General features: G+C 41.5%; 1 protein-coding gene and 1 long non-coding RNA gene across 5 annotated transcripts; both read left to right on the top strand.

Annotated features, from left to right (window-relative positions):
- The first annotated feature begins 36,794 nt into the window (after window positions 1–36,794).
- LOC131257454 (uncharacterized) lies at window positions 36,795–38,621 on the top strand. 3 transcript variants are annotated; one of them, XM_058258296.1, is made up of 4 exons: window positions 36,795–36,933; window positions 37,208–37,448; window positions 38,193–38,298; window positions 38,389–38,621. In XM_058258296.1, the coding sequence occupies exons 2-4, from the start codon at window positions 37,244–37,246 to the stop codon at window positions 38,480–38,482; spliced, it is 405 nt and encodes a 134-aa protein (XP_058114279.1). In that variant the 5' UTR covers window positions 36,795–36,933; window positions 37,208–37,243; the 3' UTR covers window positions 38,483–38,621. The 3 variants fall into 3 exon arrangements, 2 of the variants coding, with proteins under 2 accessions (XP_058114279.1, XP_058114278.1); XR_009177416.1 differs by lacking the exon at window positions 36,795–36,933 and having other exon boundaries at window positions 37,177–37,448; window positions 38,189–38,298; window positions 38,389–38,620; XM_058258295.1 differs by lacking the exon at window positions 36,795–36,933 and having other exon boundaries at window positions 37,177–37,448.
- Window positions 38,622–41,494: 2,873 nt separating this feature from the next.
- Window positions 41,495–44,498, top strand: LOC131258352 (uncharacterized). 2 transcript variants are annotated; one of them, XR_009178068.1, is made up of 4 exons: window positions 41,495–41,908; window positions 41,956–42,042; window positions 43,987–44,079; window positions 44,308–44,498. It is a non-coding gene; the product is annotated as an uncharacterized LOC131258352 (long non-coding RNA). The 2 variants fall into 2 exon arrangements; XR_009178069.1 differs by having other exon boundaries at window positions 43,983–44,079.
- The last annotated feature ends 27,591 nt before the right edge of the window (window positions 44,499–72,089 follow it).

Below are 72,089 nucleotides of genomic sequence, written 5' to 3'. Positions count from 1 at the left end.
GCCAGATTGCCGCCCCATCGTGCGCAATAAGGTGAGTGGAAAAGACCTCACTATCCGCCTGCCAATATCGGGCTCGGCTCGTCAATAGCGGACCCATTCCTCGAGCTGGTCAGACTCAGCCTAGCATTGCCCCCTACTCTCGGGCGGGTAAGGCCGCACCCCCTTCCAACCGACCACGACACAGTGGAAAGCGCAACCGTCTGGTAATCGGCACCCAGCGCTCATGCACCCACTCGGTCTAGACGTTGGAGCAACCTCCTGGTACCATAAGGGTTTAGGGACTTTCACCCAGGGATATCTATCGCACCCCATGTAGAACAGTATTTTCGGTATCCAATCCTGCCAACCACGATACGTCTGTGGAGGCTACAGCCCTGATGTCGCTAGGGCGTATAGTAACCATAACACACAATGCGAATGCATGAATCACACTATCCAGTCATGCAACAATCCTGCGCGTATCGTGCGGTCATGTAGGGCAACACCCCTTATACGGGAGCCCCTAATCAATCTGCCCGAAGGCATGTGCGATGATCAGTCATTTCTCATATCAAGCATACGTATGATGCATATGGTCATGAATCATGGAACTGAGCATGCTATATAGAATGGATGATAATCATAACAAAGATGGGCCTAGACGGCCTACACATTAGACGTACGAGCCTAACAATGGGCCCTAGGGAAAGTCATAATGCGGACATTTAACCACACTATACTTGCAATGTGGACGTCAAACCACCATTGCTCCCAAGGCATAGCCCTGACGTAAACATCATTACATAAATCATATTGGGACTGCACATTGCAATGAACCTTAGGTATAACTCATTGGGCCTTCAATACATCAAATGGGCCGTATCATATGGGCCTCATGTTCATCAAGCGAGCCACAACAATGGGCCACACCAATGGGCCTTATGTGCATTGCAATGGGCCATAACCCGTGGGCCTTAGAATGCATTAAATGGGCCTAATCTTACGGCCTTATATGTATCAAATGGGCCTCGCCAGTTGGGCCCCATACATGCATCAAATGGGTCTCAACCCATTAGCCACATTACATCTCAATGGGCCTCGACCCATGGGCCCCTAATACATTAAATGGGCCTCGACCCATGGGCTCTATATATACATTAAAGTGGGCCTCAACCATGGGCCACAAGTACTGAGGTGGGCCTTACCTATATATCAAGGTGGGCCTTACCTATATATCAAGGTGGGCCTCAATCACGGGCCTCAACATTAGTAAAAATATATACATATAATATAGTATATAATATATATATACATAATACATATAATATTATATGAAATATAATATTATATATATATATATATATATATACACACACACACACGCACACATCACAGTGGGCTCCACGCAATCATCACAGTGGGCCCACACAATCATCACAGTGGCTCCACGTCCACCGTCCAGGCGGACGGTGGGAATGAAACACATACATCAATGTGGGCTCCATGTGGGGCCCACCGCAATGTTTCTATGCCATCCGACCCGTTGACAAGGCCGAGTGGGCCTAAATAGAGGGTGGGAGAAATTTTCACCCTGATCCAAAACTTCTGTGGACCCCAAATGGGTTTCAAAGGTAGAGGTTCAATCCCACTGTTCCATACGGTGTGGGCCACCTGAGTCTTGGATCACGCTGGTTTTTGGGGTGGGCCCACTTCAGAGAGTGGCCCACCCGATGAACGGGTTAGATGACATGTAAACATCAAGGTGGGGCCCACGGCTACAGCCGTGGGTGGCTGTACTTGGACCCGTCCGCCCGGACGCTGGCGCAGGCAGCGCCTGCTGCCGCCTGACACAGCAGCAGCAGCTGCTGTGTGCTGTTTATTTATTTATTTTTTTGATTTTGATTTCTCAAGGATTTTGCAGGTGGGGTCCACCTCTTGCAGATCTGCTCCGTCAAATAGCTCCCCATGCCTCACGACAGGCAAAACAAGCCCAATATTGGGCCTGTTTCGGTGTATAGAAGCAATATGGGACATTTCAATGGTAAACTCACCGTTTGCCATGTTATGACCTGCCTGAAAATCTGATCGGTCCCATCTTTGGACTCAACGCCTAAATATGGCTTGGGAAAGGAATGGATGGTGTGGATTTAATACATACATTAAGGTGGGGCCTACATAAGTGGACCACCCCAAACCTATCTAATATGTGCATTTCCCATGTAACGTCCAGCGTCCCTGGACGCTGGACTCTGCAAATACACTAGAGGTGGGCCTTGCTTATGTGGGCCACCTCATGGAGGATGGTGTGTATACTACACACAAAGTGGGCCCCACTCGTAGGTGAGTTGGATGGAATACATACCCTATGGTGGGGTCCATTCAAGTGGGCCACACAACCTCTTCATCATCCAACAAATTAAAATAAAATAAAATAAAATAAAAATAAAATAAAAGGGGAGAGAGATAGAGAGTGAGACCGTGTGATGGAGGGACCCCGGCACTATGGGCCCTCCCTTGCACTAAATCATACATCAAGTGGGTCCCATTACATGTGGGCCTATTAAATTAAAATTCAACGGTAGAGATCCCTTCTCCACTAAATCAGACGGTCTAGATGACCCTAAATATGCAAGAAAGTAAACATCATGATGAGGTCCATGGAGAATGGCCCCATCATGGAATGATCATGATGATCCAAGTGGGCCATTGGCCACATCATAGGGTCCAAAGTGAGATCCGAACCATTGATCGGTTGGCCTCACTTGGCCCATCTTAAAAACATCAAAAACTATCCTATCCAAACACCTCATCTTCCTTCTCCTTGCTCCCTTGGACTCCTTAGCTCCTTACCTTCACTTTTAACGGAAGTTGATGAAAGGTGAATGGTTGAGATTGGAGATGAGAGGGTGGGCCACACTTGAAGTTGAGGGAGAGTGCTGGATGTGAGAAGTTTCTCATGGGATTTGGAAAAATTGCTAGAGAATGAGAGGGAGAGATAGAAATAATGGATGGAGGGATGGGTGGAGTGATGGTTGTAAGAAAGGAGTGATGAGAGGTATGGTTTAGTTTGAAATTGGTGGAGAAGAGAGATGGTTGTGGTTGAAAATGAGAAAAAGAGGAATGGTGAGGTGGAAAGATGGTGGACTTTTGGAAAAAGAGGGAATGGGTGAAGTACTTTGAGGTATGGTTGCATTTATGGTTAATTAGTGGGACTAATTGTGTAGAGATTCCCTCGAAATCCGCAACGCGCGGTGTTTCTTCGGAATAAATGCAGATCGACATCTTCTTGCCTGGGTATCGGTTCGGTGCGCAAGTCACGGCGTTGGAACCGCGGCGATGGCGCGATCGCCAAGACATAAGTTTCAGCTCGAGCCGACGTCGGTGTGCGGAACCTGGCTTCGGATCGCGCACAAATGTCGGATATGGTGCGAAAGTTGCCGGAATTTGACCGGAAGGACCGCGGAAGCCAACGGAATGGTACGGATTAGGACACGGGTCTTACGCTCTCCTCCTAATAGAAATTTCGTCCTCGAAATTTACACAATCATCGCAACTAGGTAGAACTCAAGAGGGAGAAGAAACATAACATCACTATATAAAATCGAGATAACATACAACATACAACACAATCAATCATCAAAAAGATGGGGATAACGTTCTCGAATCTCGCCTCACGCTCCCAAGAAGCCTCCTCTACATAATGGTGACCCCACCGAACCTTCACCAATGGAATGACCTTAGTCCGGAGGACTGCTCCTTCCGATCAAGGATACGGATTGCCTGCTCAATATAGGAAGCGTCCTCACGAACCTCTAACGGCCGCCAATCGATAACAGAACGATGTCCGACCCACACTTCCTCAACATGGAGACATGAAAACGTTGTGGACGCCGACAACCGAGATGGCAAGGCAAGCCGATAGGCCACGCCGCCAATGCGCCGGTGATCTTAAAAAGTCCTATGAATCTTGGGGCAAGCTTGCTCTTCTCTCCAAATCGAACTACGCCCTTCATGGGCGAGACCTTGAGATACACATGGTCCCCTACATCAAACTCCAAGGGACGACGCCGGCGATCAGCAAAACTCTCTTCTGTCGAGCTGTGCGCATCCTCTGCCCGATGATATCAATAGCCTCCGACGTCTCCCGCACAAGCTCGGGACCTAAGAGACGACGCTATCCAACCTCGGTCCAACAACTCGGTGATCTCGCATGGTCCGCCATATAATGCCTCGAAAGGAGCCATGCCGATGGTCGCCTGATAGCGTTATTGTATGAAAACTCAGCCAATCGCAGATGCTTGTCCCACTACCCCGAAATCAATCGCACATCAAGCATATCCTCAAGGATCTGGTTGACCCTCTCGGTCGGCCATCGGTCTGCGGATGGTACGCGTTGCTGAGCTGCAAATCGGAACCCATCGCTCTCTGGAAGCTCCCCAAAATCGAGACGTGAACCTCGGGTCTCGGTCGAAATGATCGAGACAACGCCATGCAGTCTCACAATATCCTCAATGAATAATCTCGCAAGCCGGTCCAAAGGCCAAGTCGCACGTATCGCAATAAAATGTGCCGACTTCGGCAGATCCACGACAACCCGGATGGCGTCATGACCGCCGAGTCCTCGGCAAGCCCATAATGAAATCTGCCGACACGTGCTCCTACTTCCACATCGGGACACTCAACGGCCGCAATAGACCAGGGGGTCTCGATGATCGGCCTTGACACGCCGGCACGTGTCACACTCGGCCACAAAGCCGGCGATCCGGCGCTTCATCCCCGCCCAAAATACTCGCCTCATGTCATGGTACATCTTCGTCGAGGCAGGATGGATAGAAAACCACGATCGATGTGCCTCGATCATAAGATCTCGGCGTAGCTCAGAATATCCGGGACACATAATCGGCCTCAAGCGAAGTCCACCATCTCGTACCAATCCGCTAACTGCCTCGACTCTCGATGCCGCCTCGCTCGGTAATCCCGTAACGACTCCTCTATTTGCCGAGCCTCGATCACCCTTGCGACAAGAGAGGGTTGAATCGACAGGCTCGATAATCGAACAATAGAAGACCGCAAGCCAAACTTAAAGTCGTACTCGCTATATCCTCGAGCATCCGCCACTCCGAATCATCATATGCGCCACCAGGCCTCGTGGCCGACGGCCGAGGGCATCCGCCACCACGTTCGCCTTACCCGGGTGGTACCGGAGATCGAAATCATAGTCCTTCAGAGTTCCATCCAACGCCTTTGCCTCATATTCAACTCGACTCTGTGAGAAGAGGTACTTCAAGCTCTTATGATCGAAAAGAGCTCGAACCTAACCCCATAGAGATAGTGTCTCCACACCTTCGGCGAAGACAACTGCAGCCAACTCTAAATCATGCGTGGGGTAGTTCAGCTCATGGACCTTGAGTGGCGAGATGCGAAGGCTACAGGCCCGTGCTGCATCAGGATAGCACCCAAACCAATATGCGAGGCATTGGTGAATACAATAAATCTGTCACTCCCGGAGGGAAGAGTGAGGACAGGAGCGGACGTCGACGGTCCTTTAACTCCATAAATGCTCGCTCACAGGCATCACTCCAAATAAACTCGCGCCCTTCCGAGTCAACCTGGTCAACGGGCCGCAATACGGAGAAGCCCTCAATGAAGCGCCGATAATATCCCGCTAAACCAAGGAAACTATGGATCTCGAACGCAGTCGTGACCCCACTGACGCACCGCCTCAACCTTCGAGGGGTCCATAATGCGACACCCTCCCTCGTCACCACGTGACCGAGGAATCTCACCTCCTCCCGCCAGAACTCACACTTCTCCAGCTTCGCTATAGCTGGTGGGCACGGAGGGTCCGCAAGGCGATCTCTAGATGTCGCATATGGTCCTCACGGGTCCTCGAATATATCGAAATGTCGTCAATGAAGACCACAACAAACCGATCGAGATATGGACGAAAGACCTCGTTCATCAATCGCATGAAGACCGCGGGTGCATTGGTCACCTGAAACATGACCCGAAACTCAAAATGACCATAGCGCGTCCTCAAAGGTCGTCTTCGGATGTCCTCCTCTCGAACACGAATCTGATGAAACTGGAACGCAGTCAATCTTCGAAAAGAACTGTGCACCCTGCAGCTGATCGAACAAATCATCAATCCTCGGGAGCGGGTACTTGTTCTTGATCGTGACCTTGTTGAGCTCGCGGTAATCTACGCAGAGCCTCAACGAGCCATCCTTCTTCTTCACGAAGAGTACCGGCGCTCCCCATGGTGAACTGCTCGGACGAATAAAGCCTAACTAGCGCAACTCGTCCAACTGCTTCTGCAGTTCCCACAACTCCAACGGTGCCATACGATATGGAGCCTTCGAAATAGGTGCGGTACCGAGCACGAGATCAATCTAAACTTAGTGAGTCGACGAGGCGGTAATTCCGGAATCTCCTGAAACACATCGTAAAGATCGCAAACTACAGCCAACTGGTCGATGCTTACCGCTATAGGCTCCTCTATGGCACACGACATCAAACAAGACAACGGCTCTCCTCTGGGCTCAGCAATGAACTGAAACTGCGGTAAGCCAGGTATACAAAACTTGACTGTTCTCGAGGAACAATCCAATATAGCGTGGTACTCGGCAAGCCAATCCATGCCCAGGATGACGTCGAACTCGGACATCGGCAAAGCAAACAGGTCGGAAGGCAAAAACATATCCCCAACCAAAACGGGACAAGACGAGCAAAATCGGCCCAACACTGCAGTCTTCCCCAAGGGAGTCGATCATCCAACCCCTCATGAGCACTCCAACGGTAAACCACCAATCGGCAAAACTCTCGGCCATGAAAGAATGCGATGCACCATAATCAAACAACACACGTGCAATGCATGCAGATACGGAAGTATACCCTCAACGACTCCTCCGGATGATCGAGGATCTGCCGGGCGCATAGAATCGATCCGAGCCGCTGGGAGGTGCCTGTCCCTCTCGAGCGTGCCCTGCTGCGCCGAGGCGGTCGAAATCGCCTTGCCGCGCGCTCGAGGCTGTGCCGATGGCCGCCGAGCCGGGTCTCGCTGGTGGAGGCCGCCGCCGCCGTGGGGGTCTCTCGCGCCGCGGTGGTGGAGGCTGTTGTGGACCTCTCTGCGCTGCTAGGGACGAGGACACTCCCACATACGGTGTCTCGCCACACCGCACCTAAAACAAGTGCCGTGAACTGTCTCGGAGGTGGTGCCGGAGGTGCCGGGGCACTCGGAAGGCGGGCGACTGTGCACCTCTGCCGAGGTCGACCTGCTGGGTATCACCGGAAGAAGCTCGCCTCTTCCGGTCCTCTCCTCGACCGCGATCGATCGAGAACCGTCCCCACTCGGCCTAAAAATCCGGGCCTTCCGCACCACTTCCTCGAAGGTAGGGAGCTCATGCCCAATAACACGGCCTCGCAGACCGTAACGCAAGCCGCCCTCAAATCGACGGGCTCTCCGCTCCTCATCATCCACTAAGTAAGGTGCAAATCGGGACAGTGCTACAAAACGAGCGGCATCGAGCCACCGTCATATCGCCCTGCACTAAGGCCTCAAACTCCAACGCTCACGACGTCGGATGTGATCGGGAAAATACCGTGGTCAAACCGATCCACAAAATCCTCCCAAGTCCACACAAAATCGGCGCCCGCTGGAGACTGATGTCCACCGGTGCTCGGCCTCACCATGGAGAAGAAACACGGCTAATCGAACTCGCCGCTCGTCGCGCATCCCATCGTCTCAAATATCTTCTCTACGTCGGCGCGCCATCTCTCAACCACGGTCGGGTCTGGCTCACCCTGGAAATGCAGGGGATCGAGGCGTCGGAACTCTCGAAGGAGGGCACTCGAGCGCTCTGCTCGGCTGTCCGGAGAAATGACCGGGGTCTACCGCCCGAAGTGCGGCCGTCACACTGCGCAAGATCTCAGAATCGGGAAGCACTCACAGATACGGTCGGCTCCCACCGGTCTCTGGTGGAGGAGCCGCACCCATAGGCTGGGCAGCATAAATCCCTGGGAGAGCGGCATCCTCAGGCTAGGCAGAAGGGATCTCGGGTGGTGGAGCAGGATCGTAGGTGGTAGTGCGGGAGCCGCAGGTGGTGGAGCCGGAGTCGATCGGGTTACTCTCCTGCGCGCCATGTCCTACAGGAAAGAGCGAAGGTGCCTATCAACTTTGAAAACTCTCGAAGGCACGCTCGTTAAGGGTCGAAAATAAAAGATCGCTAGGCTATCCGAACTTAGGACTTAAATCATTCATAGCAGACATGTAATGTTGTTTTTGGTTATTCCCGAGTTATGCTCTGATACCAACTTCTGTCACACCCCAAACTCGGAAACCGGGCTCACAAAATTCTCGATCGCCGAATCCGGTGCCGACAGCCTCCGTAGTACCCCATTCTCAACTCTCGGCACCCATATACCAGGTTCTGATCCTGGGATCCTACAAGGAGGATTTTCAACATGAATATGTTTCATAATAAGCATAACCATAAGCATAACCCACAAACAACAACCAACAACAACCTCACATTTTCACTATAATAAAAAAAACTTTAAGTACAATGCATAAGAGAAATACAATATCAATATCAAAAGCTCCAGAAGATCAGCCACGCGTCCAAGCTGCTGCGATCCAACGTCACCTACACGCAACGGTCGTGCATAAGCTTATAGAAAGCTTAGAGGGTGGTGAAAGTGTATGCTCAAGGTGGTAATGTAGTTATGCAGTATCAAAGTAATGCGGAACATGCTGATGAATGCTAAGAATCCCATTAGCCGTACCAAGGCCATGCAGTGCAAAGAATGATGTCGGCCATGCTAAGGCCATGCAATGCGAAATGCAACTCAAGCATGCAAATCCTTATCTAATCCCACATATCAATACAGCTCAAAAATCTGGAATATCACCGGGGTCTAGTACACTCCAAGCCAGATTGCCGCCCCATCGCGCGCAATAAGGTGAGTGGAAAAGACCTCACTATCCGCCTACCAATATCGAGCTCGGCTCGTCAATAGCGGACCTATTCCTCGAGCTGGTCAGACTCAGCCTAGTATTGTCCCCTACTCTCGGGCGGGTAAGGCCGCACCCCCTTCCAACCGACCACGACACAGTGGAAAGCGCAACCATCTGGTATTCGGCACTCAGCGCTCATGCATCCACTCGGTCTAGACGTTGGAGCAACCTCCTGGTACCATAAGGGTTTAGGGACTTTCACCCAGGGATATCTATCGCACCCCATATAGAACAGTATTTTCGGTATCCAATCCTGCCAACCACGATACGTCTATGGAGGCCCTGATGTCGCTAGAGCGGATAGTAACCATAACACACAATGCGAATGCATGAATCACACTATCCACCATGCAACAATCCTGCGCGTATCGTGCGGTCATGTAGGGCAACACCCTTATACGGGAGCCCCTAATCAATCTGCCGAAGGCAGCCCGAAGGCACATCATTTCTCATATCAAGCATACGTATGATGCATATGGTCATGAATCATGGAATTGAGCATGCTATATAGAATGGATGATAATCATAACAAAGATGGGCCTAGACGGCCTACACATCAGACGTACGAGCCTAACAATGGGCCCTAGGAAAAGTCATAATGCGGACATTTAACCACACTATACTTGCAATGTGGACGTCAAACCACCATTGCTCCCAAGGCATAGCCCGACGTAAACATCATTACATAAATTATGTTGGGACTGTACATTGCAATGAACCTTAGGTATATCCCATTGGGCCTTCAATACATCAAATGTGCCGTATCATATGGGCCTCATGTTCATCAAGTGAGCCACATCAATGGGCCACACCAATGGGCCTTATGTGCATTGCAATGGGCCATAACCCGTGGGCCTTAGAATGCATCCAATGGGTCATTTTTATTTTTATTTTTATTTTGATTTCTCAAGGATTTTGCAGGTGGGGTCCACCTCTTGCAGATCTGCTCCGTCAAATAGCTCCCCATGCCTCACGACAGGCAAAACAAGCCCAATATTGGGCCTGTTTCGGTGTATAGAAGCAATATGGGACATTTCAATGGTAAACTCACCGTTTGCCATGTTATGACCTGCCTGAAAATCTGATCGGTCCCATCTTTGGACTCAACGCCTAAATATGGCTTGGGAAAGGAATGGATGGTGTGGATTTAATACATACATTAAGGTGGGGCCTACATAAGTGGACCACCCCAAACCTATCTAATATGTGCATTTCCCATGTAACGTCCAGCGTCCCTGGACGCTGGACTCTGCAAATACACTAGAGGTGGGCCTTGCTTATGTGGGCCACCTCATGGAGGATGGTGTGTATACTACACACAAAGTGGGCCCCACTCGTAGGTGAGTTGGATGGAATACATACCCTATGGTGGGGTCCATTCAAGTGGGCCACACAACCTCTTCATCATCCAACAAATTAAAATAAAATAAAATAAAATAAAAATAAAATAAAAGGGGAGAGAGATAGAGAGTGAGACCGTGTGATGGAGGGACCCCGGCACTATGGGCCCTCCCTTGCACTAAATCATACATCAAGTGGGTCCCATTACATGTGGGCCTATTAAATTAAAATTCAACGGTAGAGATCCCTTCTCCACTAAATCAGACGGTCTAGATGACCCTAAATATGCAAGAAAGTAAACATCATGATGGGGTCCATGGAGAATGGCCCCATCATGGAATGATCATGATGATCCAAGTGGGCCATTGGCCACATCATAGGGTCTAAAGTGAGATCCGAACCATTGATCGGTTGGCCTCACTTGGCCCATCTAAAAAAAACATCAAAAACTATCCTATCCAAACACCCTTATCTTCCTTCTCCTTGCTCCCTTGGACTCCTTAGCTCCTTACCTTCACTTTTAACGGAAGTTGATGAAAGGTGAAGGGTTGAGAGTGGAGATGAGAGGGTGGGCCACACTTGAAGTTGAGGGAGAGTGTTGGATGTGAGAAGTTTCTCATGGGATTTGAAAAAATTGCTAGAGAATGAGAGGGAGAGATAGAAATAATGGATGGAGGGATGGGTGGAGTGATGGTTGTAAGAAAGGAGTGATGAGAGGTATGGTTTAGTTTGAAATTGGTGGAGAAGAGAGATGGTTGTGGTTGAAAATGAGAAAAAGAGGAATGGTGAGGTGGAAAGATGGTGGACTTTTGGAAAAAGAGGGAATGGGTAAAGTACTTTGAGGTATGGTTGCATTTATGGTTAATTAGTGGGACTAATTGTGTAGAGATTCCTCGAAATCCGCAACGCGTGGTGTTTCTTCGAATAAATGCAGATCGGCATCTTCTTGCCTAGGTATCGGTTCGGTGCGTAAATCAAAATATTATAAAAAACAAGTACACATAATATGTTTTCTTCGTATGGGGTTCCAATTTATGCGTTGTCTAATTGAATTAATGCAAGTATATTCAATGTCTATTCATATAATTTATAAATATAAGAAGACATGTGGAATCACAAGCAACACATTTAAAAGAAAAAGAAGAATCATTAGATTAGGTTACATACATGTTTGATTTGATATTTGGACATAAAGATTGCAAATGATTTGCGAGAAATTGGGAAATTTTGATTTTTTTTTTCAATTTTCCACGACTCAGCACATCTCCTCCAAATCTCAAAATCGAAGCTCCCAATTCATGATTTTTCATGGAAAACATGAAAAATAATGGATTTGTAACAATTTGACACTAATTTAACATGATTTACAGAAAATAAGAGGACCAAAATTCAAAAATACTTACCAGATCGAACATGCGGGATATATCGCATCACTTGTGCGTTTCGTATCGCACTGGTGGGATACAAGATATATTGTGGGATATATCGACTGATATCATTGATATTTAAAAATTTGGATACAGGTAATGAAAAATAACAAGAGCATACATTCCACCACCGCCAAATGAAATCCAATACATGTTCTCTGAGATACTAGATAGTTCGTCTTAACTGTGTTTTTAGGATCTGAGTAGTGTACTTATAAAATTGTAAGATAAAGGCTTCTTTCATTTCTTCCCAAGATTGAAAGGCCGATGTTGGTAAAGCCAGGTACCATGCCATAGCATCGCTTGTCATTGCCAGTGAATATACAAATTTTCTCAATAGGTACTCATCTGACACATTTCCTTAAAAATTAGCTATTTTCTCATAAGAGACTTAAGTGTTCCAATAGTGACCACATACCCTATTCATATAGCTTGAATTATGGCAACTCAGGAATTTGCCTGATTTTAGCAGACTGTATCATCCTAAATGGCTAAGATGATGTTGCGGTCACTACTTGTTGCACTTGTCTCGCATGCGCTTCACTGAAGAAACGATCAATAGACAATGCTTTACAAGATTTTAATTCTATAGTTGCTACTTTTTTCATCAAATTGAAAAGTGTGTGGGGTTCATGTCCTTCCTCCTTGTGCAACCCTATGCTGCTGTGCATGATTTGGCCATATGGATCTCAGGACATTCGAGCAGTTTATATGAACCGTTGATGGCATTTCTGCATTTTAGTACATACCAATAAGGGCACTCTTCCATGTTGGTTTCCCATCTAACAAATTATGTCAAGGCCATCATTCTTCTGGGCACAAAAAACTAAATTAGGAATAAATCGTAGGCCCATTTCCAACTAGTAACCCCTTGTAATGTTGCTAATTCGAACCACAGTTATCTTGGACCCATTAGGGATTCGCCAAATTGTTGTAGCAAATGATTTTCACTAAAGTTTCACTGGTTTCTTAGCCTTACGTATTATATTAAATGCTTTATAGGAGACTTTATTCCAGAAAACAAGGTGTTCTCATTCTTAAGCATCTTTTTAGCCTTGCGGTGCCTCAATTGGTTGTGGGCTCGGACCCCCAAAGTTACTTCTATTTTGCCCTGTTGACGATCATAAAAAACCACGACGATAGTCATGTTGTTTGCTATAAACCTTCTATCTGAAGTCTGTAATATTCTTTCTTTTTCTTTCTTCTCTCGATGAGAAACCCCTGAACTTCCATTCGGCTTTATTCCCTTGTATTTGGCCTCTTTATCATGTACAACTTGAAATGAACGTGAGCAATGTGTGTTCCACATGGATACCATGTTTGCTATGGCTTTCTTGTTCCACTCATTATCTGTAATGACTCGGGAAATTTCGTGCCTTGACCCGAGTACTACCTCTATTTTTTTTCCTTAGTAGCTTTTTGGGGTAATTAGCGCTAAACTTGATTGCTTGTGAAATTTGCATCAATCACTTTAAATTCGATCTGCATGACTTAAAACATGTAGAATCATTAGCGCTAGGTTACTCTGAAATCTGGGTTTCATCGCTAAATCCAGTTGTTCTTGGGAATTTTTAGAAACTTTGGATCGGACCTGGACCACGTGTCGAAAGTCCGATAGCGATGATCTTAGGCTGTTTTGGTCACCATGTTGGACTTGGCCATCACCTCAAAAATCAAGTCCATGTGAGGCTCTGGGTCGATTTGATTGAGTTCGGAGTGAAGAGTGTGAGAACAGTTGGAAATTTAATAATATTTTATGAAATCTGAGTCGTGTCGCTTCTGCGACGATTTTAAGTAATCTGACCGTTGGATTCTGACCCAATTTCACCCTCTGATCAGGAAAGATGGCCCAGGCATGTCCTTGTGCTTGTGGAACTGATCGAGATTCGGTGACCGTTGAATTGAGTGTGGTCCGCCACGGCTGATCTGAAGATCCGATCGGTATGAAAACTCAGCCTGACCTAGATCCATGGTCAGTGAGCTTAAGTCCGACCTTTCGTGGTAATAGACCCACCGGAAGTGCTCCGTTGGATCGAGAGAGACTTGTTTTGGTTATAACCTAAGTATACCTTGGCCCTAGGGTTATTTTCATCAATGTTAGGCCTATATATAGACCTTAAAACCTTAGCTCTCTTTTCTATACGAATTTCCTAACCCTAGCTAAGAAAGAGAGAGGGAAAAGAGAGAGAAAGTGAGAGAGAAGTTGGTGAATCATCTTAGATTCTTTCTTGTTCTCCTTCATCCTTTAACCTTCACTTTATAATCGTTATTCCGGCGATTCTGAGTTCATCCTTGGGTAAGTTAACCTAACCCTAATCTGTTTTAGAGCTTAGATGAGTCTATGTGTTGTTGTAGCTCATTTCTTTTCTTGCCTTAGGTTATCCTGTCGCCGTTGACGAAGACATATCGTTTGAAATCAGTTCGGTGTTCTTTTCTGGCTTAAGGTGCGGACTTTAAGTGTATAGGTTATGGTTTTCAAGGCTTTCAATGCCAGTTAATGGTTTATTCTTCTTATGGATGAGATTTCACATGCCAAATACTATGTTTATTTTGCGTTCCTGATATGCATGTGATATATTGAGATTTGTGTATTCTATATATATGTATAAAGTACCGTATACGTATAAAATATGCATATGTGTTTGCCATGATTATTTGTCGTGTATTTATGCTAGATGTATGTATGACAACTCCTTGGCAAAAGGAATTGTCTAAATGTGTGTATTCCAACATACGTCATGTAGGTTGACCTATGTATTCTAAGTGTTTGTAGAAATGCCTGAATGATCTAAAGTGCAACTTATAAACCTAATTGCGGGCGTTAAGAAGAGATTCTCAACACTCCTATTAGTGTGTATGATTTCCTCCATGCAAGTTACATTCCTTGTTGTTTAATTTCAAGTCTTACTTATGCTTAAATTCATATTAAGTTGATATTCTTCAAATGCTTGTGTACTACATGATTTGAGTCGTTGTTCCATTACAATTCTAAATTGTAGATATGAATATCTGTTGTAGTGGAATATGTGTGAGACTATACATTAGTCCAAGAAATCGGTAATCGGCCTTAAGTTCGTGGCTGAGGTTGCTTTCACCACGTAGGACGTGATTAGATGAACCCGAGTCGTATTAGAGTTGTCGGCAGTGGTTTGGCCACGCGGAGTGTTTGCGCACTCTATGTCGTTCAACCCAACGTGTGCTCGTGCTAGTCGAGTTCGTCAAGTAACCCGATTGTCCGATGTATGTTCACCATGTATGGACGCTATTGTTTGAATCTAGGGTACCGAACTTACCAATGAAATCCTATTAACCTTGGTACCATGATCCGCTAAGACTCATGAGCCGGACATGGTGGTATGGGACACCGTGGTCGAGCTGTTGGCCTACGCTGGGGTGACGAGCCTCCTCGTAGTGACCAGTGAGCAACCAAACTCGTGAGCCGATTATGGTGGTATGGGACACTATATTCGTGCTGTCGGCCTACATTGATTGGTGACGAGCCCTTTGTAGTGACCTCGAGCATGCCTGGATACCGCATTGAGGTGACGAGCCTTAGTGTAGTAACGAAGGTATGATAGGCGTGCATTGATTGGTGACGAGTCCTTTGCATTGACCTGAAAACATATGATCGTATGAGATTGTCTAGGACTGACGACCCTAGAAGGGATCACTGTTTGGATGGTGATATGAGGAAGGTACCTTAGCTTCCCAATCCTGCTATATGAAAAGGACTAATAATAACTTGGTAATCATGTTCGTGCACTGTATTGGCATGTGCTTTGTAGACGTGGTGCACTTTGAGGCGATGTCATGCGTAACGTAAGATGAAGACGTTGAGGGTGTACGCATGAGGGCACGCATCATTCTTCATACATCTTTGCATTAACAAGAGTACCTAGGACATGTTTGATTATTCTGCTTTACCATTACTGCTTGATTGAATTGATAACATGTTAACCTGTGCCTTATTGTTCCACTGAGTTGATCACTCACTCCCACGTTCTAGGACGATGTTTAAACACCCACCAGACTCTGTCTTAGTTGCTGATGTTGCAGATATTGACGCGGCTCCTGAGGCAGAGCATGAGTTTGATGATGATGAGGCTGCTTTCTTATATGCAGTTTTTAGACGGGTTCTAGTGAGCCTAGTTCTGATGCGCGGGATGTTGGGATTTCTTTTGGGAATTAAATGATGTAATTTGATACTTGTAATTTTGATAGTAACACTTGTAAGTTCGACCTGGTATGAATATGTATTTCAGGGATTTGCACATGTACACATATATTTCTTTAAGTCTTCCGCTTGCGTTCTTCACTTATCCCTGAATTATATTTGCAGTTTGGCTTAATATATTCCATGTTTTATGTACTCATACAGACAACATACATCCATCATTAATATGTTGTATAAGTGATGTTTTGGAACTCGGGAGCTGAGTTATGCTCGACCTCCGAATTTCAAGGCGTTACAAGTTGGTATCAGAGCATGAATTGGATTAAACCGGACCTGGGTTATGGTCACACACCGCACGCTGTCACCACTTTAGTTTATTTGGGTGCGAGTTTATCGTAGATTGTGTTTGTGGTCCGTTGCTTCTATCGCCGAAAGTTTACGAAAAACGATTGCCGAGATCGAGTCTGTGCTCTCTCCTGATCACACACAGCGACCCAAAATCTCTCCTAGACCATCTATTAATGAGTTTAGATGGTTTATCATCCCATTTCAACCCTTCTATCTTCAAGAAATCTCTGTTTGTCTCAGATTTCTGCCCGAATGGCCCGATAGGCATCGAATCATGCAAAGGGGCCGATCAGGGCATTTTCAATGGGGCCCAGGTGGGACCCACATCATTTTGGAGCTAAGGGACCAGGAGGACCTCGCCCAATCGGTCAGCCATCGCCGGACGGTCTAGAGACCGGCGATGTCATCGCCGGTTCGGCGAGGCCTCACCGATCAGAGGGCCGGCTCGGGCCGACGAGTATTTGGCCTAGTGTGGCCCACCCTTCCACGGTTTGTTGATTAAAACATCTTCTATACCCTACTTCCTTCACAACTCACCCTCCCTAGCTCTCTTTTCCTTCAAGTTTCTCTCCAAACTCCTCCAAATCCTCCCTAAATCTTCTTTTTCTTCCATTTTCGTGCACACCCATCTGACCCATCTCAAAACCTCACCCTCCATTGCTGTTTATCTTTCCTTTTCTTCTCATTTGGGCTCCCAAATCCATTTTTAGGATCTTAAGTGTGTGGAAGCTTCACCTTCCTTCCTATTTCTTTCTTTCTCTCATTTCTCATGTCCCTCTTTGAGTTCATCACGGCCATATTTTCCATTTCTACCCTTCTTTCTTTAATGGGAAAGAAGAGAGCACCCATGGATGAAGCCGGGCCTAGCTGTCCAACTCGTGCTCGGAGGCCGAGAGGTGCCGCTGTAAGCATGACCGCCACTCGTAAATTCCAAACCAAGCGGGACCTTGATCCTCGAGCTCCCATTGGTAGAACCCTGTTGGCGGAGTTGTCGCACGGAGTCTATGAAGGCCGTAGGGTCCTTTTTGAGGCTCATGTTGATCCGCGGCTGTTTGGTGAGTTTCTGTTGTTGGAGCACCTGGAAGGAGCTGGTTTGTGTCCCTTGTTTGAGGGTGAGTATCGCGCGAATGCTAGTACCGTTCGAGCTTTTTATGCCAATATTCGTGATCCATCGCTGGAGCCTCTGCAGTTCAAGATTCCTTGTGGTAGCAGTCGGGAGGCTATAGTCAATGTCGCTTTGATATCCCGACTCCTGAATGTGCCACTTGGTGAAGTGCATGCCAATGAGAAGAATTTGAACAGTATGCGTGAGAGGGATCGTCGCACCCGATTCTTGTGTGGTCATCTGGTCGATTGGCAACCGAATAGAAGTCTTCTGGCTACTAACATGACGGACAACTTCTGCTTGCTTCACCACATGTGTACGTTCAATGTATATCCGAGGTGGAGCAACCGCAGCGAGTGTACGCGCCTGATGGTAGATTTTCTGTATCAGGTGGGGCAAGAAGCGAAGTTATGTGTGCCGACGTACATCTTGCGCCAGATTATTCTCATCACTCGTTCGACTAAGAGGACCGACTTGCTTCCATTTGGCCGACTCATTTGTAAGCTTGCACATGAGTTTGGCTATCAGCTTGGGGGAGAGAAGTCGGTTCCTGTTCGTCACATTAATCTGACGACCCTTAAGTAGATGGAAATTGGTTCTGGTCGAAAAGCCTCAGAGAGTGAGGATGAGGCAGAGAGTGATGATGAAAAGAGTTATGATGAAGGTGGAGCCGAGATTGAAGAAGAAACAGAGCAGGACGAGGAAGAGGTTGAGGCACAGGATACGAGTGATAGCTCTCCTCCTGTGGCACCAGAGCAGAGCGCAGATCAAGCAGCCAGGGATGCCCGTCTCACATGACTTGAGGAAGGGCAGGCTGTTCTACGCCAGGATATAGTGGATCTTCGAGGCCTTGTGAAGCATAAGTTCAAGAAGGTAACTCGAACTCTGAAGTCTATCCTGTGTTGCTTGCAGGATAAGGGTACCCCACCTCCATCTCCTGATTCCGACGAGTAGTGGTTAGAGTAGCCGTCCTTTGCTTTGTTTGTTGTTTCTTTCTGTGTGTAGCCATTGTTGGCTTTGTAGTTGGAGTTGTTTGTAGTTATTTGTTGTTGTTGAAGTGTTAGATGTTGTAGTTCACATGCTTTTCCTGTCGTGATTCATGTAATGCTGCACTACTTGTATTGCGACAATTTTGTTAAATGGAATGCATGTTGTTTATCTTTGGAGTTGTGTTGTGATTGCTGTATGGATGGATTATGTGGACGTAGAATCTTACAGGTTGTATCCTCTGTTGAATGTAAGATATGCCTCCTAAGGGTTCGAAGACTTCGGCCCGTCTCTCCTTAGTTGAGTCGCTTGCTGGGATTCCTCCCTTGAGCGATAGCCAGTCAGATCCATAGATGGGCCCGTCTCATGCCGGTGTTGGGCCGACACCTATGGCTCCTCCAGTCACGCCTTCGGTTCCTGAGCCGAGCCGTGCATCTTCTCTGCTCCACCTACTAATAGGTTTGAGCAGATGATGCTATTGATGCAGCAGCAGCACCAGCAGCAGTAGCAGTTCCTATCTTCCATGGCTGGCATCTTTGCTCAGTCAGTGGGGGTAACTCCTCCTGCTTCACCTATGCCCCCATCTGGGAGCGCCAGTGAGAGCGGCACTTTTGAGCGATTCCAGCGCTTACGATCTCTCACATTTGTGGGTTCTCATAGACCCGAGGAGGCCGAGTATTGGATCGATTGCATCTCTAAGATGCTGAGACCGCTACACTACTCAGAGGTTGAGCAGGTCGAGCTTGCCTCCTTCATGTTTGAGAAGGAGGCCAGTCTATGGTGGGACAGTGTTCTTCACACTGTCGAGGAAGGATTTGAGTGGTTGTGGCAGGCATTTGAGGAATGCTTCCACGAGAAGTACTTCCCAGTTACGTACTGACATGAGAAGGAGAGTGAGTTCCTTTGCCTCCGCCAGGGAGGGCTGTCGATGACGGAGTATGAGAACCGGTTCACTGAGCTAGGTTGGTATGTTCCTTTGATTCTGGGCGATCAGCCGATGAGGATGCGGTACTTTTCTGAGGGATTGAGGCCTGAGATCCGATCGAAGATATGCTGTGCTAGCATTTCTTCTTATGCGGAGTTGGTGAGCATGTCCTTGCGAGCAGAGCAGGACGGGGACAGGTCATCCCGTATGCGAGCACCATTAGTTCCCAGACCTGCACCTTTTCTCGGCAATAGGCCGCGAGCAGATTCTCCTCCTAGGCATTCAGCGTCGCCCGCTCAGTAGATGCGAGCTGATCTTCGCTGTTCGTATTGTGGGAAGATGGGGCATTTGGACAGTTTTTACTTTTCACGTATGCGGGCCAATGGTTTTACTCCACCGCAGAGGATTAGCCATCCGATGTCTCAGGTTATCCTCCTCCACCTCTTCGTTCAGCTCCAGCTCATCCATCTTTCAGACCTGCAGTACCTAGCTTCAGGCCACCTCAGCGGCCCATGGTTCCTCCGCCGAATCGTCAGCAGCAGGCTCGAGTGCATGCGCTCTCAGCTGAAGCGCCTATGTCTGACGTGTTGCCGAGATCCTTCGAGGTTACAACGCACATTGAAGGTAGTCCCGTTTCTATGTTGGTGGATATAGGGTCCACCATTTCTCTTATGTCATATGCGGCAGTTAGGCGTCTGAGTTTGAGCAATATTTCCATCAAAAGAGTGACGCTCACTACCGTTACAGGGATTTCCTTTGCTATGAATAAGCATTGTATGGATTGTTGGATTGATCTAGGAAGTGGATCGATTTGTGTTGATTTCTTTGTCGTACCTCTTTGTCATTACGATGTTATTATGGGTATGGATTGGCTCACAAGAATGCGAGCAGAGATTGATTGTGAAGCAAGGACGGTGACAATCCATGGATCTGAGGGCGAGACAGTTACTTTCCTAGTTAAGGTCAGTTACCCTATTCATTTTGATTATTATACTTCTCTATTAGAGAGTATGGATGGATTGGTGTTTGAGAGCACGCCTGTGGTTCGGGAGTTTGAAGATGTGTTTGAGTCGATTCCCGGATTACTTCCTCAGCGTGAGATTGACTTTACCATTGATCTCATGCTGGGTGCAGCACCCATTTCTTTACCCACCTATCGTATGCCTCCGAGTGAAATGGAGGAATTGAGGAAGCAGATAGATGGTTTATTGGAATTGAGTTTTATTCGGCTTAGTGTGTCTCCTTGGGGAACACCTGTCTTGTTTGTGAAGAAGAAAGATGGTTCCTTGCGATTATGTATTGATTATCGCAGGTTGAATCTGGTAACTGTGAAGAATAAGTACCCTTTGCCCAGGATTGATGATCTGTTTGATCAGTTGAAGGGGGCACGGTACTTTTTGAAGGTTGATCTGCAGTCAGGGTATCACCAGTTGCGCGTCAAGAATGAGGACGTGCAGAAGACCGCTTTCAGGACTAGCTTCGGTCACTATGAGTTCCTTGTGATGTCGTTCGGTCTTACGAATGCACCGGCCGTGTTCATGGATCTGATGAACAGAGTGTTTCGGCCATTCTTATTCCGATTCGTCATTGTCTTTATCGATGACATCTTGATATATTCTGCGAGTCGGGAAGAGCACGAGGAGCACTTAAGAGCGGTTTTGGATACTCTTAGAAAGAATCAGCTCTTTGAGCAGTTCAAGAAGTGTGATTTCTGGAAAGAGGAAGTCAAGTTCCTGGGACATCTTGCCAAGGTAGCTACATTGCAGGATTGGAAGCAGCCTGGTTCAGTTACTGAGGTAAGGAGCTTCTGGGTCTAGCAGGCTATTATCGATGCTTCATTCAAGACTTCTCGAAGATTGCCAGACCGTTGTCTCAATTGACACAGAAAGATTTGAAGTTTGCTTGAAATGAGATGGCGGAATTAGCTTTTCAAGAGCTGAAGGACAAGTTGACGTCCGCCCCTGTGCTAGTATTGCTAGAGCAAGGGGTTAAGTATGTTATATATACTGATGCCTCTCGCGTTGGCCTGGGTTGTGTCCTTATGCAGAAGGACAGGGTGATTGCTTATGCTTCGCGTCAGTTGAGGAAACACGAAGAGAATTACCCTACACACGACCTGGAGTTAGCAGCTGTCATTTTCGCATTAAAGCTTTGGAGACATTACCTCTATGGAGAGGAGTTCGAGCTCTTTTGTGACCATAAGAGCCTTAAGTATATTTTCACGCAGCGTGACTTGAATATGAGGCAGCGCCGATGGATGGAAACATTGAAAGACTTTAAGTTTGATATTTCATACCATCCGGGCAAGGCGAACCTTGTGGCAAATGCGTTGAGTCGCAAGAAGGCTATTGAGTTTACGGCTCTGCTGATGATAGCAGAGTGGGATATGTTAGAGTTTGTGCGGGACTTTGAGCAGAAGCTTACAGTGGAAGAGCCGTATGAGGTTATCGCACACATTCGTGTACAACCCCTTATCGACGAGAAGATCATTGCAGCTCAGGCAGATGATGAGCTTTTGGCGAAGATGAGAAAGTGGGTTGGTACAGATGAGAACTCCGACTGGAGTGTTAGTGGCCGGTTATGTGTTCCTGACATCCCTGAGACGGGGGGTTCTCGAGTTAGCCCATAGTTCTAAACTTGCGATGCATCCAGGTAGCACAAAGATGTATCAGGATATGAGGAGATCTTATTGGTGGGACAACATAAAGGTCCATATTGCTGAGTTTGTTTCTCGTTGTCTCACGTGCCAGCAGGTCAAGGCAGAGCATCGCCGACCTCCTGGGTTGCTACAGCCCATGCCCATAGCAGAATGGAAGTGGGACTTCATCTCTATGAACTTTATTTCTGGGTTGCCGAGAACGAGGAAGGGATATGACTCTATTTTGGTAATCGTCGACCGATTGACGAAGTCGGCTCATTTCTTACCTATCAGAGTCACAAACTCTGCAGACGAGTTGGCTAGATTGTATATCAAGGAGATTGTATGTCTGCATAGAGTTCCCTTGGAGATTGTATCTGATAGAGACAGGCGTTTCACATCTATCTTCTGGACTCGTATTCAGGAAGTGATAGGTGTGAAATTGAAGTTCAGCACCGCGTTTCATCGGCAAACAGATGGGCAGACGAAACGCGTGAATCAGGTCCTAGAAGACATGTTGCGAGCTTGTGTTTTGGATTTCAATGACAGTTGAGATGATTGTCTCCAGTATGCAGAGTTCGCATATAATAATAGTTTCCAGGCGAGTATCGGCATGGCTCCTTATGAGGCGTTGTATGGTCGTCTGTGCAGAGCATCGTATTGCTGGGAAGAAGTTGGCGAGCGTAGTTTGCTTTGCCCGAATTTGGTGCAGGTGACTTCAGAGAAAGTTAACATCATTCGACGTCGACTTCTTACAGCGTAGAGTAGGCAGAAGAGTTACACTGATACGAGGCGGCGACCGCTTGAGTTTGAGGTTGGAGACCATGTATTTCTTAAGGTCTCTCTTATGAAGGGAGTTCTGCGGTTCGGTAAGAAGGGAAAGCTTACGCCGAGATTTATTGGTCCATTTTAAGTTCTGGATCGACTGGGAGCGGTAGCATACCGCCTTGCTTTGCCCACACCTTTTGCGGGCGTGCATAACGTATTTCATGTTTCTATGCTGAAGAAGTATGTTCCTGATCCTTCGCATATTATTAGTTGGGAGCAGGTGCAGTTGAGCGAGGATGCCACATATGTACTGTGACTAACGCGTATTCTAGACAGGAAGGAGCAGGTATTGCGTAGCAAGGTCATCCCTCTTGTGAAAGTTCTATGGACGCATCATAGTGAGGAAGAGGCTACTTGGGAATCTGAAGCTGAGGTTAGAAAGGCTACCCTCAGATCCTTGAGGAATATGAGAAGGTATGAATTTCGAGGACGAAATTTTCTTTAAGGGGGGTAGATTGTAATGACCCGGGAAATTTCGTGCCTTGACCCGAGTACTACCTCTATTTTTTTTCCTTAGTAGCTTTTTGGGGTAATTAGCGCTAAACTTGATTGCTTGTGAAATTTGCATCAATCACTTTAAATTCGATCTGCATGACTCAAAACATGTAGAATCATTAGCGCAAGGTTACTCTGAAATCTGGGATTCATCACTAAATCCAATTGTTCTTGGGAATTTTTGGAAACTTTGGATTGGACCTGGACCGCACGTTGAAAGTCCGATAGCGATGATCTTAGGCTGTTTTGGTCACCATGTTGGACTTGGCCATCACCTCAAAAATCAAGTCCATGTGAGGCTTTGGGTCGATTTGATTGAGTTGGAGTGAAGAGTGTGAGAACGGTTGGAAATTTAATAAGATTTTATGAAATCTGAGTCGTGTCGCTTCTGCGACGATTTTAAGCAATCTGACCATTGGATTATGACTCAATTTCACCATCTGATCAGGAAAGATGGCCTAGGCATGTCCTTGTACTTGTGGACCTGATCGAGATTCGGTGACCATTGAATTGAGTGTGGTCCGCCACGGCTGATCTGAAGATCCGATCGGTATGAAAACTCAGCCTGACCTAGATCCATGGTCAGTGAGCTTAAGTCCGACCTTTCGTGGTAATAGGCCCACCGGAAGTGCTCTGTTGGATCAAGAGAGGCTTGTTTTGGTTATAACCTAAGTATACCTTGGCCCTGTGGTTATTTTCATCAATGTTAGGCCTATATATAGACCTTAAAACCGTAGCTCTCTTTTCCATACGAATTTCCTAACCCTAGCTAAGAAAGAGAGAGGGAAAAGAGAGAGAAAGTGAGAGAGAAGTTGGTCAAGCATCTTAGATTCTTTCTTGTTCTCCTTCATCCTTTAACCTTCACTTTAGAATCGTTATTCCGGCGATTCTGAGTTCATCCTTGGGTAAGTTAACCTAACCCTAATCTGTTTTAGAACTTAGATGAGTCTATGTGTTGTTGTAGCTCATTTTTTTTCTTGCCTTAGGTTATCCTGTCGCCGTTGACGAAGACATATCGTCTGAAATCAGTTCGGTGTTCTTTTCTGGCTTAAGGTGCGGACTTTAAGTGTATAGGTTATGGTTTTCAAGGCTTTCAATGCCAGTTAATGGTTTATTCTTCTTATGGATGAGATTTCACATGCCAAATACTATGTTTATTTTGCGTTCCTGATATGCATGTGATATATTGAGATTTGTGTATTCTATATATATGTATAAAGTACCGTATATGTATAAAATATGCATATGTGTTTGCCATGACTATTTGTCGTGTATTTATGCTAGATGTATGTATGACAACTCCTTGGCAAAAGGAATTGTCCAAATATGTGTATTCCAACATACTTCATGTAGGTTGACCTATGTATTCTAAGTGTTTGTAGAAATGCCTCAATGATCTAAAGTGCAACTTATTAACCTAATTGCGGGCGTTGAGAAGCGATTCTCAACACTCCTATTAGTGTGTATGATTTCCTCCATGCAAGTTACATTCCTTGTTGTTTAATTTCAAGTCTTACTTATGCTTAAATCCATATTAAGTTAATATTCTTCAAATGCTTATGTACTACATGATTTGAGTCATTGTTCCATTACTATTCTAAATTGTAGATATGAATATCTGTTGTAGTGGAATATGTTTGGGACTATGCATTAGTCCAAGAAATCGGTAATCGGCCTTAAGTTCGTGGCTGAGGTTGCTTTCACCACGTAGGACGTGATTAGATGAACCCGAGTCGTATTAGAGTTGTCGGCAGTGGTTTGGCCACGCGGAGTGTTTGCGCACTCTATGTCGTTTAACCCAACGTGCGCTCGTGCTAGTCGATTTCGTCAAGTAACCCGATTGTCCGATGTATGTTCACTATGTATGGATGCTATTATTTGAATCTAGGGTACCGAACTTACCAATGAAATCCTATTAACCTTGGTACCTTGATCCGCTAAGACTCATGAGCCGGACATGGTGGTATGGGACACCGTGGTTGAGCTGTCAGCCTACGCTGGGGTGACGAGCCTCCCCGTAGTGACCAGTGAGCAACCAAACTCGTGAGCCGATTATGGTGGTATGGGACACTATATTCATGCTGCTGGCCTACATTGATTGGTGACGAGCCCTTTGTAGTGACCTCGAGCATGCCTGGATACCGCATTGAGGTGACGAGCCTTAGTGTAGTAACGAAGGTATGATAGGCGTGCATTGATTGGTGACGAGCCCTTTGCAACGACTTGAAAACATATGATCGTATGAGATTGTTTAGGACTGACGACCCTAGAATGGATCACTGTTTGGATGGTGATATGAGGAAGGTACCTTAGCTTCCCAATCTTGTTGTATGAAAAGGACTAATAATAACTTGGTAATCATGTTCATACACCGCATTTGCATGTGCTTTGTAGACGTGGCGCACTTTGAGGCGATGTCATGCGTAACGTAAGATGAAGACGTTGAGGGTGTACGCGTGAGGGCACGCATCATTCTTCATACATGCTTGCATTAACAAGAGTACCTAGGACATGTTTGATTATTCTGCTTTACCATTACTGCTTGATTGAATTGATAACATGTTAACCTGTGCCTTATTGTTCCACTGAGTTGATCACTCACTCCCACATTCTGGGACGGTATTTAAACACCCACCAGACTCTGTCTTAGTTGCTGATGTTGCAGATATTGACGCGGCTCCTGAGGCAGAGCATGAGTTTGATGATGATGAGGCTGCTTTCTCTTATATGCAGTTTTCAGACGGGTTCTAGTGAGCCTAGTTCTGATGCGCGGGATGCTGGGATTTCTTTTGGGAATTAAATGATGTAATTTGATACTTGTAATTTTGATAGTAACACTTGTAAGTTCGACCTGGGATGAATATGTATTTCAGGGATTTGCACATGTACACATATATTTCTTTAAGTCTTCCGCTTGCGTTCTTCACTTATCCCTGAATTATATTTGCAGTTTGGCTTAATCTATTCCATGTTTTATGTACTCATACAGATAACATACATCCATCGTTAATATGTTGTATAAGTGATGTTTTGGAACTCAGGAGCTAAGTTATGCTTGACCCCCGAATTTCAGGGCGTTACATTATCTCTTTCTGTAAGGCCTATATCCTAGTCCGTACTGTTCCTTAGACTCCTGCGATCCTCCCCGTCGAATTCCGGCAATCCTCTACCTATAGCCGGTGTTTGCGCACGACCCTATCTCGCATGCCATATATTTGAGTCGACTCGACCCGAGACTTGTACCCTAGCGATTGCGCCAACGTCGCGGTTCCAACGCCGCATCTCGCGCGCTGATGCGATACCCAGGCCAGGAGTTGTTGGCCATGTTCATCTCGAGAAAAACGCTGTGCATTACGAATTTCGAGAGAATCTCTACCATCCATCACATCAATCCATTAATCAATCAAGTACACATCCCATCACAAGTCAAGTACTAACCCATACCCTACCCATACTTCTCTCATCCAAAGTCAACTCTCTCTCTCTCTCTCTCTCTCTCTCTCTCTCTCCACCCATCCCTTCCTTACACCCATCACCCATCCATCCCCTTTCATCCCATCACCTCTCTCTCTCTCTCTCTCTCTCTCTCTCTCTCTCTTTCTCAATCCATTTTCTCAAGCAAACCAAGAGAGAGCAACCGTCCAAGCTTCCCAAGGAGAAGCTAGGTCTGGCCCACTTCCTACCCCCTAATCTCCCATCTCCACCCTTCAATCCTCATCTCCACCATCTAAGAGAGAGCTTAGGAGCCAAGGATTCCAATGAGCTAAAGAAGAAGACCATCGGTGGGTGATTTGTAGGATTAGATGGTGTTTTTGATGATGGGCCAAGTGGGGCCTACTGATTGATGGTATGGATCTCACTTTGGACCCTAGGTGTGGCCAATGGCCCACCATGGTTCATATGTTCATTCCATGATGGGGCCATTCTCCATGGACCCCATCATGTTGTTTATTTTCCCATTGAGATAAAGGTCAGATAGACCTTGCATTTTATGGAGGAAGGGATCTCCACCGTTGATTTTTTTATGGTTTAGGGCCCACATGATTTGGGACCCATTTTGATGTATGTATTGTATTTTGATGGCCCACCTAGGGAGGGCTCATAATGGCGGAGCCCCTCCCCTCCATCGTGCATCTCTTTCTCTCTCTCTCTTGGGGCCCACCTTGATGAATGGATTAGATCCACACCGTCTATCAGTGGCAGCCACCTAGCTGTCCACCTTGCTGCACAATTGGGGCAGGCCCTGTTTGAAGAGAAATCACAAATAACGGCTTAACTCATACACGTGTGGCCCACCCACGTGGGACCACCATGATGCATGAGATTTATCCACATCGTCCAGCCTCCTGGACGATGTGAACCACCTCAATATAGGTATTTACATCCAGGCCGTCCAGGGCCTGGACGCTGGTTTGAATTAAATAGTAATATATAAAATAATATATAATATCATATAATATATATATATACATGTATATGTGATGGGCCCCACTTGGGACCCACCTGATGTATGTGGTAATCCACACCGTCCAGTCTGCTTGACGGTGGATTCCACCGTGAGGCATGTGTTATATCCTAACCACCCATCCGTGGGGCCCACGCATGATGTATGTATCTTGCATCCACACTGTCCAGACCTTGGACGGTGGGGATCGGATTGGCTGGTGTGCGTTACACAACATTATAGCTGTTGTATTGGCCCAGCAAGTTCTTGTGGACGGCTGGCAGCAATAGCTGCTGTAATGACGTCAGTCAGCTCCGTGGCCTGACCATGATGCATGCATTATATCTAGACCATCCATCTGGACGGTGGGCCAGCAGGCCAACCAGCAGCAACAGCTGCTGCATTGACGTTAGTAAGTTCTGTGGGTCCCGCATAATGTATGTATTTCATTCCACGCCGTCCATATATTTCATCCACGACATCCATCTGCGTGGGCCCTATCAGTAAGATCAATGGTCCTGATCACGAGGCATTTGTTATATCTAACCATCCATTCACCTTGTGAGCTCGTCTTAGGCTTGAGACATGAAATAAGATAGATTTATTAGGTGGACCACATTGTAAAAATCGGTGGAGGATTAAACTTCTATAGTTGAACCCATTTGGGGTCACAGGAGTTCTGGATCAATATGAAATTTGTTTTCCTCTTAATTCAGGTCTTTGTGACTTTGTGAACAAATTGGATGGAAAATAAATGTTACGGTAGGACCCACCTTAATGTATGTGCTGAACATCCATGTTGTTCATCTGGTGGGCCCTTTGGACTGTGCAGGGCCTACCCCAATATGATGCATTTGAGGCCCATATGTTAAGGCCCATTTGAGGTATTTGTGGCCTATTTGGCGAGGCCAATATGATGTATTTGCGGCCCATTTGATGAGGCCCGATGTGATGTATATTGGCTCATATGTGATATATTTGAGGCTCATGGGATGTGGCCCAATGGGATGTATATGAGGCCCATGTGATGGGGCCCACTTAATGTGTTTAAGGCCCATGTGATGCAGCCTGATGTGATGTATCTGAGGCCCAGATGGTGAGGCTCATTGTGATGTAAATGAAGCCCATGAGTGAGGCCCTATGTGATGTATGAGAAGACCATGGATGTGGTCCATTGTGATGTATTCGAGGCCCATGGAATGTGGCCCATTGTGATGTATTCGAGGCCCATGGGATGTGGCCAATGCAATTTATATGAGACCCTTGTATGAGGCCTAATGTAATGCATGTGAGGCCCGTGAGTGAGGCCCAATGCGATGTATGTAAGGCCCTTGTGTGAGGCCCAAAGCGATGTATATAAGACCGATGTGATGTGTGATTCCACCATGATGTACGTAATGATGTTTATGATGGGCCATGCCTTGGGAGTAATGATGGTTTGATGTCCACATTGTAAGAGCAATGATGGTTAAATGTCTACATTGTAACTCTCCCTAGGGCCCATTGTTAGGCCCATTCTCACCTCCCCTTAGTGGACTAACCCAAACTGTTGGGCCCCCATGATCGTTAGGCCCATTATTGATATGAGTAGGTCGTCTAGGCCCATCCTTGATATGAGGAGAGTACATCATCATTATATAGTATGCTTAGTATAGCTTCACGATCCATGCCCATGCGCATCATATGTATGCTTGATATGAGGAGTGATTGATCATAGCACATGTCATTGGGCATATTTTTTTATGGGACTCTTTGTGAGACGGAGTTGCCCCACATGATCGTGTGGTATGCTTAGGATTGTTACATGATTGATAGCATGATTCATTCATTTCGCATTTTTGTGATATGACTACTATATGCCCTAGCTAAATCAGGGTCGTAGCCTCCACAGGCATTCGTGGATGGCCAGATGAGACACCGAAAATATTTTTCTACATGGGGTGTTATAGATGTCTCTGGGTGAAAGTCCCTAAACCCTCTTGGTACCAGAGGACGTTCCAACATCAAGACCGGGTGGAAAACAAGAGCGCCTGGATGTCGAATACTAGTAGGTGGCGCTCCCACTGATCGTGGTCAGTTGGAAGGGGGTGTGGCCTTACCCGCCTGAGGGTAGGGGGCATAGTTAGGCTGAGTTTGACCAGCTCGAAAATGGGTTCGCTATCAACGCACCGGGTAGATATTGGCCGACCACTGGCTAGACGGATAGTGAAGTCTCTTCCACTTGCATGGTTGCCCGTTTAGTGGGTGGCGATCTGGTGTAGAGTGTACTAGACCCCGGTGATGATCCCAGAGATGTACAGTACTGATATGTGGACTTACTAGGCAAGAGTTGTATACTTAGTATTTGATTGATTGATTCATTCATTCACTATCCACTCGGGCTGGTGGTGCGTAACTAAATCATTATGTGTACCTTCACAATGGCCAGGATTTCGGTTGGGGCGCACGACCAACCTGAGATCAGGACTTTACCACATTGAGTCTAGCTATCCAAATTTAAGTATGAGATTGGTTTGGATAGAAGTCCCGTGTGTTGAACCCCACAACTTGCGATACCTTGTTATGTCATCCCGACTACACACTCTAGCTTCGTCATTCTTTTGCATTGCACCATCAGTATATGACATTTGGGTTACTATGATTTTACATTACATGGCCTAGATATTTCATTGGCCTATTATATTTTTGCATCGCATAGCCTGGATAAGGCTGATAATATTTATGGACTTGCTAGCATGTTTTCGCATTACACTAATATTGCATTCTGAGCACGCTTACCTTGCGCATACACTTACACCACCCTCTAAGCTTTTTATAAGCTTATGCATGATAGATGCATGCAGGTGATGTTAGGTCGCAATAGCGTTGAGCTTGGAGCGTGCAGCTGTCTTCCGGAGCTTCAATTTTCAATATATGTATTTTTCTTTCAGCATTGTAATCAACTATTTATATTAGTGGATATGTGATGATGATGTTGCCTTTGTGATTTGGGTAAATTTGTGTTTGTGATTGTCTACAAAGAAATTCTTGGTAAAAATCCTCCTTGTAGGATCCCAGGATCGGAATCTGGCGTATGGGCGCTGGAAGCCGAGAATGGGGTATTACGGAGGCTGTCGGCATCGGATTCGGCGATCGGGAATTTAGTGAGCCTGATTTTCGAGTTCGGGGTGTGACACTTTCTATTATGATTTACCTCGGTTCATCATTTTGTTAGAGTATATTTTTAATAGTGTAACAGTTTTTAGTCGGATGACCGAGCATACAATGGTAATGATAATAATTCTCTTCTTTTATTTTTCTCACCTTTTCTAGGTGTTTCGTCTGGCGCAATTTGATTGTCTCCACAATCAATATTGATTCATCATGGGGAGTACATCTTCCTTTTCAAATGTGTACCCCTCGTGATCATCAGATCGTCTTGGCCATTTATTAGTCATCCTTCCTATATAATGACTTCTGTCGTCTTTCTGTCTACTTTGGGGATCTTTTCTCTTTCTCTTTCTGTCGATGACATTTGCTAACATTTTACTTAGGTCCCAGCATGTCGTCTCTATATGAAAGGCATGCATTTTTTTAGTCATGACTTCGAGAGCATGGGCTTTAGTGGTAAGGTCACAGAAAGTCCGTATGTTGGCACTTGTCAAGCCGAATGCAACCCCTGGTTCCATGGAATTTAGACACATCTTCACTTGTTCCGACTCTCTTAAGTGTTGTCGACATGACGCTCCTAATGTTTTCCATCGGTTGATGAAATTTTCGACCAGCTCACCTTCCCGTTGCTAGACGAAAGCCAATTCAATCAAGCTAATGTCTCTATTGGATGAGAAAAAGTTTGTCATGAAGGCATCTTACATCTGATCCCACGTATGTATGAATTCTATTTCAATAGTTGAAGACCATCTTAATGCCTTTTCTGACGACCCAAATAGCTGCAAACAGTATTGTGGAGCTGTAAAAAAATTTTCCATGGTAGTGATGAAATGCATCAGGTGTTCCTATAGCGATCCATCTCTATTAAACTTCTAGAAATCCTAATATTTGAAGTTTGTAGGAAAAGGTAATGGTACATCTTTAATCTCACGGGGGTATGGCATTTGAAATAGAAATCTTCCTCTATGCTCTCTGTCTCTTTCCATATGAATAGTTTCAGCCACTAGCTGTCAAACTTCATCTTGGGTCACAGTTCGAGCGGTGGGTACTGGTCCGTGTGACCCTACCCTTTACGGTTGTGACCCTTCTGCTTGATGTTCATTGCCATTCACGATAGTCATCATTAAAGAGGTAGTAACCTGAGCTACATTGAGGGTTAATGTTTCCAACACCTCTTTAAGGTTTGTGCATTCTTCTATTAATATTGTCTTTGTGTGTGCCATCTTGACTAAACACTCATCCGTGAACAATGGCTGGGTCTGACTAGTTCCTGCCATGAAACTTTTGCTTTCCCACTTCTTGACTGCCCTGATGCCGAAGGGGAGAGAGAATATGTTGTTATAGGGGATCTCAGAGAAAATGACCCACCAATCAACTTGATACGGTCTTCTATAATCCTAGGGATTTTATCAATCCTAAACAGGACATGCCTGGTGTCCATGCTTGTGGCGAAGCCATCGTAATAGACCTAAAGGAAGATGGCTTAGTTGTCAGGACGACTTTCCCCCTCTCCTTCTGGGTCTGTGGCGAAGCTATGACTGGTAGGGTGGGGAAGTCTCATGGGGCGAAGAGAGCTACTTAGGCCTCTCCAGGATAGAGTGGGGACAGAGCTAGTGCGGGATTGCATTTTGTAATGTTGGGTGTAATCGGCCCTCTTACTGTCTGCAATGGAATTGGGCCTCTTAATGTCTATTCCTCATTGTCCTTTTGCACTATTGGTGAGGCAGAGATCACCCCAGACATTACCTGTTGTCTTCTGTTCCGGTCACAACCGACTTGGCTTTCCCCGATACCTTTTCTGGTGGCAATTAAACATTGCCAACATAATCCACAACGAATCCATTGGGCATGAAATAGACAATTATGTTGATCGGAAGAGAAGCCATCGTGATTATCTAAGAACGAAGTACCTGAATTCCAAAACACTATTAGCGTTGTACTTTGTTTTAGAGATGAAGGGGAGAATGTTCATGTTGAGAGTCGCCATTTTAGCGCTTTTATAACACCATTTGATAAAAAAATATCTTTTGATTGTTCTATTGTTAGTATTAAACATAGATATTCCAACCAGAGATTTTGGGTTTAATCCCTAGCAGAGTAGCCATTTTGTTTTGATCATAAACATGTGTCGAAGATTAGAATATCTATATTCAATAATAATGAAAGAAATTCAATAAAAGAATAATCATCATCATTTTATTTAATTAATCTAAATTCTTGTTACATCCCTCACATTGCCCTTGATTTTCAAACAAAATACATTTAATTGATCTAATTGAAAGTAATTCATCAGAAGATTTTGATAACATTTCAGCTTGTAGAGAATCGATCGCAATGACAAAATAATTGTGCAGGCTCGGTACCATTACTTCACACCGACATGCACAAGACATGTATAGAATTCATAATCCATGACAAATCTGTGAAATTTGCATAGCACATATTTCATTTGGGACCTTTGTTGTGCGATTGCGCAAACAAATCCTGTTGCATGGTCATGTAACAGGCTAGCTCCCCTGCTCCCTGCATCTTATTTATTCCCGGTACCCGTGCTTCAATCTGCAGGATACATGAATTCTGAATCTCTTGATTCTGAAAGCTTCCAAATGTTTGTCTCTTTGATCCTTCTTTCTTTCTTCTTCAAATAAGCCTTCACACGTGCGAAACCTCATATCCGTGAATCAAGGTGTTGTTGCGCGGTCACACAACGTATCTCTATTATGCGGTCATGCAATCACTTCTCTTATGTGACCTGGTTAGGCTTGCTCTTTGTTGGCTTCCTAACATTTTGTCTTCAATTGCGTGGCCGTGCAATCTATCTCTGTTGCCCTATCGCGCAACACAACTATTTTGTGCAAATAGCGATTTTTTGCTCCAACAATATGCACACTGCATCAAGCACACCTTATATGCTCTTTTATCATGCATGTTATATGTGGCATTTGTTTTATGCTTTCCTTTACAAAAGACACATGAAAGCAAAATCAATGTGATGGAATGAAAATGAAAGAAAGAGCAAAGCGTAACAATCTTTCACAAGTTCAAACATATCAACTTACCACCTTAGCCAGGTGATGGCAAGCAGTGCTGTTGACCCTTCCTGTCTCGGCATGTCCAGGTACGTGGGCATGTACTTCATAGCATCTCACCGCACCTTTCTTACTGACACAAAAGAATGTTGGGGATTGGTACATCAACTCAGCCCAGCATGAACGGGCAAAGTGAACACATAATCAATTAGGTCCCACCTATGAAATGAGAACCCCTCGCAGACCTCAGTTGGCCACAATATACCCACCACTTGGTTGATGGAACAAGGGTCATGAAGGTTAGTGCTCATTCAAGTATTCAACTATTCTTATATGTTTTCACCATGCATCCCCTCACATAGTACATAAGAAGGGCTAGACCCTCGGTAAAGTTGTAACTAACGGCTATTAGCTTCAACTCAATCATCTAGCCATGAGCCTAGGCATGATTGATGCACCAACCCACTCTGTATCTACCGATCCACGATGGCCCTGAGCCTATGACAAAATGACAAAGCCATGAGCCCCCTACCTACCATGGCAAATCATACTCTCCCTGTCTACCATTCCCATACGGCTGTGAGCCTAAGCTGAGTTGACAAAGCCATGAGCAACCTACCCATCGGGCTAGCACAGTTAAATGCAAACTCGTGATGTATCTAGTACTAGCATCACGACAATTGAACTTGAAAATCAAATCACCTCTCACTATCAATGAGGGAATAGCATGAACAATTCATGAACATTATCACTAGATAATCTTTGACCTTTCAGGCACTAACCAATTCCACTTGCCTAAGCGATCAGTCTATCACTATTAACTGAGGCACAATGCCAATGATTGATTTATCTCTTCACCCATATTTTTATATTTCAAGTATTTGACACCCTTAATTAGTTACCCCTTATGTCTCAAGAGTGGCCAAAGGCATCCCAAATACTATCCGAAGCTATTAAACCGACCAAAGGAGGATACCCACACTCACTACGTGAAACTAGACACCGTTCACAGTATTTCATGCACTAGGTGCACAATACAAAACAACATCACGAGCATCACACGCGACATGAGGTGCACTAACCTCTAATGCCATTTACTGATCACAGTTCTTAATGAGAGGCATTAAAAGATACCATTTATTGCTTTTAACTTAAAATTATTACACACTACACCAAAATTGTTTATTAGGTATCGCTAGTGCTTTGGTTCAGAAACGTTATTAAGCCGTTTCTAATTGCACAAGGTTCTAAACCATTTCTGAATGCAAGGACTGTACCCTCTTTCCACGTACATTTTTAGGGCTCTTTTGCTTTTCCCTTTTCTTCAATCTCTCGTCTCGCTTCTCTCTCTCTCTCTTCAAATCTCGTTGTTCTGCCTTCTTGCTCGTCTTGCTCTTCTTCTTCTCTACACTCCTTCAACACCAAAACTTCTCTCTCTCTCTCTCTCTCTCTCTCTCTCTCTCTCTCTCTCTCTCTCTTCAAATCTCGTTGTTCTGCCTTCTTGCTCGTCTTGCTCTTCTTCTTCTCTACACTCCTTCAACACCAAAACTTCTCTCTCTCTCTCTCTCTCTCTCACACACACACACACACACATCTCATTTCGGTCTTTGAATTGCAATGGAGAAATTTTGAAGGCCTAGCTCTCTCTCTCTCTCTCTCTCTCTCTCTCTCTCTCTCTCTCTCCGAAGTTGGAAAGGTGAGCAATTTCTCATTCTCTTTTCTATGATTCCAATTGAAAATCTTGACTTCCTTTAAAGAAATGAGATCTTTCTTCCATGATTTTGGAATGTCTCTCCTTGCTTGATGCATCTACATGTCTTTCTTTTCCCTGATTTTCTACCCTCTAATGATTCATTTAGGGTTTCTTTCATACTAGGCAACAAGGTTGCGAAGTTTTGATGCAAAGCAATGAGGTATAACCTGAGAATGGTCGTAGGATATGAGATTGTTGAAAAACAGGGGCTAATGACTCTGACGGCGAAGTGACGAGTGGAGGCACTTGCAGTTGCGAGAATAGTAGGAGGCAACGATAGAGATGGCGGTGTCGGGTTGGAAAGGGATGGGTATTTGATGGATGATGATGAGGGTTTTGAGGTTCATGTGTGTTGCTGGTGTAGGTGGGTGTTTTGAAGGTTTTTCGGGTTCGGATGTATTGCTGATGGCAGTGGCAGATGGTGGTGTGTGAAGTGTTTTATGGATAGGTGAAGTGAGATTTGGGTTCTGGGTAGCGGGAGATGGCGGCTGAACACCGGATTCAGGTGAGTGGTGGATTTTGGGTAATGGCAGATGGTGGTGACAGAGTTGGTCAATGATGGATTTTGGGGGTTTTGGAGTGGAGGGGAAGAGTGTTTGGGGTTTTAGGGGCTTGGGATTTTTGGCGGATGGGTTCAAGTCCGTTTGTTGGATGGTGTATGGGAGCTGAGAAACTGCGAGTCTTCAGGTCTGAGACGTAGGTGCATGCAGGCTGATCTGGGGAAGATATGTTATGTGGAAACATAGAAGATGATATACCGAACCTGGTTGTATAGCTCTGGTCCCATGAAAGCCTCATAATAAAGAAGAGTACAAATGAGATGAACATGTGTTCTACTCAACCTGAGAGGGATCATAGCAAGGTATGTATGTGTGTGTATATATGTATATATATATATATATATATATATTAATTTGAGTTTTCTTACATCAGTTGATGAATTTCCTGTGTTTATTATTGCATCTCTGCCTCTTGATCAGAGATTCAAGGTTTGGTTCTACATTTCATCTTATTTTTACATAATCACTTGAAATCTCTAGAAATCTTTGGTTTTCTTTCAGTTTTTGTAAATCAGATTTTGTTTCTATTGTTTTTTTTTTAAAATTATTATTATTAAAATTATTTTTTTAAATTATAATTTGACTCCTTTTTTTGGAACTTTTGCCTTTGGTTGATGAACGAGTAAATGTGACACGTACAAATCACATCATGTGGACAATGGGTAATGATTTTCAGTACCAATATTCTAAATCTTGGTTCAAACAAATGGACAAGTTTATCCATTATGTTCAAGGTAATGCACCAGGACAAAATTCAAACTGCCCTTCAATCTTGGGTGGAAACTTGGAAGTAGTTCTATTCAACTTTAGAATATTGTTACTTTTTTTCTTCTTCTTCTTCTTCTTCTTCTTCTTCTTTCAACTATAAGAGCCAATATATGACCAAAGAATGTAGGTACTGAATAGTCATACAACATATTAGCATTACATTTGTTCTTGTTCTAACTTGGAGTTAATGCTTCCAATATCTACTATTTCTTCTGAAATCATCCCTTCCAAATTGTGTAGATTTGTTGCTGCGCATAGGATCACATCCTTTGACTCATGTCCAATAGGTCATTGGCAATGATTCATAGTTCTAAGAGGAAGATTGTAGTACACAGTTTATTGGTGTGTCCATGCTCCTATCAGGCAAGGGAATTCATGAGAACTAGTTTAACTGAGAGAATGGTCCTTGATGGAGTGCAATGGCAGAACAGGATTCATGTAGCTGATTCCAGTTGGTCTTCAGATGATGTTGATCTTCTTGGTGAGAACTGCACAGTGAATTTTTTAGGAGTGGTTATTGTATTCGTTATTGAAAATGGCATTAAATCCCACCAGCATTTATTTCTTTTAGAATGAATGGCAAATCATTTTTAGCAGTTGAAGTTCTGTGATATTTGGTGGAGGTATCCAGAATGGAAAATCATTGTCTACCACTGATTTTTATATAACTATTAACTTGTAGGCAGTTATCTGTTTGGATGGTGATGGTTCTAGAGTGCATCGGTTTCGGTTTCGGTTCCAAAAATCAAAGAACTGATTACATTGGTTTGGTTCTCGATTTGGGGGTATGTAGAATTGAACCGAACCATGAACCGATCCGTAGAACTGAACTGCGGATCTGAACTGCAGAACCGAACCAGGAACCCTTTGATTGTTTCCATATTTGACTCATGATTTATGGTTTACAATGCACTATTTAATTGTTTCTATAAATGTATTTTTGCACACCTTATACAATATCTAAACCATTCATCAAATGGATCACAACATGAATGGACATGGCCTAGATTATAAAATAAAACATGCAATTGGGCTGGATTATAAAAAACCCAGAACCGTGTAACGGATCCAGAACCGAATCGGTTTTAACGGTCCGATTCCAGTTCGGTTACAAAGAATGTAATTTTTTTTAGCAGTTGAAGTTCTGTGATATTTGGTGGAGGTATCCAGAATGGAAAATCATTGTCTACCACTGATTTTTATATAACTATTAACTTGTAGGCAGTTATCTGTTTGGATGGTGATGGTTGCAAGTTAAGAAGTGGACTGGTGAAAATTGAGGAAGGTTTAACTCTTGACACGTTAATTGCTTATGATTCATGTGATCTTTGGTGAGTACATTTCTTTGACAAAGCTTCCTAGAAACCAAACTAATGATAATTGCCAACTCTTGAACTCACTGACACACATGCCCTTATCAGCAAGATGACTCTCATGCACCATCTCTGCAAGGTAACACCTTTCATCCAAAGTGATGCTTTTTCTTCCACTAGGCTATTAGGCAGCAGTCTTTGAAATATAATGCGAACAATTAGTCTTTTCTTTCAGTTTCAGCTGGCATGTACATGTACATTTTCACATACATGTCTACTTATTTTGGCTGTCTATGAAATATAATGCCAACAATTAGTATTTCATTTCAGTTTCGGCTGTTATATGCTTATTAGATGTTGTGAACAAAAGCAGAGTTCATCATCATTGTTCTTCTATACTATGATTAGTTTTGTTTTTTTTTAGGGTGCGGCTACATGCAGAAAGAAAGAGAGTCGGGTTTCAATAGTGTGCAACAATGCCCACTTTTTCCCATGTTGTGGCCCACTAGATCTGCCTCTTGTTTTGGGCTGACACTCTAACAAACCGGATGTGATGCAGTCATCATAGTGGGGCTCACAGTGTCTTTGTTGCACGGACCCCTCATACCATGCTCATGTGTGGGCTACACAAGGGCTACTCTCATCAATGAATTGAAAGGACAAGCTACCCTTCAGTTGAAGGGTCAGCCAAACAAAATTAATATATATATATATATAAGTAATATGGGATGTTTCCACGGGTTTGGATTATATATGGTAGAAATGCAAGTCAGTAATACCAGCAACAATGTCCACTGAAGTGGAATTGAGTCTGTTCGGGCATGCTTTGATTCCTAATGCTGTCAAAGCAAAGTGTGGCAGAACTGGGAAAGGTAAAAAACAGAGATCATGAGGTAGAAACATCAGCCATGTCTAGCAAGAACAAATACAAACTCATCCATCTTTCAGGCATTGAATAGCAGTTAGAAAGTCGCACAATACCTTAAAATTAATGTTGAAGGTTCCTTTCATGGGGTATAATCTCCACCTTTTGACCATTGTTTCTAATATGGTTTCCTATGCTCCTGAATATGAAAATGGACAAATTTGTTCTTGTCAGTATATGATTTTGATGTCCTTGAGAGGATTGCAATGTCCATTTGAATTCCTGGTGCATGTACACATTTCTTTGGTGTATAATCGCTTCCCTTTTGACCATTGTCTGTAATGTGTTTTTGGGTATTAAGGTGGACTACTAGATGCTGTCCACACTGGACTGCATGGATAGGTAGGTCACACCTTCAACAAAATGAACGGACGGCACGATTATACAACATATTCATCAAAATGGGTCCCATAATGTGTTTTATCTTGTTCTTTCTATGAATTTGGCTTCTTCTTTTTTCTAAACATGTAACTATTGCATGCATTTTGTTAGTAATTGGCATCCACCCATACATGTACATTTGCGGTCGTACAAATCTCTTTGGAGAGTAAAAAAAGGCGCACTTGTTATCCTCTGCCAAATACAAATGCTAGCCCATTGTTAATTGATAGTAGTCTCTAAACCTCTTTTTTTTTTGGTGTGTGATATTTGCACATGTATGTATACTTTGGCTTTCAGTTCTGACAAGTTGGGCCTGTGGTCTGGTGGGTCAGACCATTAGTCTATTGCATGTGATCATGGAAGTTTTGTGGTGTTTAAAGAGCAAAACAATTGGTCAAGATAAGCATAAGGTATGCCACACCATGAAAAATAGTGCATTGGTAGACATCTATTGAACTACTATCCTTGTTTTTTGGGTGAATGGTAATTCAAAAAACAAAACAAAAAAAACTCTTAAAAACTGAAGTGGCATAGTGACTTCAACGTTGATACAATTGAAAAGGTGTGCCCCATACCAAGCTCTACAATGATTTTTGCACAAATGAGAGGTTCTAATGAAATTTCAGTTTGAAAATTTTCATTATCTTATCCTTCTCTTGTCTATTTGTATCAAAGCTTCAAGGTGACTGTAGTAGCTTTAGTATTTGTTGTGCAGAAAAAAAATCAGGCATACTGCAGCCTTTTCTTATGCAACCTTTTGGAGGATTTGGGATTGCAATATTCATATTCAGAGGTTACTTGCTAGTTGCTTCCATGTGGGAGTTATGGTGATGTTATTGTTGCATGGTACAAGTTTCAGCTGATTCTGGACATTCATGGAAGAATTATGGGTCGATATACGTCCAGGATGAACCTTTGAGTGTGATTCAACCAGTTCCTTACCAGACTGCAAATGGGGCATGCAATAGTTATGGTGATGTTATTGTTGTAAGGTTTTACTGTTCACAAATTTCATGCAAAATAAGCTTGCACTCTTCATGAAGCTCCTAATTATTATTATTATTATTATTATTTTTGCTTGCATCCAGCTCTTTCATGTTTGCAAATGCAGCAGTTTGTTTTGAAGAGCTCGTGGCTACTGACCCTGGACCTTTGGTGTTTGTTTCCACCTGCCCTATATGAGCAATATTGGAACTTTTGGCACATGCTTTTGCTACTGATATGCTAGCATGGTTTTGTTGAGTTTTAAAATGTTATATGTGTTCAATTGGAATGTTGTTCTATTCATAATCCATGTTTACTGCTTGCGTGCACATTTGGCTGGCATTTCTATGGTTTTCCTTGTGAAAGATTTGTTAAGACTGAAGTGAAAGAAGCCTTAATCATCGAAGTTCATGTACTTGTATCCCAATGAGCGTTTGCATGATTGATACCATATTTTAGTATAGAACATCTATTAGTTTGTTTCTATCTTTCAAGAATATGTATGAGTAATGACAATCTTTTTTCTGTGTGTCGCTGCCTGTCTCTATTTGTTTTTTCCTCTTAGCAATGAAATTCTTTACCTATGAAGAAAAAAAGGAAAAAAAAAAAAAAGAATATGTATCAATAATGACACTTTCTTCCTGGAGATTACTTTTCAGGAGTTACTCTAGCAACTGTCAGATTTTTATGATAAGAAAATCAGTGATCACTGTCACATCTCATTTGGATAGCATTGATCAGAGAAGTATGAATCCTTTGCAATCTATCATCTATTGGGTTATACACATCACTACAAGAAATTGACTTTTGTTGGCTGGCTTTAATTATTATCTTTTGAATCATAAACTAATATCTATCAGTTGTGTGACACACACACACACACACACACACACACACCTTTTTTTATTTGTTTGTCTTGATTTCCATCATTTCTTCCGCTGCATAATGAAACTCAGTTGATGTGTCTGCACTGGCTCTTATGTTTGATGACAAAAATTAGGTGTTTGCTCAGGGCCTGATAAAAGATGCACAAATATCAGTTTGAAAATTAGAAAGCATGACATTGTCGTGGTGAAAGATGATACAATCTACCCATTGTTTTGGCAGCATTGCAGGGTAATCCAGTTTTGAATTTTGCCAATATCCATTGATGAGGCATGGAGATTGTAGTGTTCTTATTATTGTTAGATTTGTTAGATCTAGATATTCATCGGAGTTTCAGCTTCGCTCCTTTAACATGATTGAAGGCGGTCTTTAGAAAATGTGATAGGTGGGGTTGTGGACAATGCTTGAGTATGTGAAGCTGGCTTGAAAGCAGTTCAATCTGGACTTGCATAGGTACAGTGATTCAACTGTTGTCTTGAACTACTTTATTTGTTTTGTAGGGGATTTGGATTGGAATGTTGTTCGGCACGGTTGTTCATACTCTTGTACTATCTTACCTTACATGGAGAACTGACTGGGACAATCAGGTAATTCAATTTCATTTATATTCTCTTTTCCTAATCGATTGATAAATGCACTTCCAATCAACATTGTGCATACTTGCATTTGAGGTTTTTGCATATGTAAATTCAATTACCCAATTCATATATTTTTGCATACAGGCATCAGTGGAGGAGTGGAGAAGTGTGTGTTGTCAGATGGGTCTTTACCAAGGGCTGTGGTTGAAAGGCAAGATACCAGGGAATGGTTGATTTTCTTGGGGGTGTTAATACAGTAGCTGGAGATCACTATGAATGAGAAACGTGGACGAATGTATGTGAAGGTTGGTGGAGAAGGGGGGCTCTATATGATCATGGGATATATGAATAGAGTAGTAGGGAGCTGTATGTTGTACCACAGAGAAGAAGGTTGATGTGGGGTGAGGGTATTTTGATGTGGGTGTCAGATTTTAAGTGCTTTGGATAATTTTTAATGGATTACAGCATGGTGGTCGTGTCCTACTACCATTCTTAGATGCAGTAATTTCTGTGGAGATGTAGAATTGAAATTGGCTTATATTATGTTATTTGACTTATGTCCATGATCAATGATGACTTGGGCTACATATGGAAAACAAACACTTTTTTGGGTTAAGTCCAAGAACCATGTCGGTGAATCAGGATTTTCAAACAATAGAATTTTGCAGGAACCATGCTTGCCTTACTCATTAGATTGCCATTTTGCAGGAGAGCTCACGCAAAATAAACGACAAACCATTGCTTATGCGGCAGGTGTTCCTCCCGCTAAATTATGGCTGTCTCAAGATCTGGATTTGCAAAGTTTTTCTGTCCAAATGTAGCCTTAAGGATTGTCAGTTCAATTACAAGTACTGATAGACTTACCTTTTTCAGCATTTCTTTAGTAATTAAACACTATTGTTTCGAAGGATAAATGATGATAATATTGCCATTATCTACACAAAGAGTTCCTATATGATGACCAGATATTTGGTAGTTGTTGAAATGAGCACCCTCAGGCTTGTATGTTTGTTTCCACGGAATCATATCCTAATTGTTTTTTTTTTTTTTTTCCGAAATGTGATAGTTTCCTATGCAACTTCAAGAGCTCGACAAGATTGATGCAGCCGACCTTAAGAGAACTAACTTCACTGGGAAAACACAGCTTTGGGCTATTTTTATCCAATGATGATTATCTTATAAAGGTCATGTGCAAATCTCAAACCAAGGTATTGATCTTAAGGAATTAATTAGTCGTAGAACATTCATCAGCTGTCCTAAGAAAAATAAAGGGTGTGGATCGTCCATTCAACTCTAGCTTATCATATCCATACAGTGGAAAGGCCATGGACCTGAACTCATACTAATGATGAATATTTAGATATTTTGTTAGTGTATTTGTAAATAATCCCTCATAACTTTTGCACTCCTAATTTAGATTTGTAGTCCTTTTCGATATCAGAATTTGAGATTTGATTTGGTTGATAGTATATAGGGAGTTAGGAAGCATGAGATCCACTAATAATGTTATTTATCTTCAATTTCAATTTCTTTTGTGTAAAACAGGCAGAACAGCACAGGTACAATTTCAATTTCAAAGGTGACCATCCATTGATCCCAACCCTCGGAAGCGAAAAAAAGCCACAATGGTAAAGTCTAATCAACGGTTGATAATGCTTGAATTCCAAAGATAAACAAGGTACTATGCAATGCTCAGGTGTAGATATTATAAGTCAATTATTACTAATAGTAGATATTATAAGTCAATTATCTTCTCTCACTATCTAGGATTTTGCTTTTTTCTATTAAGGAAAGAAATCAATGGGCATTTTTTGATCGAAGCTGATTGTTCTGACATTTTTATTTAGCAACTTTTACCAAGTATGGCTAAGAACTGTTATTAGCTTCAGTTCAAATTACAATTGGTAATGATGAACTGCATTATAACTCTTATTCTTTGATTTCCCAAGCTAGATTCTGTCAACAAAAAGGTGCAGTTTAATCCACAGCCACAGACTGACTTCAGGAAAAAGCACATACAAGCAAAACTACGCCCTCATCCTTCAGGTATCTTGTTCATTTGTTGGAGGCAGATTCTTTTCATTTCAACTATGTTTATTTCCAATTTAGTTTATTCTTTGATGCACTTAATGATTTGTTATTGATGGCCTTGATACATGAAATCTAGAAACTCCTGTATCAAAAACCAAAAACCAAGCATATGTTTTCGCTGTTGGTGTTTATTGCAAATGATGTTATCATGTCATACTTTGTTTCTTTCTATACGTCTTGCAGGGTGAGTTTCAGACTGAAAACTGATACAAATCTCTTTGAGATTGCAAAGTCTGAGGAAGCTTCAAAATCTCCAAAAAAGGATTGATTGAGTTGGGATGAATGCTTGAGCCCCACTTGGTAATTCTTATTTAATGGATTTTTTGAGAATTTCTTCAAATTTATAATTTTGGTTTTGGTGTTGGGATGGTCTTTGCTGCTTTTTTTTTTTTTTTCTTTTTTGATATTTTGTAAATAGAGTAATCTTACTGTTGAGGTTTAGATGTATGTGCTTCAATAAAAACATGCAATAGATGTTATCATCGTATCTCCATCAATGAAGTTTCTCTAGGTTTTAAAAATAAAATAAAATAAAAAAGCAAGGTTTTAAATTGTTCCTAAAAATCTGATTGTTGGCAACAGAACTGTTTAAAACCATTCCTAAAGTACCGTCCCTAAACGGTTCTGAACTGTTCGTGCGCAACGCCCTATTTTAGGAACGGTTTTAAACTGTTCCTGAAGAGGTTAGGAACGGTTTAAAACCGTTCCTAAATGACGATTTTTGGTGTGTGCCCATACACTCACGCCATTTTCAATTCTTAACGTCAATTGTTGGGTCCCTAGCGTACAAATGAAGTGAAATATAATAGAATACAATTTGATCATGGTATCCATCCCAAGAATCCCCATTTGCAATAACATCAAATTTATAGAATATAAACAATATATAAATGGTGGAGATCATACTTGCACATGATGTGCACGAAAGAGATATTTGTGATGCCGATCTGTCGATATCAATCTCCTAAACCAAGGAGTCTCTCCATGATATATTCCAGTACTAGAGAATCAAGATGGCAGAACGTCTAATCCTCAAGTAGATCCCGAGGAAGATGCATACCATCCATACAAATGGACCACACATGAGGACAACAGAAGAGAATGAAGCGGGTCTCTTCTCTCTCACAGTCTTTCTCTTTTTCTTCACGTTCACAAGGCTGCATATGATTATTATAGGGAGATTAGTCCCTTGTCATCTGAGCTAAGAACTTTTTTAGCTCAGAGGGAGTGGGGCATTAATGAGCCTACTGTTATTCTAGCTGTAAACGGGGCACTGCGCTCTCTTATATTTTAGAAAAAAGAAAGAGCATCCAGACTAGAGCTGTACACAAGTTGAACCGAGTCGAGCTTGGCACAGCTTGGCTCGGCTCGGCTCGGCTCGGCCAGCAGCTAACCCTAGCTCAAACACGACTGGCCAGCTCAGCTTGGTTCGGTCAACAGCTCAGGCCAGCTCGAGCATAGTTTGAGCCTATGTAACATTTTCTCAAATACATAGATTGCATCTTCAATCTACCATACTTTGAATGCAAATCAGTAAGAGTGCTTTGCAGGCATTTCAATAAACACTTGGCGACCAGTATCAAGATCAATATGAGAGCAGTCCTACAAAAGTTTTTTTTTTTTTTGTGTGTGTGGGGATTTATTTCTTCAATCCTCCCCTTGAATACCTATTTCGAGAATACCCTGATATGCAGCAGTACAAGAAACAACACTTCGTTGAGGCATTTCATCAAACACTCAGCGAGCGGCATCAAGATCAAAATGACCAAGTCACCAAGCTGATTCGATCCGAGTAAATTCGAGCTGGGGTTTGAGCCGAGTCGAGTTGAGCTCCGGCAAGCTCGAACTCAGCTCGAAATTTTTTGAGCTCCAAAAACCAGCTTGACTCGGTCCGAATCCAGTTTCGAGGCGAGGCAAGTCAAGCTTTTCCGAGTCGAGTCGAGCAAGCTGACCAAGCTAACTCAACTCGTGTACACTCTAATCCACACAATTGTGATGGAACAAGACTCCGTAAATAATAAACTGAAGGTGTCAGTGCTCAGTCCATGGGCCAAAATCACACTATCTAAATCCATAGAGAAAAAGGTCACTACCAAAAAATCGAGCAAAGGCTACGGACTATGGGGGCTTTTAGCTACAGTTTAAAGTCGTAGCTATATTACCATGGGTTTAATCCGTAGCTAAAAGAAATATATCCGTAACTAAATCCGTCAAAATAAACCGCGAGGTATTTCATTCTCGTGGGTCCTGTTATCATTCCCTCTCTCCCAATATCTCTCACATGTCCTTTCCCTGCCTCCACCTCACCCCCATGCCCTAGCCCCACCTCCAACGGTGATTCCGTCAATGAGGGTCCTTTTAAGTGCCCTCTCTCATTCCCATTTCTTTCCCCCTTTTCTTCTTCTAGGGTTAGGATTTTTATTTCCCATTTCTAATATTTTCTCCACCTCTCTTCTACGCAAGAGGGAAAGCATCGGTGTTGACGATGATTCCGTCAATGGGGGCGATTCGAGTATCAGCAACAAGTTTATAGACACTGAATAATTTCAAAGGTAAGTAACAATTTCAACGTTTCTCCACCTCTCTTCTACGCAAGAGGGAAAGCATCGGTGTTGACGATGATTCCGTCAATGGGGGCCCTTTCAAGTGCCCTCTCTAGTTCCCATTTCTTTCCCCCCTTTTCTTCTTCTAGGGTTAGGATTTTTATTTCCCATTTTTGATATTTTCTCCACCTCTCTTCTACGCAAGAGGGAAAGCATCGGTGTTGATGGTGATTCCGTCAATGGGGGCGATTCGAGCATCAGCAGCAAGTTTGTAGACACTTAACAATTTCAGAGGTAAGTAACAATTTCATCATTTCTCCTCCTCAAAAATGGCCCTCTCCCTCTCATCTTGGTCTTCTCCTGCTGCTTCATTTCTCTCTCCGCCTCTGAGATTCCTTATCCCTTCCTTCAAGCTTCATGCCTCTGTTTCTTCCTCCATCCATCCTCCACCTAAGGTCATCCTCATATGGGAGCTTGACAAGAATGGCAAGCTCATCGATGCTCTAGTTCTCTCTCTCCCTCTTTTATTTTTTATTTTCATTTTCCTTTTTTAAAAAAATTGTGCATGCAATTGGGTTTGGAAAGTCTTTTTCTTTTTCATACAATGCTTGGGCCGAACACCAAAATTTGGTGCAGTGACCATTCGGGTTTTCATTTTGTATAAGTGGGGGGTTTGGTTGGATGATCCAAATTGTTGGTATGACGGGTCTTGCTGTTGATTAACAATGGACGGAAATTTTCAGAGATTGGCAGATCCCAGCCGCATTTTATGTGGACTTTTTCTTGGTTGGATATGAATCATTTGTTGTGTTTTCTATCTTAGTTGCCTATTGGTCCACAGCTTTTTGAAGGGCTAGGATTCTTTAATCAACTATGTGGCATGTAATATCAACTGTTTAGATCACTGAAATGCTGGCCCCACTTGTCCAAGCTTCAAATCCGAATGGTGAGCATTGTGTGGTACCTGGGTCATTAACGCTCCTTCATGAGAGTGTTCTCCACCATTTATCTGGATGATGTTTCATCCGGGGGTGGGCACTGCGGTGGATAGGGGTGAGAGCTTGAAATTGCACTGATCTAATGATGCTCACCATGTGAATAGTGCATCTTGCAAATGTAAGGCGAAAATGGCAAGTGGACATTGTATACATTTGACAGGGAAAGGTCGATGGACGATCTCCATGGTTTTCTTTGTCCATGGCCCATCCTAGGTGGGGCCAACTGGTTTGAGTCACTGTAAAAATGGTCAAGTATACTTTGGGTGTTGGTTGATATTTTTCCCCCCTCATGCCTTGTCTGAAAGAAGAAAATGAAAATCTGGGGAAACAGCTGAGTGGAGGAGATGTTTATAGCTTTTATACATGTCAGTTATGATGACTAGTAATGGTTGGTGTAATCCACCATTATACACAATGTCCAATCAAACTTTTTTCACAGGCTAATTAGTACATGTGGGCCCCACCTATTGTTTATCCAAACCATTCATATAGTGAGCCACATTTGTAAATGGAAGATGCTAAAAAATCTCTTCCATCAGATAATGATCTTGTCTGATCAGACCTATCTTTCTCCCTGTAAAATGTGGAATCGGTAGCTATAGTCATTCTTTTTTTTTTTCTTTTTATCAAGTGACTAATAGGGGAGAGATTGGGGTATAGCCTAACTCATGATGAGGAGTCTCACTAGATGAACGGTTTAGAATTTTTAGCTCACTAAAAGGTCGCCCCACTTGTCTTATTTGCGTTGGACGAATGTGTCAATTCTTTCGGTGGAGTATCTTAGTATACCCTCCGATACAACGACTAATGACTGCTATTTTCATTTAATTTACAGATAAATTTTTAAAAAGCAACAATTTCAGCAGTAATTCCGTCAATTGGGGTGATTCCCTGGTTTTGCTCGGTGCTTGCCATCTTTTCCCTGTTCTAGCTTGATAGTTTTCATTTCTTATCATGATCATGTTGAAATTACAGGGAAGAAGGTTCTATGCAAAGGAAGGTAGAGGAACTTTGTAATTTGAGGCATTTATTGTCGAAGTCTAAGGTGCCTCTTATTGAAGCAGCCTTCAAAGCTGGAGCAATTCTTGTTCTTGTGCAGTGTCTTTCATTTGGATCACCAGATGAACAAGTCTAGAAATTTTGACTTTTTGTTGTGGTAGTATATAGCTAGTTTAAACATTTCTTGTACAGGTCATTCTTGTTAGAAATCAGAAGCTAATCACTTATTCAACATTCACAACTTAGGAGTAAGATTTTCCTGTTTATTACATGTTTTTGGGAGTGCATGAATTGGTAATGTTTATTCATATTGTGGGTGCGTGCATGTGCTTCTATGGTTGTGTGCAATATTCTACTTCTCTAATGCCTCTCATAGGAAAAAGAAAAAAGAAAAAAAGAAAAGAAAAAAAAAAGACAATGCAGCCGTTAAGGGAATTTTTCATTATTTCTTTGTTGTTATATTGCAGTTGCTTGAAGCAGCCTAGTGTCTGACTAACATAGCAGCTGGAGAACCAAAACAGACAAAGGCTCTATTGCCTACATTACCTCTGAATGTCCCTATAAATTTCTTTATTTACTGCTATCTTTGAATCCTTGTTATTTGGTTCTAATTCTCGCTATTTACTAAATCGCTATCTTAACAAGCACCTTTGCATTGTTATGGTTCTTTGAGTTCAGAACTTTTCTGTTCAGGATTCTTACAGTGGAGAAATCTACTTTCATGGAGAATGAAGTGGTTGCAGCAAATCAAGGGAATGGAACAAAGAGAAAGAGCCAGTTCCAACTTAAATCTGTGGAGAGTTTTTATTTGGGTATCTTTAGCTCTCCAACTTCTGTAAATTCACTGATTTGGTGGTTAGGTTAATTCTATCCTTCCACATCTCACCACCGATCATCAATCTCAATATCCTCATTTCAGCCATGCCTATCCTTAGAACATGTTGTTCCTTAACTGACTAGCATTTTTTTTTCTTGGATCAGCCATGAGTATATGCACTTTCTTGTATGTTCCAACTTCTACCATCCATTGTTTGGATGAGTTTATTTAGAGCAGAATGAAATACTTCTGTTGGTCACATACCTATTTGTACATGGGTCAATGGTATTTCTCCCAAATTATGGAGATGAGGATGTTGAAGTAGAGGTATTAAAGTTTTGCAAATACCATTTGGGTGTTCATGTCGCACAAGTGGTGCAAGTGGAACACCCACTGTCCAAAGATTCTAACAGTTGACATCATAGGCACCTCTGGGGGTGGGCCACAAACCAAATATTTTCCATTAGGCTATCAATAAATATATGGTTAAGAGAGAAAGTACAACACTTGTTCACATTCTATCAAGAAAAGTTAGAATATTTTACAATTAGGATCTTTCAATCTGACTGATTTTTGGTCCATAAACCATCCAAGATGAGGTCCATAATATTGATGGGCCCATTTGTGCAAAATGAACACAATCTTTTCCTAATTTTTCTTGGACAAGTTGTTTCCATCTTTCTACCTTTTGTACTGTTAGCATTTTGGGATTGGAACTAATGGATTTCTATTGTCGGCATTGCTATTTTTTTATTTTTTTTTATTTTAGGATTGAAACTAATGGATTCGAGAAACATTTTCTTTCAGGGGGGCTATGTCAATTGCAACCATGGTGTTTGGAGATTACAAGGGTCATTAGTTGTATCTAGAGGGATTGGTGATTCACATCTTAAGAAATGGGTAATTGCAGAGGCCCGAAACAAAGATTCTTAGAATCAAGCATGACAGTGAATTCCTAATTGCAGAAAAAATTTGGGGGAAAAAACACAATTCCTATCTCGAATGGTACAACATTCGTTCGAACTCTTGAATTTTTTGCTGCAGTTTTGAGAGAAAAATAAATAAATTCAAGCCTTCTGTCAAAGGCTCAAACCTTTTTCCCTTGTAACACAATATTAGCAGCGTTGTCATAGCACTTGGAAAATTCCAATTCAGATCAAACTCTAAGGGCCTTTTTGGGTTTCTTGAAATATAAATTGATGAAATGTCATATCCATGAAAATGGCATTTTTTTTTAGTTTGTTTTTGTAAATTTCTTGAAAATGTCATTTCTATTTCTCTCATTTCCTGAAAAATGCCCCCTTTTAGTTTCCTTGCTTAGACTGGCAACAAATTTTCCATGAATATAGATTTGTAAATGAAGAAATTTTTTCAAGAAAATCTTGTTGAAAGACAATCATGGGAAATAAATTTTCATTTCCTACTGTTTTCTAGATATGGAGTTTCCCAAAAAACTCCATTTTCTTCAAAAATAAAAAATAAAAAAATCCACAAATCCAAACAGTCCTTAAAGTAGGCTTGAAGTGATTGCTTGATTCATTGATAGCCAGTCAAATTAGATTAAAGGGTTTGAAGTAGAGAGAGAGAGAATCTGATACGATTGCATGAAGATAAGAAGACTGAGCTGAAGTGGAGGTATTTGGAAGAAGAAGTGGAACTGGAGAAGGAATTTGATGCTAAGCTGACCCAATTGATGGACAAGTGACTATTGTAAATAGGTGTAATCTGTCTTTTTTCTATCAAATTTCGATTGTTGTTTCAGCTTTTTCTTAACCGTCTGTTTGCAAACCATCAGTTAAGAAAACAGTTGGTTAGGAAAAAGATGCAAGAACAGTCCATGGTTTGGTGAGCTAGGTTGTTGATCTGAGCCAGCTACAGATGTGCTCGCTGCAAACAAATCATTAAGAAAATGCTGCAACAATATTAAATCTCCCATTTATTAAAGAAAGATCTAGTGATCTTTTTTTTTTCCTATTAGTTTTGTCTAGAAATTGATCGATTTCACTTTAAGCACAATATTGAACTTGATATGTAATTATGGATCCTGATGTATGTCAAAGCAACATGACTTGTGGGCCTTGGTTCTTGGATGCTCTCTAGGTTAAATGAGTTGAAGTCATGAGACAAATTCATTCATGTGCAATGCTTGTTTTCTTTGTTCAGGCTAGTATATATCAGGAGGAGGAGAATCTCATAAAGTTGTATATTATCCTTCTCAGATTTTCAAGGTAAAGAAAGTATCATTATGGGAGTTCTGCTTGCCTTTTCCTTATTTTTATTGTCACTTTCTCATTGTTATGGAGTATTGCTTTTTAAATATTCTTCTTTTTGTAAATTTTGTAAGAATCATATATTTTACAGCTCAATTGAATGGAGCTTTGCTGCTACCTTGAGGTTGTGGGTTCAATTTGAGACTATTATCACATGTTTCATTTGTGATTTTAAAGATTGTGAGAGTATTTGAATTTCCTTAAAAATTTAGTTCTTTACTATCTGTCTAGCTGGATTTAATCATTCCATATTTGCATTTGGACAGGTATTCAATCTTCCCAATTTACTATCCGCAATCTCATTCATTCAATTGCTCTCTAAATTGAATCAGTTTGATAATGCACTTACCTTTTCTCTATCCTTTGGTAGTGCTTATTTCCTTTGATTTTATTATAAATTTTGTTTATTCTTTTTGTCATTACACTAATGGTTTCAAAGATTTTATTTGGAATGGAGCTTCGATATTAGGAACATTGTGTGAACTAGTTTGTATGAATGAAACTATAATAGTTATCAGTTGCATCTGGTTTATCTACTTAATGTTAACCATCATTTTCAGTTGCAAAGTTACAATCAGGATCTGTTCTAGTTTCTATACTTTCTAGTTTCTGCTATAACTTCTTTCAAAATTCACCATGAGGTGGGACTGCTCGAATGTGGTTGGAGATTTAGTCGTTCCTGTGTTTCTGTTCATATAGATTCATATAGAGTTTGAATTTTATAGGTGGGACTGCTCAAATATGCTTGGAAATTCTAGTTGTTTTAACCCTTTTTTTTTGGGTTGTTTGAATTTCAAAATATTCAATTCTCAAAATTTTGAATTTTGCAAGTAGGTCTTTTTGTTCATTGGAGTATAATTATTTATTTTCTCATTTAAGCCTATGGAAGAGCATAAATGATCTAACTTTCACTATATTTGATTCCTGCACCATTAGTTCATCGACAAGACCTCTTGAAAAGGTAACATTGTCTTTTCTTATCGTCTAGTTTTTATCATAGACTGTTAGTTTTTGTGTTGTTTTTACTTTTGTGTTGTGCTGGTCCAAGAATACTAAAATGAAGAAAAGGAAGGCTATAAATTAGCGAAAGTGTACTACACCAACCGAAAGCACTCATCCTGAAGAGGTGGTTTGATTTTGTTCTCTGATCATCCAAGCAAGACTAAGAATGGTTATAATTTTTGCTACTGATTAGTTTTTGGTTTTTGTAGTTATTAAAAGACTAGAAATTTGTAGTTTTCTTAGTCTTCCATCAGACTCTTCTTAGAAATTTGTAAAAAGTTAGCTTTTATGATAAATACTGAAAAGTTAGCGATTAATGCTATTTAGAAGATTCTTTCCCCTTACCTTGCTGATGTGGTTTTTAAACCACAGCCCACTCTGCCAAATGATGTGTTTGTTTTTCCTCCATTAGTTGCCAAATAAAATATCTTTGGAGGCTTCCTATCTCTTCATGGCACCCAACAATGGAATAATGACATTAAGTAAACATGGCAATTAGAAAACACTAGTTTGATGAGAGTAATTCAGCCTCCAGACAAATTGAATGTTTTTTTTAAAAGACAAATTCATTACCAAAATGTTCCTAGATCTTTATTTTTATTGAACAATTGCTGCCCCTTTCTTAATGTATTTCGATTATTATGAATAAACGTGCCATTAAAAGAAGGGGAAGTTTTTCCAAAGAATTGGACTGAAGTTGGTGGTGAGATCTTGTTAATTTGTATTATCATTATGTAGGGAGATGTTTGCTTCAGTGCCTTCTGGTGGTAGTAGTGGCTGCAAGTGCCGGTGGTGGAGCTGCTGCTGCTGAGGCCAAGAAAGAAGAGAAAGTGGAGGAGATGGAGAGATGCTCCATTGCTTTTAAAGTAATGTAAGTTATAGTGCACGTAGGTGCCTTGGGACACCTAGTCCAATCCACTGATCTAGACTGTTCATCTTTAACCCTTATGATTCCAACGAATCACTCTTATTAGGCAATCATGACCATGCCATCCATCTTTAACAAATGTCAACTAAAGATGCCACTTTTGACTCTTGGAACAGTTTCCCCTTTTGTAATATGTTGATTTCTCTGCTTCTCCTGTGATTATGTAAATAAAGCTATTGTTACCAAACGAAAATAGTGTTGTGGCTCTATGGTAAAGTATTATCTCTACTCCATGAAACTAGAAAGTAGCTGGCTAATCTGCTTTGTAACTTAAGAAAATGGTAAGATGCTCTTTTTCTTTTACTGGTTAGTGATGATTTGTTCGCTTCAAACAAGCAAATGAATGCATACCTCCTGCTATTGTAAATTTTCATAGGTTAAAGAGCTTTAGAAGGCAACAAAAACCATATAAACCCTTTGTTCTAAGGCCAAGGTTAGCTCTATCAATCAAATCTTGGAAGATTGTAGTACACAGTTTTTTTTAATGCAAATTACACTGCTTGGTTTTCTCAAGGGGTTGAAGCAGACAATGATCACCTGCAAGATCCCGACTACAAAAAGGTCTTCGCATTCAAATACGCACATCCATTTGTTGCCTGCTGGTCACATGTAGGACTGTCAATGAGTCAGGCCCAGGCCAAGCGAAAATAAATTTTTAGTCTAAAAATTTATTTCATAGCATGTTTGGATGATGTCTTTTCTGAAAATTTGTTTATGGGAACGCTTTTTGGAGCATTAATTCAGTTTACATAAGAGGAATTCTATGTTTTCCTTACATTTAGTTTTCATCCTTTTTCAATTGATTGATTCTTTGTTTTTAAGTTACAGAGTCCTTTAGCGGTGGTTCGCCCTCAAATAATTACAGAAGACACACAAGAGAAGTTATCGGTATAGTTGTCGGATGTGCAAGTGGACTACTGATACTCGCATCCATGGTGGATGAAGGATGCACCTGGCCATATGTGAGTGCACACAGACTCACCAAGATTTGTATTTTCAACATTATTGTAATTGTAATTGATTGAATGAAGGATTGTAATTGATTCATTATTGAATGAATGATTATAATTGTAATTTTTAGTCTGAATGAAGGATTGTAATTGATTCATTATTGAATGAGTGATTGTAATTGAATGAATGAATGATTGTCATTGAATGAATATGCAGGTGGTAATTGAATGAATGAATGAATATGCAAGTGGTAATTGAATGAATGAATGATTATAATTTTTTTACATGTAGGCAATAGCTATGGATATTGACCGTAGCTGGTAATCTAACAACCGCAGTTGTTATTAAATTCATCATATTGCTACATATCTAGCACTGCTTTTAGCTACAAATATTATTTGTAGTCGTAGGTACTTTTCGCTACAGAAATGGTTGCTACGGATTATATTTGTAGCTATTGTAATCTATAGCTACGGATTAAATCCATAGCCATAGGTTTTAGACCTATTGTTACGGTACCTACAACTACAGCCGTGTTATGGACTAATACCGTAGCCATAGGTCTTTAGCTACAGCTTTTATCCGTAGCCTTTGTCCAGTTTTCTGGTAGTATTCAGAGTATTAGGCTACCCGTATTTTCAGTCATCAAGTGTTATTGACCATTGATGTTTAATTCAGAATAAATCTTACCATTGGATCGATTAAAATCGACAAATAGAGGAAATTCACTGGTACTGCCCACCTGAGCTTTGGATCTGCCTGATTTTGGTCAAAGGCCCTAATTATAACCTGCAAATGGAATGGATGTAGTAGATTTATAACAACATTGTTGTGGACCCATGTTTCTTGAGAGTGTGCGTTAATGGGCATGTACTCGCGATGCACTAGACTAGAAACCCGGTCAAATTAGGTTTGACCAAGCTATGTCGAAGAGGAAACCCTCTTCCTTTCCATTTTTTGCCAACAACCATTTGAATCAAACACCATCCGTTTGTTTGAATTGCAGCTCACCACTTGTGGTCACTTCAATGATTTGAATCATTCGTATTGTAGGGCATCCAATTTCGACCAAAACCCAACTAGTTTCGCATGTTTCTACAAACGTGTGTACACATAATCTCCAACCCAAGATGGGTTACACACGAGTAGATTTCCCAAAATGGAAATCATGTTTCTTGGCTATGTTGGCAATCCGAGTGAGAGAGTTTTCTCTCATCTTAGTCGTTGATAAGGGTGATCCCAACCCTCCATTTCATGCGGACCGCCAACTGTGTAAAACCAAAAAACAGAATTTGTTTACTAAGAGCATGAGTGAGCTAGAAACCCTAGAAAGTATCCAGACCGTTTATCTCCCATCCAACGGTTGTGAGAGAGTTAGGGTTTCCTATATGAGAAATAAGAAGTGATCTGCGACCTTCTTCTTTGCCTCTTGCGGCAACTCATGAAAAAACGCCTGAAATCTTCTTTTGTTTGAACCGCTAAAGAAATCGACGCAAAGCTTCAATTTGATGATTTCCCAAGCTCCATGTGATAGATCTGAAGCGTCCAGAAGCATCAACTCAAATAAAAATATAATGAGTGGGGATCCTCCATGTGAGCCGATTTATCTTCATCATTGAGTTGCTAGAGATTTCTGTTCATACTGGGACCTTGATCCAAGATATAGATTGACTGTTGAATAGGCCACTCAGTGCTCGTTCAACCACAAGAGACCAACGTAGTCGAGCCGTGTGATTCGAATGTAGAGAAATGATCTAGGGTAACGATCTTGCTAGTGGTGTGGGTGCCACACCATATTAACTCGACCGAGTCTTAGAATCAAGTCAGGTTTGGCTTGGTGGGCTGAGTCGAGTGGGGATTAGAACTCATAACTCTGTTGGATGTTCCGGAAGAAGAGAAAGAGAAGCAGAAGAAAGGAAAGAAGAAGGAGAAGGAGAGAGTGAAGGGGGGCTGTTGAGTTGGGTTTGACTTGGTTTGTTAGTGTCTCTTTTGAGTCGAGGCATAGTCTATTCGGGTTGAGCTAAACCCAATCTAGCATGAGGAGCTATTGTTGGGAGATAGCTCGGTTTAGTCCTGAGTTTGTGTCTAGTTCAAGTCAACTATGTGGTGACCCACTGAACTAGCATCTAAAGAACCTTGGTCTAAATCTAGTCTTGATCTGGTCAAATTTGTGTAGTATTCTAATTTTCATTAGGTTATGACTGAGTGAGGATCGGGTTGAGTTAGTTTATGTCAAGACAAGCAAACCAAGTCGATTTAAACTAGTTTAACAAGGTAAGTTTAGTTTCTAATCCTATTTTGCATTAAAATAATCTTATTTTTTTTTTAATCCTCATGTGGGATGTAGGAATTATAAATTCAAAACACCACCTTGGGATTTTGTAATTAGGCTGAGTTGTGTTAGAAATCAACTCATTTAAGGTATGTACCTCTTGAACCTCCGTGGATATCCCAATTAGAGTTTTATTTAAAGTTTATTATCTCTGAAGCACTTATTTAATTGTAGGGATTGGAATTTTCCATTTGTACACTTGGAATCTTTGGATCTCTACGTAGAGGTGAGGATCACCCTTCAAGCTTTCCTTCATTATAATAGTTATTTTAGTATACTTTCATTTATCTTCCATAGTTGACTTATTTCTCAAGTCTAGTTTATATGAATGATCTAGTTTCATTTAACTCTATACATGTTTTAAAATATGACTTGAATGATTGTGTACCTTAGAGAATTGACATACCTTATATTATATTGTCTCTCTAATCTAGTTAAGTAGAATATCTTATTTACATATTGTTTATACACTTGGAAGTTGATGGAAGTGATGTGTATTTGTATCTGGAGGGTTGAATTATTTGTGACTTGGTTTGACATTTGTTTGCTTTAATGGGTTGTGTGAGAAATATAATAATAGATTGTGGATGGATATGTTCATTAGAGGTTCCACGAACTAGTGAACTAGTGGCCAGTTGTGAATAGAATAATACTTACCATCCTGTGGATTATTTGTGCATTATGGCTTGTGATTTGTAATCTTTTATTGTGTCCTTGGATGGACTTGGTGTCAATGTGGCTTGTTGGGAGGATTCTTTGTAATATCCTAGTAAATTTTGGTGGTATAATTTTTTTTTTCAAATTAAAAAAAAATTCTCCTATAAATATTATAACTTGATACTAGTAACTATGATAGGAGAACACTTTCCTTGGGTGAACCCTACATCACATTGTCATACATCCCTTATAACTTTTTTAATCACTCATTCAATTGGAAACTATCCGTACACTTATTTATAATTTAAGGAACCTAACCACCTATTTACATTTTCCAATCTTAAATATTATATATATATATATAAATATGTGTGTGTGTGTGTGTGTGTGTGTGTGTGTGTGTATATAAATCAAGGGCCAAAATTGAATAAGTACACTTACTCGAATTCTCAACTTTCAAATTATGATATAATTTTCATAATAACTAAGATTCTTATCGGGTTAGATTTCATTAAACGTGATCATACATATCACAGGACCAACTTCAAAGATCATAATTATGATTTAAATTGCATATGTTAAAAATGACATATCTTTTAAATATTTTTCCCAATTGTAAAACCCTCCGTACATTTACCTTGAAATCACTAGATATATATTACATTCTGTCTATAGAATTTTTTGACATCTCCATCATACCAAACAAAACGTCGTATGATCAGATCCACCCATTTTTGGGACCCGAACTAGTAGTTCGACATGACTATTATGATTCTTATATTTTTCTATAAAAACCATACCAGTGAATTAATATTCTAACAATTGCAACTTGATCAATTTGGGCACCAAGTAATCGTAGTATAAATACCTACGTGTACAGACCTTTCTAAAAAACTACTTTCTAGAGGCCCTATCAAAAAACCGTCTGGACATTTTGTAAATGGCTATATGAGAATTTCAATCATCTATTTTCTTTTCCAAAAAGGTCCATCTAGTGGGTCCTTATCGAAATCTGACAGTAGAGATCACCCATGATCGATGACCCAATTACAAAACTGAGTTCATCACTACATAGTGCTTAGAAACCCTTAATTGGGTACTTGTTCATTTAAGTTAATTCTTCAAAATGTGAGGTCCATCATCGATCCAAAACATCCAAGGGTGTGGATGCCCATGCACATAGATTATTCTTAAAACCTTGTTTGCACATACCCATTTATATCTGAACTTACATCAAGAGCTATTCACCTAAATTAAACCAAATCCCTTAATTTCTACACTTAGATCCATCATCTCACCATCCATTGCAAATATGGATCATAACTCTTAAGTGGTCCATCTAAAAACTAACATTAATGGTTCATCATGAAGATCTTATTATGCCTAACACTCTTATTGGTTGATTCTGAGAAAATATCTCTTATGAGACAATGAGACCCACAGATCAATGGTGATCTAGGCTTAGAAAGTTAGTTCCGATTTTTTTTTTTTTTTAAAATTTTGAAAGAATCTGTGTACACTTATATATATGATTTCACCCTACACATCACACAACAACCTCTTATACTTGAAACCATCTATGAAACCATCTGTACACAAACTTTGTCACCTGTCAAGGAACCTAGTGGACCATACACTTCTCATTTACAAAATCATTCAACTGCTCATCATTCATTTTTTGTAATTACCATAGATCGGCTTATCTATTCAATCAATCACCGAACCCACGGTACCCATCATACAACTTCGAAAATCGTAAAACCTTACCGGTTTAGTTTTAGCGTGAGGGGTCATATGTCATATCAAATATACGGTCCATACCAAACTTTGGATAATTTTCAAAGTATATGAAATCCATAACACACTTGCGTTTTCTCAAGCAAAGAAAAACAATAAAAAACACATGAAGATGAAAAATCACATGTGAAACCTCCCATTCATTAACATAAAGTGGGACCCACCTTATAATATAAAAGAGAAGGGGGAGACGTAAGTGACATCCCACTCTCAAGCAGGAGAGAAAGAAAGAGAGATGTGATCGATGATCCTCATTGTCCATCTGCTTCAAGCATTAAAATATGTCCGTTACCATTTTTTTCCCACATAAGAGTGGCCCACCATCATCATTTATTAATATAATATAGATATATATATATATATATATATATATATATATATATATATATATATATATATATATATATTCCATTTTTCTTTCCTTTTCATGCACAAATTATTTACAAATAAATAATAAAGAATAAATTACTTATCATGCTTTTTAATATTTCGTTTATTTATTTATTTTGCCTCGGTTGTTGATATTTTATCATGCCTTAATTTGACTTTAAAGTTTTGTTTATTATTAATCCTGTACTAATAATTCATTTTTTTAGAATTTTAATTTTTATTAAAAATTATTGTAGAAATCTCGAGTTTATATATAATTTTCAAGATTTTCAAATGTAATAGATTATGCTGCATGTTTATTTTTCTATGTAGAACTTTGATCGTGTATGTATAGTTTATATTAATTTAAAATTTTATTTTTGGTTTGATAAATTATTTACATCATATATTCAACTGAGGAATAGCGATCATTACAGATTTTTAGAAATATTTGGTTAATGTAATACTCAAATCATGCATGACCATAATAGTTTTTGGAACACCAAAAAATAGGTGGGGCAATCAAGTCCTCTAGGTTGAAAATCCCTAAAACATAAATAGGTAAGACGATCAAGACCCTTGGGTTGAAAGTCCCAGAAATCCAATTGGTACCTATTGGAACCTTTACCATACCCTTTGGGTGGGTGAGCATATCAGGATTGCAAAAGGCTCTTGCTGTCAGGTTCGGTAGGGTAGTAGTTTGACTAACTAATGTATAAATGGGTCCCACACCAAGTGCCCTTTGGATGGGTGAGCATGTCACGTAAGAGGTTTCCATTGCCATGACAGGTGTTATATTGGCACGGGTGTTGGCCAACCAGTGTAAACTAACCCTGGTGTTAAAAAGAATAAACCGCACTTGTTATTATGGAGTATAGCATATGTTGATTTCATTCATTCATTTTTCTTTAAATTTACATTGAAAATTCTTGTTTATTAATATCCTTATCTGTTGCTTTACCTAAATAGGTATTGTATCTTTTAATACATTTTATTCAGATTATATGAGGTTATTTTGAAACCTATGTTGAGATTACTCACTAGGCTTCACAGCTTACCCTATTGGAATTTTAAAATTTCAGGATCGGGATCTCATAGAGGAGCATAAAGAGGTTTGTTTTATGTTTAGATTTATTTTTCAGTTCTTTAGCATTTTCTAAATAAGTTGTAATGAATATTAAGTAGAGTATGATAGTATGGTGATGACATGTGTTTAGTGATAATCTTGAATAGTTGAAACATGGATATTTTATTATTCTCTAAAAAAATGTTTGATTATTTAATTTTTGAATGGTTATATTTTATGAATGAGAATCATTTTGTCAATATATACGTGGATCGTGAAATGTAAACATACAAAACATAAGTCATTTTTTCAGGTACGAAATTGGGTCGGATATACCCAGGTGTTGGATTTTGGGGCGTGACATTCTTTTTGTTGGAATTATAACCGGACTTGTGATGGTAATGTCTACATGTTGGATCATGAGTGGCCACTAATTGTAGAGATTTATATAAATACAATATCCTAATTTCATTATATTAAACTCACTACTTGTAACCTTTCGGGTATATTTTAATTCTATTCGATAAAGTCTCATGAGTCGGGGATGGCGATATGGGACACTATGCCCGAACTATCGGCCTATGCTGGGTGATGACCCCCATAGTGACCTTTGAGCTTCTATGGTGTGTTGATTGTAAACTAGACTAATAAAGGATGAGTTTATCATGCATATATGGCATAAGAGAGTTATCGAGTGCTTGGTTAATTGTTTCGAAGACCAATGTACTATTCGAACAACCCTTTTTTTCATTTGGAATATATCGACTGTTTGAAAGACTCGTTCTCTTGCAAGAATGGGCCAACTATTTAAAAGAGCCATTCATTTGTTCAGTTGGATGTGCATCTCTAGGCTGATTGTATTCATATATTTATGTATTAATCAAGATTAAATTGTGTAAGTGCTTATATTTGTAGCACACATAAGTTGTCAAATTTCGTAGACAAAGATACTGGTCAGATCGCAAGTACAATTCAGTCGTCTACGGCATCTCGTGAAGATCGCCTCAAGATCGGCTCAACATCTTAAGACTTAAACAACATCGCTCGATTTCAATATTAAAGGTCTCTGTATACGCCAACTAGTAGGTGGAATGACCCTAGAAAGACCTTAGGTTAGGTGCTTTCGAAAAATGTTTTAAATGGGTAAACTACAATGTATGTTCATTGAAGTTTGGCCAGCCTAACTTTAGGTTTAGCCAACCCAACTTACTTCGGCTAACCTAACTTCAGTTTCGTCCAAGTTTTCAAATTTGAAAATTAAATAAATCTACTACAAATTCAGCCAGCCTAACTTGAAGTTCGGCCAGCCCGAAGAAAGTTCGGGTCAGTTTCTAACAAAGTATTCCCAAATTTTCGAGGGAATTCGGCTAGCTGAATTTTAGCTTGGGCCATCCGATTTTTATTTTTATTTTTAAAAAAAATCTTATCTTATGGAATCCGATAGTTGTTGGAACGGATTTGTTGGAATCTAGCCAGCCAACTTAATGTTAGGCTAACCGAATTTTAAAATTCCTTGGCTATAAATAGGGATATTCTCTCATTCATTTCTACAACGAAATTCACTCAAAAAACCTTCTGCAGGTAAGAGAGAAGCTTAGGTCTTCTTCAAGCTATCCGTGTGGTAATTATTATCTTTATTTAGCTTATTCGATTCCCTTTCTTAAGTTACTCTTAAATGCAATTAAAGAGTAATCTATAGTCTACTTGCGAAACAGAGAATTGAATCTGCAGCATTAGGGTTTATATTCCTTGAAATACATTAAATCCCTATATGCTTTCTGGTTAAGCATATAATGCCTCTTTAACACTTAAGAATGAAGATCGATGCTTTAAGCTTCGACTACATCTTCGAATCGTCATTTGAAGATAAGTACAATTGTCATTTATTGTTCTTTTATTCGGGTTTTTCTGAGATAGCTCGTGAAAACTACAAAAGGGGGTTGTATTGTGATATCCCGTGAAAATTATAAGAACTGTAAGAGGTTGTTAAGGTGAACTTGTGAAAACCTTAAAATAGTGAAAGCCAAAATTACGAGGGTAGTAATTTTGGGAGTGGAGTAGGTGTGGGTTTAAGCACCGACCCACTATAACCCCTTTGTGCATGTGTGGTGAATATTATATTTATTTCATTATTTATGGTGAATGCTGTATTTTTTCATTGTCTCTTGCTAGTTTGAAAGCTTAATTTCAAAGACATCCATAGACTTCCGCGATCCTCCCCGTCAAATTCTAGTAACCCGCAACCTGTAGTCAGTATTTGCGTGCGACCCTAAGTTGCATCTTGTAGATTTGAGTCGACTCAACTTGAGACTTGTACCTTAGCAACCACACTGTCACAGTGGTTCTAACACCACGTCTCACGCACCAATGCGATACACAGTCTAGGAGCTATGAGACTGCATATATCTCGAGGAAATGCCGCGCGTTGCTAATTACGAAAGAATCTCTACCCATCTTTCACATCACTAGTCAAGTACACATCCCATCACAAACCCATGCTTTCTTTCTCCACAAGACAAGCAACCCATCCCCTCTTAACCAAAGTTAACTCTCATGTCACTCCACCCATCACTCCATCCCATCCCCTTTCTCTCTCATTTTCTCCATCCATTCAAAGCAACCCAAGAGAGAGCCAACATCTAAGCATTCCAAGGAGAGAAGAAGCCAAGTGTGTGGCCCACTTACTACCCCGAATCTCTCATCCTAGCCCTTCAATCTTCATCATCCTCCATCAAAGTAGAAGCCTAGGAACTAAGCATCTCAAGGAACCAAGAAGAAGATCCAATCGGTGGGTGAACCTTAGGTTTAGATGATGATGTAGTTTATGGGACAAGTGGGGCCTACCAGTTGATGGTAGGGGCCTCATTTTGGGCCCTAGGCGTGGCCAATGGCCCACCATGATGCATATATGAATTCAATGATGGGGCCATTCTCCATGGACCCCACCATGATGTTTATTTTGGTTGTAAGAAGCTCATCTAGACCTTGTAATTTGTTGGTGGGAAAGGGACGTCCACCATTAATTTTGATGATTTGAGGGCCCACATGTGGTGGGACCCATTTGATGTATGCTTTGTGTCATGTAAAGGGAGGGCTCATAGTGGTGGAGCCCCTCCCCTCCACACGTTCTCTCTCTCTCTCTCTCTCTCTCTCTCTCTCTCTCTCTCTTTCCCTGGTTTGATGGCTCACCATTGATGTGTATATGGGATCCACGCTGTCCACAAGTGGGACAGCCTTGTTGGACCGTCCAGGGTAACCTAGCCTTTTTTTTGGGCTAGCCAGGATGGTGGGGAAAATACAAATACTGGCTTGATCAACTAGCCGTGTGGACCCCACTTGGACCCCATCATGGTGTATAGGTGTTGTATACACACCGTCCATCAGTGCTCACCAGCAGGGCCAGGTGGGCCGTGAGCAGCCAGGACAGGCTGTTGTCCTGGCCATCCAGCAGGCCTGGACGCAGTAAAAACATAAATATCAGTTTGATTTAAATCTGGTGGGCCATACTCACTGGACCTCATATTGATGTCTATTATATCTACACCATTCATCCAATTTCCTAGCTTATTTTAGGCGTTGAGCCGAAAAATGAAACCGAACCGAGTCTTTGGCAGGCCACATTGTAGAAAACAGTAGTTTTAAGGATATAAACTGTTAGGGCCCGCTGTGATGTTTCTATGCACCGAAATATATTGAATATTGGGCTCATTATATCTGTCACGAGCCCAGGAACCTAATAGACAGAGTAGATCGTCATGATGTGTGCCCCACCTTAGAAATCCACAAATGTGTGTGTCTATATAGATATATATATATATATATATATATATATATATATATATAATAGCTAGACGCTGTTGTTGCTAGTGTCTTGCTGCTTGGAATAGAGGCCGGGTCCGTGGGTCCCACCACCAACCCCACCATGATGTATGTTGAACATCAACATCGTGCATCTGATGGGTCCCCTTTAAATACAAGGTTATCCCAAAAATCGGCCATACACGGAACTCAAGTGGCCCACACCATCTATAATCATGTGAAGGCCTGCTAAAACATATAAAAGTATTTACTGGGACCCACCTAAAATTTGAATGCATCTGAAACTTGGCATGATCCCTTAACTAAGTGGGCCACACATATTGGGTGGGCTGGATTTGTGAACCACAGCTTGGTGGGCCCCACAAATGATTGTGAATGTTTTAATGGAGGGTAAACCTCTCAACTATTGTGCATGGTGTAGCCCACACAAGCCACAAATTGACTTAATTTTAAGTGTCAGGCCCCAACATGATGTGTGTATTATACACACATTGTTCAGCCATTTTTCCAGGACTGTGGGCCCCATTGCATTGTACGGATCACCATGATGTGTGTATTATATACACCATGTCCATTCTTTTTTCTTAAGGCAGTGGGCCCCATTGTCTTAAGAGGCCCACCTTATGTATGTGCCCAACCATGGGCTGCCTTATATGGCCCGCCATGATATGTGTGCTATATACATGTGGTTCATCCATTCTTAGGGCCATGGGCGCCTTATGCAGGCCCACCATGATGTATGTGTTATACGCATAACGCCCACCATGTTGGGGGCTGCCTTGTAAGGCCCACCTTGATGTATATGATACGCACGTTGTCCATCCATTTTTCCAGATAGTACTAGGGCCTTGGTCCCATTGTGAGTTAGATTCCAATCCCAAATGGGCCGCACATTAGGAGCAATAATGGTTAGAAGTCCATCATTGTAAACCACCCTAGGGCCCATTGTTTAGCCTATTTCCGCCCTTATCTTGTTGGGTTAACCCAAAACATTGGGCCCCATTGATGTAGAGATAAACACCTTCCCTTATTGGGCTATTCCAAATCCATTGGTCCCCCATTGATGATACCCATCTCCCCCTACTAGGCTAACCCAGATCATTGGGCCCCCATTGATGTTAGTGATACCCGTCCTTCTTGTTGGGTTAACCCAAATCATTGGGCTCCCATTGATGTAGAGATAACCACCTACCTTTATTGGGCTAACCCAAACCGTTGGGCCTACATTGTTGTAGCGGTTTCCACCTTACCTTGTGGGCTATCCCAAACCGTTGGGCCCCCATTAATAATGATGATTTCCACCATACCCTGTAGGACTACCTAGACCTTGGAGCCCATCTTGTGTTCATACCGGGCCTCCCATAGGAAATGTGGCCCACATAGATACATGTGTTTCCCCAAGTTTAGAGACCAAACCTGAGGCCCACTTAGATGTTGAATGGGCTACCCAGATCATTTGGAAGGACATATAGTCCTAGATGTATGGACCCCACCAAAACCCACCTTATATTCATATCGGGCACCTAGAGGAAAGCCTAATTATTACATGATAGAGGGGATGAGGAAGCCCATTTATTGTACTTAAGCTCGTCCTCTTAACTCACCTTGTTGTATACCCGCTTGACTCACCTCATGTGATGTGTCCTACCTTTGGAATCAGTTGCTAGGATATCGATGTCATGATGTGTCATCCACACTGTCCATTTACCTTTTTGGACGAGTGTGAGGCCCGTCCTTAATGTTAGTGTGTCACCTAAGCCATCCATTGTTTGTAGGAGAGTGCATCATCACCCCTTGCCGTAGACAGAAGAATATGTGGTATCAGATTTGATATATCCACTATTGAAGCTTATTTGGATTCGTGGGTTAGATCCATCGTCCTTTCAGTGGACCCCGCTTTAGGATATATGATGTATTAGTGCCTTGAGAAGGTTAGGATAGTCTAACATGGGCCATACCACATAGACTGCTTCATGCCTAGTGGGGCGTATCGTTCCGCTCCTACTCTTTGTATGTGATATACAGGTTAGGGCCGGTTATTGTCTGCTACATCTGATAATCATGTTAGTGTACTTAGTCTAGTAGGACACACTAAGAACATGCTTAGTATTACATCATGATACATGCCCATACGCATAATTTGTATGACTATTATGAGGAATGATTGATCATAGCATATGCCATTGGGCTGAGATGTTCAGGGGGACTCCTTGTGAGATGGAGTTGCCCCACATGATCACGCAGGTTCGATGCATGACTGGATGGTATGACCCATGCATATTGCATTTTATGTATGATCACTTTACGCCCTAGTGACATCCGGGCTGTGGCCTTCACAGGCATATCGTGGATGGCCAGATGGGACACTGAAAATATTGGGACTCAACATATGGCTACGTTCGATGTCCGTGGGTGAATGCCCCTAAACCCCCATGGCCAGGGGATGCTCCAACATCTAGACTGAGTGAATACATGAGCTCCCGAGTGCTGAATACCAGTAGGCGGTGTCTCCCACTGTGTCTTGGTCGGTTGTGAAGGGGGTGTGACCTTATCCGCCCAAGTGAGGGGGTTGTAAGCTAGGATGAGTTTGACTAGCTCGTAAATGGGTCCGCTATCGACGTGCTAGGTAGGTATTGGCAGACTACTAGTCAGGCGGGTAGTGAGTGAAAAGGCCAAGCTATATGTCCTAGAGGGGGGGGGGGGGGGGGGGGTGAATAGGACTATGCCAAATTTAAATAATAATAGTGGAATTAAATCAATCAAATGAAAGATAACACTATAAACAATCCACAATACGAAAAAGTAAAGAAACCTCAACATTCTAGTATTGAGAACTTGATACAAATGATGTTCTAAGGACAACCTTGCACCATAAAAACTAAGGGTTTATGGCAGGACAACCTTACTAGAACGATATGAGTATCAATAACTCAAACTGAAGAGGAATAAAAAGAAATAGCTTGAAAGGAAATATAAGCTATTACAACATTCACCACAATTCTTGAAATGTAAACGATTACAACATTCACATCCACAAATACATCCCACAGACTTGAATGATAAAAGATATAGAAAATAAATCATATATCCAAACACAAAGAATTATAGCAACTATTAAACAATGGCCACATAGCTACTCCACTCCTAATATCCTCACATAGTGGATATTAGTGTTCACTATCAAAATAGGTTTTTCTCAGGTTCACCATAACCCTCACAATTGTGTCTTTCAAATGGGCTTACACAATTCAAAAACCCCACTCTCTGAGTTTTCTGGCTCTCCTTAGATAACCAACACAATGAGATTTTTCTGGCTTAATCTCAAAACAAACCAAAAATAAAAGATTTACACAAATGTAAAATACCTGGATATTCTCCTTTTGTTGCAGCCCGGAAGAACCAAATTGGAGTAGAAGTTTGAATAGAATTTCAATGTCCACACTCACAATTTAAATGTTTCTAGATTCGAAATTGATTTTAAATTAAATCAAGTTGGGTTAGCTTTATTTGATTTTGATTCCAAGAAGTAGGAATACCTCAATTCCTCTTTCAAATCAGATTGGAATGTAGAATACAAAATCAAATATAAAAAGCTAATAAAAGAGAATATTACATGAGCACAATATAGCTTAAGAAGTTTACAAACTTATCTCTCAGAGTGATGCCTTGATTTTACTTGAATTGAATATCAAACTCTGAAAATCATGTTCTATTTAGAAGTGAAGAAGTCGCACCTTCGACAGGTCTCCACGACTGGTCGTGTGGAGCCTGAAATAGTTGTTAGAGTTCGAGTCGTAGCTGCAGGACTGGTCAAGGATGAGTCGTGCACTGTTCACATGACCGGTCGAGCAGTGTCTAGGACTGGTCATAGCTTACCAAAAAATTCTGAAAATTTATAACAAACTTAGGACTGGTCTTGAAATTTCTTGGACTGGTCGAGCCAGTGCTAGGACTAGTCAAATAGAGTCCAGGACTAGTCTAAGAATAGTCCAAACACTTATAAATTGATTCGATTTGAATTATGTATCCAAAATGACCTACCCTAAGGTCAATCTAAGGTCTTTCATACCTTAAACATGAAGTATGAACATTGAACCTTCTTTTCATCAGATGAAAGATGATCTTTGAAGTTCTTGAAGCTTGATATCGCGTCACATAATGAAGCTTGAACTTGTGATCTTTTGAAGCTTGATTTTATCGTACTTGAGTTGTACTTCATCTTGAGTCTTGAGTAAGAACGATCACTTGTCTTTCGATGTCACTCTAAGACATTAAGCTTTGAAGCTTAAAGGTATGAACAATGTACTTGATCTTGAAAATCTTTGAAGTAGATCTTGGTCTTGTCTTGAAGCTTTGTCCTTATACATGTAAATCAATATGCTACACAAGACACAGATTGTGGTTTTGGCACTATAAAATTTGACAATTAAAGGAGCATGAGACCATAACACTTACAATCTCCCCCTTTGTCAAATTTGTGACAAAACACACTGCACAATAAACATAACCAATATACATATAAAGAATCAAGCACCAGTTATAAAAAAGAAACCAGTTACAGCCTAGTTAAAGAATCATGCACCAGTTATCATCAACTTGCATCAACACTACTCCCCTTAGAGCATATTTGGTTTGAGAAATAAAGATACCATCAGGTTGTTGTTTTACTTACAACCTTAGGAAATAATTCAATTCCCCAACCATGCTCATATCAAATTTAGATTTCATAAGATCTGCAAACTCAACAGTCACTACTCCCCCTTAACTCCTCCCCCTTTCACAAATAAAAACCACATTCCATATGCCAAACATATATACCATAAAATCACCATTATCCACATATTAGGCACATCTCCCCCTTTTTGTCAAAATATGACAAAGGAAGAATTTAAGATATGGAAAAGGAAAATAAAGACAGGAGGAATAAGGGAGTAAGCAAGTCAAGATATAAGAAAATAAAGTGCATACATAAGTAACCAAACATGAACTACGTTCACCCAAAGACAGTTCCACAAACTGAAATAAAGCAAAGTATCATAAGAGTTATTACAAACCAAACTTAAAAAGAAACTTAATCAGATCCAGAAGAGGGAGCAGGAATAGACGGATCAATTTGGTGTAAACCCTTATTAAGGCGCCTCATATATTTACGCATATAAGCAAATTGAGAATCTTGGGTCACACGTATCTGAGCCACCTGTTCCTTAAGAGAATGCAACCTCTCAGCAAAATCAGAAGGCTGATAGTCAGGGTCAGCCTCAGAATCTGATTCAAGCTCATTGAAGATATCATCCATATTTATATCATCAGGAGGTAAACTGCCTTCTTCTTCATTCACTGCTTCAGCTCCCCCACCACCCACATTCACTTGATCATCAGCCAATCTCAAATTCATCTTGTTTATATTTTTGTTGTTGAAGATGAGATGTTGAATGGGTGCCTCTCCAACAGGCATAGCCACTAACATATGAGTGGCCAACACAGTCATAAGGTATGCAAAAGGAATATCACTATGGCCAGGATGGAGACGGAATTGGATAATGGAATGACAAATTAATGAAGGAAGACAGATATTAACAGCAAATATGATGGAATGCAAAATTCGAACCATGAAAGCAGTGAGTTCGACTTTGTTACCAGACCGAGGATAGACATTTGAAATAAAAATCCTGTAAAGGACTCTGTATCTATGTAACAAGAACCTTGAAGCAAGCGCATTCCCATTCTGACTCCATTGCGCATCTATATTGCATAATGCCCTAGTCAGCATACATTTTTCTGATTCAGATGGTTTCTCAACTAGATAACTAATAGGAATACCCTCATCATTGACGGGTAAGTCCATTAGGCCAGATATCAGATGACGATCAACTTCAAATGGGCCTTCTCTAGTAGCAATTTTAAAAGTTAAATTTTCTGTAGAGAAATCAGAAATGCATGCGAACATAGCCTGCGTAATGGACCGGTATGCCGGCCCACCCCAATTTAGAATGTTATCCCATCCTATAGATTGGAGAAGAAGAAAGAGATAAAAAGGAGCAAGATGTGAAACATCTACAGGTCGCTCAACTATCACATTGTGCAACTACAAATCCTGCACATAGGAGGGATTATCTTTGGATGACTGAAGGTGACGCCGTGTGATAGGTGTCGATCTAGAAGATGATGCACCATGAGAAGTTTTCTTCCTACCTCTAGCATCCATTTGCAACTAAGAATACAAGAAATCAAGAAGATGCAAGAGATGTAGAGTTAGGTTTTGCTAGATCAGAATTTACACAAGAAAACCCCAAAAACTCAAGGAAATAAGAAATTAATCACTCCTAGTATGAGAATGAAGTGAAATGGACTTGAATCTACAAGAAAAACATAAATAATCCACTAACATTAAAGATCTAGGTAGGTGGGTACGACTGGTCGGGCGTAGGCTTGTTGGAGAAGAAGAGCTAATCAAGGAAAAAGGGGTTTTTTTCAAATAAAACACACCAGCATGCTACACGACTGGTCATGGATCGTCCTCGACCGGTCGTGCCATGACCGGTTGAGTACGTCCTCGACTGGTTGTGTAACCACAGAAAACATGCATTTTTCTTATAAATTCGAAATATAAACATATAAATTAACAAGTATATAAACTATAATACAAAAATGCATGAATAATCAATTTAAATTAAACATTCCAAGATCAAATTTTAATTTATTAAACCTGCTTTTATCGAGCCGTTTAGTGAAAATGTCAGCAAGTTGAGTCTCGGTTGGAATGTTTTCCAATGAAATTGTCTTTTCTTCGACTAATTCATGAATGTAATGATATATAATGTCAATGTGCTTGGTTCGTGAATGCTGGATTGGATTTTTAGATATATTAATTGCACTGGAATTATCATAATATAAAATCATTGAATCTTGTGTAATTCCGTAATCGCTTAACATTCTATTCATCCATACAAGCTGAGTACATGCATTTCCAGCTGCAATGTATTCAACCTCTGCAGTTGAGAGTGATATGAAACTTTGTTTCTTGCTAAACCAAGATACTAAAAAATTTCCAATATAGAAACAACCACCACTGGTTGATTTCTTATCATCGATATTACCAGCCCAATCAGCATCTGTATAACCAGCCAATTGAACACTAGTATCATGTGGATACCAAGGACCCAAATTAGTTGAACTTGTGACATATCGTATAATCTGCTTAACAGCAGTTAAATGAGACTCTTTAGGGTCATATTGATATCTAGCGCAAATACCAACACTAAAAGCAATATCAGGTCTACTTGCAGTTAAATAAAGTAAACTGCTAATCATACTACGATATAATTTAGGATCCACACTTTTACCTGTAGAGTCTTTTGAGAGTCTTAATGTTGTACTCATAGGAGTATCAAATTTTTTCCCATTCTCAAATTCAAAC

Source organism: Magnolia sinica, chromosome 10 (assembly GCF_029962835.1).
Source record: "Magnolia sinica isolate HGM2019 chromosome 10, MsV1, whole genome shotgun sequence".
Taxonomy (NCBI): Eukaryota; Viridiplantae; Streptophyta; class Magnoliopsida; order Magnoliales; family Magnoliaceae; genus Magnolia; species Magnolia sinica.
The sequence above is the reverse complement of the archived record's forward strand: the minus strand, read 5'-3'. Positions and strand labels throughout refer to the sequence as shown.

Coding starts and splice junctions, on each gene's coding strand:
- LOC131257454 (XM_058258296.1), top strand. CDS start 37,244: ATGTCCAATAGGTCATTGGCAATGATTCATAGTTCTAAGAGGAAGATT. Junction 37,449..38,192: donor AGATGATGTTGATCTTCTTG/GTGAGAACTGCA, acceptor ACTTGTAGGCAG/TTATCTGTTTGGATGGTGAT. Junction 38,299..38,388: donor TATGATTCATGTGATCTTTG/GTGAGTACATTT, acceptor TGCCCTTATCAG/CAAGATGACTCTCATGCACC.